Below are 72,089 nucleotides of genomic sequence, written 5' to 3'. Positions count from 1 at the left end.
CCTGTGGATGATGGACTCTATGGCATTATACTCCACTGAGGTCCACCCTTAAATCCTGCCCTTCACGGGCTCCACCCCCCCAAATCTTCAGGAATTTCCTAACCCTGCACTGGCAACTTGTGTTGGTCTTACTTAACACTTCCCATTCCCTTGTAAATTTTCAAATCACCTGAGAGATGAGCCAAGTCCTTCCTAGGCCCCTTCAAACTGCACTTACGGGGGAGAAATCTCCACATAGCTATCATTTTTATTTGCTTTGCTATTTATTACTTTGCTTTTCTCCCCAATGGATACCCAAGTGTCTTCCAACATCTTTCTCTCCTCCTCCTCTCTTTAATCCTGTGAGGTAGGTTAGACCCAGAGTAACTGGCCCAAAGATCTCCCAGTGAGCTTCCATAGCAAAGTAAGGATTTAAACCTGAGTGTTCCAGTCCTACTAAATCATACTGGCTCTCTAATCCTTGTATGTCTTTCTCCCTTCCTCATCCCAAGGACAAAAAGTAGTGCTTGATATCTGCTGCACAGAAAGGGAAACCAAGGGCCTTGTCACACTATGATTTCTCACTTGTGTATAATCATAACTCTCCATTCTCTTAACCCTGATGCCATATTTCGTTAACGATTTGACAAAAATCTCAGAAAGTCTTGCTTTGTTTCTTCCTACAGATGGATCTCAGATTATAATTATTTACTATGCAAAGCAGAAGCCACCGACCCCCCACCCTGCTTATACTGGTCAACTCACGTCATAATGTTTAGAGGTAGCATTAATGACATTGTATTGACATCAGTAGCACCATCAGACTGTGGCACTGCTGGATGAATCAACCAGGAAGGGCAAGTCCAGGGGGGAAAAGAGAAAGATGTTATTTGCTTATTGATGTGTGGCTACACAAGTAATTATGACCGTGATGTGAAAACTGTTGACAAAATGCAAGATAATATAGGGTTATGATGCAGTCAAGCTCTTGTGAGTCCCATTGATATCAATGGGAGAGAATTACGTGTTTATACTTACCCTTGGGCTGTGCCATGGTTGAACAGAACGCCCTCTCAGAAGATCCCTCATGCTGCTAAGCTAGGGTTGCCAGCCTCCAGGTTGTGGCTGGAGATCTCCCGGAATTAAAACTGGTCTCCAGGCCACAGAGATCAGTTCACCTGGAGAAAATGGCCACTTTCGGGGGTGGACTCTATGGAATTATGCCATGCCAAGTTCCTTTTCCTCCCCATACCCCACTTTCTTCAGGTTTCTCCAGGTTTCACCCCCTAGATCTCCAGGAATTTCCCAACTTGGAGCTGGCAACCCTATGCTAAGCAGTCTTCCTGACTGCAGCCCTTTAAACTTCTGACAGTGAGACCTCAAATAACCCAATAATCTTGACGTTTACTGGGACAGAGCAGTATTGGTAGATGAGCTGGGCAAATTGAAGTACAATTATACTCTTCTAAGTCCATTGATGTCAATGAGCTAGAAGAGTGTAACTCCATTTAGAATTAAATTCACCATCTGTTCCTTCCATTAGCTTAGACGTTTTTTGTGACTAACTTGGCCAACTGGCCAGGAAAAAATGCCCTGTCCTATTAACAGATTCTAATATGCAGAAATCTGTAGTTGATACTTTTATTGGCATAGAGCTAAATAATATCACCTAATTGCTGCAGATTTAACTGATTAAAGGAACATCTTGAAGAAACAATTTAAAAGTCGGCAGTCCTATCTGTGACATAATGCAAGATCATAAAGAAAATATTCTATGCCAGTTGCAGATTAACAAAGCCAGGATGCATCTTCTCCACAGTGAGAGTGGAATATCTAGCAGCATTTTTTTGTGCTGTAAAGTTGCAGAGTACTTATGGCAACCAAGTAGAGTTTGCCTGCCTCTGCGTAGCAATCCTGGCGTTCCTTGGTGGTCTCTTGTCCAAATACTAACCGATGCTGTCTGCACTTAGACTTCTAAGATCTGATGAGATTGGACTACATGGACCATCCATAACAGCAATATCAGCATTGTAATACCTTTTAAGACCAACCAAATTGTCGTAAAATACTGCGCAAGCTTTTGAATTCTACAAAACTTTTCATCAAGCTGGGTGCTACATAATAAAATGGGGAGATGGGGAGAACAATAATACAGGCCCTGTTAGACACTTTGAATTTTTAAGATGAAGCCGATAGACATTTTTAGAAACTAGAATGTCAGTAGAAGCCAAATTAGGCTGTATTGCCTAGTTGTTGGAAGGCATTATTCCCACCCCCACCCCATCAAATCCCATTTGAAGATAATCTTCCTTGATTTGCTATTTTTCAAAGCAAAAGTGCTGAGAGCACTCTTAAACAGATCTTCTCAGAAGTTAAGTCTCAGTTTATTCAGCCAGATTTACTCTCTGGAAAGTGCTTTAGGGATTGCAGCCTGATGATGTTGTGCCATGTGTTCCTGCATATATTTATTACTTACGGGGTGACTTTGTGTTTACCACTGCCTAATAAAGGACTCACAACACCCATTGTTTGGGCAGTGGAAACTTTATGGATTATTAATCAACATGTCAATTATCAGCAGAGCTAAGTCGTGTAGTTTCAGTTACAGAAATCAGCTTTCTTATACTGACTCTTGATATCTTGCTCTGAATTTTGGATATTTAATTCTAAAAAGTTGATGACCCCTGCACTAGTGACTAGCAGGGCCGGATTGAGGGGGGCAGGGGGGTAGTCTGCCCCCGGCGCCACCAGGGAGGGGGCACTGGGAGCAGCTGCTAGCTGCCAGAGGGCGCAGGCAGCAGCGTGGGCAGCCTCGCAGCCCCCCACACTGCCTTTTGCCTGCCCCGCAGGACAGGGGGTGGCTGGCTTGCCGCTCACTCCCTGTCCTGCAGGGCAGGCAAAAGGCAGAGCGGGGGGCTGTGGGGCCGCCCACACCATTCACCTGCCCCGCAGGACAGGGGGCGGCTGGCCGCCCCCTGTCCTGCGGGGCAGGTGAATGGTGCGGGTGGCTGCGCTGCCTTTTGCCTGCCCTGCAGGACAGGGAGTGCGCAGCAAGCCGGCTGCCCCCTGTCCTGCGGGGAGGCGAATGGCACGGGTAGCTTCCCAGCCCTGCACGCTGTCTCCGTTCCGCCCTGCATGATGATGTCACCGAAGTGATGTCATCACGCAGTGCAGGGAGCGCGCGTGCACTGCATGCATGAGGTGGCCAGCCGAGGGTTGCCCCGGGCGCGGGCAACCCTAGATATGGCGCTGGTGACTAGAGGTGGGCACGGACCGAAAAACAGACCAAAATTTGACACAGACTGGCCCTGTTCGATGTTCACGAACCAGTGGGTTGTGGGACAGGCGTTTTTCACGGATGCAACTACTTTTGGGCTGGTCTGTTGGTCTGTGAAACCAGGCATGCCGGTGCCAAGCAATCAATTCCCTAGGCAATGGAGAGGACATCTGCAGACCTTCTCCGGCTGTCAAACAGAAAGCTCCCAGTCTTCTCTATGAGAACAGAATGAGTAAATCCCGCCCCCCACTCTCAGGCAAGTGGTTTCTGTTTCCATCAGGCATCAGGCAGAGAAACTGCAAGGTGGATTTTTCAGTCTCAGAGGGATGTATTTGAAGCTTTTGCTTGAGATTCTGGCTGCTTCTCTTAGCTCAGGGGCTAAGCTTGTGAGGACTCACAGACTACTTTTATATATTATATTTATTAACAGTATCATTATTATTTAGAGCACTTGTCCCAGCTGGGAAGGTGCCTGGGTGGGTCAGGGCTCTGGACCACCCCCTGTCCTTGTCAAGTGCAAATGCACCTCCCCACAAGGGGAATTTTAACCTCCTTCGCCATGGATCCTCCGGTCCCCTAGTCCACCAGTGCCTGCTGCCCTCTGGTTGCATCCCAGCAGAGGAACTGGTTGTCCATAGCTGGGTTTGTTCCAGGAGGATCTGGGAATTCCTTGTCACTAGACCATGAGGATCGTGGTTTTGAAACATGTTTTTGTGCCATGGTGGTGCAATGAAACGGTGAGTGTATGGGTTTTTTGGTTGCAATTTGTGGCAATAGACATGATATGGGCTTGTGTGGTGGATTTTGGGTGGCCTCATGTAGAAATCAAGAGGATCCATGCAGATCCATGCTTTTGAAGCATGTTTTTGCACCGTGGTGGTGCCATGGATCAGTGGGTGCATGACTGGTTGGTGCTGTCTGTAGACTAGGACAGGGTCTATAATATGATGGCCTTTTTGTTTTGTTTCAATATAAAAATCAAATGAATTTATGAAGATCCGTTGAAAATTATCTGGATCTGACTTTCCCCAGCTCCCTTTGATCTGTTCCCAGAGACCGTCATTCCACTCTGGGTGGGTGGTAGGGGCTAACGGATAATTCTACATGGATAATTCTACAGGATTTATGACCTATAGTGCTTTCCTGGCCATCTATATTGTTGCATTGAATTGCATTGGACTGAGTTATTCTGTTTATGGATTCATGTATATAGCTATATAGCTGTGGTTATGGACTATTTGTTATACCAGCCCTGAGCACTTTTGGGTCTTGTCACAAAGACTGTATGTATTAATATACCTTTGCATTGTGAATGATTTTGAATATTGTGTGAATTGCATGTAATCTGGCAAATTGTAATTGTATTGAATATATGAGTGTTCACTTTTGAAGTGGGTGTCGTTAGGTGGTCCTGAATTCTTCTGTTAACCAACCACCTGGAGGCTGGCAACCCTAAGCCCAGAGCAGAGCAGTGCATCTAAGCTTGTGCAGAAATAACAGAGAACAGTGCCTCTGCAGAGCTGCTTCTTGGGTGGGCATGGGGAATACAGTATCAAAGGTGGAGTCCAGTGATTTGGGGCAGATCTGGGGATTAAACACATTACCAAAGCTGTTAGTCACTTATCACAGAGATTTTTTTAAAACAATGGTTAAAGAGGGGGGCCTGCAGCTTTGCCCCTTGCCTTTCCAGTAATTGTCTCCCACCTCCACCCCACTCTCCAAAAACATGCCAGCTTTTCCCCTGTCCCATTGGCTACCCTAAATCAATGAACCCTGAAAAGTGCTTCATTTTGAATGCATCTTGTCCAATAGCTTAAAAAAAACCTGTTAATATCTCTAGGTCATTCTTTGCTCTCAGTGGTGTGTTGTTGTAAGTAAATTAGAAGGCCGAGCTGTAGTATTAATCTCAGTTAAAGTACTGGAACACCAATAACCACTGTAGCTGTCTAGCAACAGAAGATATCTCCCCCCAATTATTCCTATAAGACCCAGATATACAGAATCCCATTGTGCATTCTCTATGTTTTGAGGACTGAGGAAAGGCAGTTTTTAAAAAAATCTTTATCGCAGGAATTTTTCACAGTGTTGACTTTTGGTTGAAACTTCAGGTTGCTTTTTACGTGAACTCCATATGTTTGTTTGCCCTTGGCTAAAAATAAATTTTATTAGTTGCCAGATAAGATAAAGCTTCAGATTCAGTAGCAATAACATTGCTTTGTTATTAGCCACCCTATAAGGAGTAGGGTTGACACTGTTTTTACTGGCCCTGCTTTTAAGAGCAACTTCAGATAGGAAATCAAGTAGGAGAAACTCTTCCTCCACCTCTGTGCCAAGCAAAGGCTTCACCTGCTGAATTTCATCATGGCTTCTCTTATGTTCTTATGTTAATTTCCACTGGCAAAAGGGATTTCAGTCAGAGGTCTATAGCAGGAAGGATAATTTGTGCAAATCACTCCTCCTTCCACTCACAGAAATCCTCCACTGGATCAAACCCATTAACTATATAGGAACCAAATTAGACATGAGCCAGTAAAATAAAAAATGCCCTTTGCTATGGGGAGGCATTCAGACTAAGGCTGTGCTTCTGGTGGGAAAGAATTTAAGCCTTTCCCCCTACACCATTTCCCCTCTATCACAGGTTGGACCTGTAGATGCCGCAACACCTATTTGGCCCTTAGGGAGTAAGTGGACCTGAGTATACACGCTTAGGATCATACTACATGAAACTTAATTTAAAAATCCTGCTATGAACTGTTGATAAACAGCACATTTCAGAACTCATGTCATGAGCAGAGCTTGGGCTGCAGTACTGCAGCTTACTGCACCATGGGGTTCTGCACCATGGGGTAGGATTTGCTAAAAAGATACTGTGACGGATCCCCCAGCCTTATCTGGCTGACACCCTTCGATGCCACCCCTTGTGAATGGTTCTGCTAGCTTAGGACGGTTCTGATTTGGGATCTCACAGCTTCTGTCACCACTTGTGAAGTATTCACTGGTCGAGGGACCCTTCTGACAAGGAATAGAAATATGGACCACTTACACTCTGGCTCAGTAGGTGTGTTGTAGACCTCTCCTCATGAGGCAAGAACTCAGGCTGGAAGCGGGTTCACTCTCTGGACAGAATGGAATCCTCCTCAGCTCTCACAGACACAAACTGGAACTAGAATGTCACTTTGTTGCACCAGCACCTCCTCAAACTCTGCCACTTAGTCTGACAGGCTGAGAGCTGGTTCCCCTCAGGGCGTATAAGATAGGCAGGAATTATCAAACCGGACTCAGATGGTTAACAGAACAAATTAACTTTACTGAAGCACATGTTATCTCTCTCCTGCACAGCCTTAAATGGTTAAACGTTCCAGATACCTCATTAACTAGTCCTCCTCAGATAACTCTCTAAACACATCTGCCTTCTCTGGTTGCTAGCCCTCCACTTTCTTTTCCAGAGTCTCTCTTAACTGCCAAAACTCCCAACTAACTATTCTAAACAGTCTTAACTGCCCTTCACTGCCACTCTCAACATTCTATTCAGGACCTGTCACTCAAACAGGGCCTGTCCGTCACAATACCCTTTTTTTTCTTGATAGGAGAGCATGGCTCAGTTGCAGGACATCTGCTTTGCATGCAGAAGGCCTCAAGTCGAGTTCCTGGAGTCTCCAGCTGAAGAGATTAAGCAGTAGGTGATGTGAGAGACCTGAGAACATGGAAAGCCACAGCTTGTCAGAGTAAGCAATACTGACCTCAGTGTGTCAGCTTATTGCATCAGGAATAGGGTTGTCAGTCCCCCAGTTGGAGTGGGAGGTCCCCTACTCCCAGACTTTGCCACCCACTGCCACTCACCTGGCTCTCAGGGAGGAAAGGCTCGGAGAATGGGTCCAGGAGATTAAAAAACCCTTCTGGAGCAGTGCGCAGCAAATGTGGCCCCGCTGGGCGCGACAACATCAGTTCCTCAAGTGACATCGTCATCCCCTGTAGGAGTGCGTGTGTGAAAACATCCATCCTGGTAAGTGCCAGGTCCACCCTGCTTCTGCCAGGACAGTAAGGGGACCGGACCACCCTAGTCAGGAAGCAGAGTTTGGAACAGTCCATTATCGGGCAGCAGGCTCTATTTCCATTCACAGAATATGTACAATATTGTTTTAAAAAAGCCCCAGGGGAGAGGAGAGGAAAATGGCTTATCTCATGTTTTTCCAGAAACTGGCTCAAATGCAAATACCTGGTTGACTAGCAATAAAATCCTGGCCCATTCAGCCTACACAAACACAGCCATCCCTAGGTTCTAGAAGGTGGCTCTTCTTCCATGCTTCTTACAATAGTGCTGTGGCTGGGACTGTCCTGTGCTGGATGGAGGAGAAGGTTGTCAAAGGTCTGCTGGCAATGGCTGGGACTGCGGTTGGCAACTACTCTTCATAGCCACAATGGGTATCGGGGCAGACCTGTCGTTGTTAGGGTTCTGATCCCCTGGTAGAGGTGGGAGTTCCCCTGCTCCCACTCCCCTGCACTCTGCCACCACTCACCTGACAGGCAAGGGGAAAAGGCGGGGGAACGGGCCTCCTGGGGCATGCTCCCAGCATGGCACAATGACATCATTTCCAGGAGTGATGTCATTGCACAGGCTGTGGGAGTGCTCCCATGCTTCATGCCAAGCCTGTGTAATGATGTCACTCCTGGAAGAGACATCATTGTGACGTGCTGGGAGACTTTTGAAAGGTGAGTGTTGGGTCCCCACTTCCCACCCCTCATGCTGGGACGATAAGGGGATCTGGGAATCTTAGTCCTTGTGGCTACTTGGATTGATCCTGGTGGGCCAACAGCCCTACCCCCAGGCTGGGCCAGGCCAGCTCAGTGGCAGAAGAGTGGCACACAGCTTTGCTGAACTTCCCAGGGGCCATGCCTGGCACACTGGGTGGGCAGGCTGCTTCTCTCTCCTTTGCAGGGCTGGGCTGTGGAAAGCCTCTTTTCTCAGGGTTGTTTCCCCCTCTCAGTGTGCCCCTGCTGGAGATGAATGAGACTTTGGTGTGATTGGAAATGTAGTTAATTGAAGAGGTCAGTATGATGCCTCACAGCTGTCAGTGTGTCCTACTATAACACGATGTAAGAGCATGGACTGAAGAGTAGCCTATTCAAATCTTGCTTCTCAGCCACCATGATGATAAGAGCATAAGAGGATCCATGCTGGATCAGACGCAAGATGTCCCTCAGGAATATGTTCAGAGTCTTCTTTGATAAGCTGAGAATAACTTCATTCAAAGCATGCAGAATGAAACAAAGGAAGGCCAGCGAGGCTTGCCAGAGTCCTTTCATAGCACCTTGCCTTGATCTCACCGTAAGTTAAACCTGGTCTGGAGCTACTCCAGATTCTGGGACTGGGGCTGTAATAAAACATGGAGTAATCTTCTAAATATTACACAGACCAATGGCCCATTTAGTTCATTCCACATAGTGGCCAAACATATCCCAGGAAGGCCTATAAGCAGGCCACAGAGGCGAAAGCCTCCCCTTTTATTGTCTCCCAGCACTATTCACTGTTTAGAAGGCTCCTTCCATTTTATCATTGTGACTAACTGATGGACTCATTTTCCCTGACTTTGTTTTTCTAATCCCTTTTAAAAACCGGCTACATTAGTGTCCATCACCACATTCCAGGATAGCAAATTCCACAAGGCAATCACTTTTTTTGAGTTAAAAATTACTTTCTTTTATTTCTCCGAAAGGTGGCCTTAGGCAAGCCATAGTCTCCGTGCAGGAAGTCCCAGGTTCAGTCTGGTCTTTCCAGTTAAAATTATTTCAGATTGCAGTTGCTGGGAACACTAAATAGTAACTGGACTAGATGGGTGGAAGATCTGACTCACTTGATGGTAGCTAACGTCTGCAACAGGCGAGGTGGTGGTGGTGACGGTGACGGAAATAATCCTGACTGACCTTGCCCAATTGTCAATCAAGATTATTGACAGGAAATATCCCTGAACGCTCCAAATTGCAATCACAATGCTGAATGTGTTGATTGTTGTTCCAAGGGGCCTTTGTGGCAGTAATTTAATCAGGGAAGATCTCAGCATAGATAAGGGCTCTTTTGGGGGAATTCACTGCTTTACGTGCCCTAATGCATCTGTTGTTATTCCAAATGAAAGACTGCAGCCATAGACCACTTCTGATTAGCTCAAAGTGTTAGCCGGGGTTTAAGGTACCTATTGTCTGTTCCTAGGCAATCATTGGATTCATTTCCAGCCCATCAGGTATTCCCTTTAAACGTGACTGCATCTCCGTGGGTGTTTGAAAACTGAATATTGTTTTCACAATCCAATGTATAGCCAAGTGAAGCAAATCTAGTAATCTTCCTCGGCTGGTGGCTTTGTTTTCAGTCATTAAAGGAGAAAAAAAAGTTGATAATTATAGAGAAGGAAAAACTGAGTAGAGAAAGGCTGAAATGAAGCAGAGACTGATCAGAAAATGTTAGCTCCTCTAAAACCCCCGCAGGGGAAGGAAGAGTAATGCAACAGCAGGCTTGGTTGCTCTTTGTTATGCAGTAGGTCATAGGTGGAAAGGAGCTGCAATCAATCACACAGCCACATTCTGTATATGTATAGGTAGAGTAGTGGCTGGAAAAGTGTTGGACCGAGACCAGTGAAGGTGGTGCCTGGAGTTTTCCTGGAATTAGAACTGATCTACAGGTTACAGAGATCAGTTACCATGTAGGCCATCATCATCATCATCATCATCATCATCATCATCAAATAATAATAATAACTACTGCACTTTATGCTGCTCTTCTAGACAGATTAGTGCCCCACCAAGAGCGGTGAAGAAGTTAGTACTTTAGGAAGGCAGACTTTATGCAGGGTTGCCATGTCTGGGTTAAGAAATTCCTGGAGATTTTGGAAGTAGAGCCTGGAGGGAGTGGGTTTTGGGTGGGGAGGGGCTTCATTGGGGTATAATGACATAAAGGGCACCCTCCAAAGTAGCTATTTTCTCCGGGGGAACTGATCTCTCTCACCAGGAGATCACTTGTAATTCCAGAAGATCTCCAGTCACCACCTTGAGGCTGGCAACCCTATGCATCACACCTCCACTGAACTCCCTCCTGTCCCTAAACTCTGCCTTCTCCAGGCAATGCTCTCTAAATCTCCAGGAATTTCCTAAAGTGGGGTTGGCTACCCTAGTGCAGACCAAGGTTCAAAACTTTGCTCGAGGCCTAACTATATATTACATTTTCCTCATAGCCCCTCTTGGTTCTGGAGCTGAGACCTGTGCTAAACTCAGTTTTCAGGCACATGGGCCCAGATTTGGACTGTCTGGGATAGTGATGCACAGTGAGAGAAAGCTTAAGCCAGGGTGTCCACATTTTTGGTTCAAGGGTCACATTGAGGTATCAGTTTGGAGGCTATCTCCTTCATTTTTGTGCCACTCATATTCCAGCCACTCCAGGTATTTTGGATGTCTACGGTGCTAGCTTTAGGCATTCCCATGTATTATCTGCCCAGTGCCACAGCACCAGCTGGAATACACACACACACCATGCCACCCCACCCCACACCCCTTCTTTGAAGGGTCCAATACACATTGGGAGATTCAGTCATAAATTTCAGTCATGAACATAATGTATTGATTGCAAGGCCTCTATGACAAATGTACTGGCTTAGTTTCAGTAGGGGATCCAGAAAAACAGTGTAATTCAGATGGCTAGCTGTAGCAGCCAAGATCCACTACTGTGCCCTCTGTTTAAGGCACGGCGGTCTCAGTTCACACTTCTCTTTACAGTACAGCAGGAAAGCCTCGTGTAAACTCACTCCTTCCCTGTTGGTAAATTCAGCTTATTGTGTGTTTGTCTCTGGATTCTCTGCAAGGTTCAGAGATTGCTTCAAGTTTGTTCTTCTCTAAAAAAGAATGCTCAGGCCTCCACCATCTCCATCACTGCCACCTCTGCCCTTTGTGCACAAGCTTCCCAAGAATTGTAAGAGTTTCTTGGCTTTATTTATTGGCTAATGGCGTGATAGTCAGCCTGACTCATTTCCTCTCTGTTTATGAACTAATCCTTTTTATTTTTTCCATTGTTAGTTTTCAGTCCAAGTGGCAGCTGACATCTGATTATCCTTTACTGATGTCAGGGCATGAGTCTTTCGCCTATTCCATTTTGCCACGTGAAGATTAAAGATACTCTATATAAAAATAGCTTTGTTGAGCATGTAATTTTTATAAAGTTGTCAGAGTTGGTTGGTTGGTTTCTGGCAAGGGTTGTTGGGTCTTTAACTCCTGCCCTGACAAATTGAAGTTTAGGTGAGGTTTTCATCACCTCAGGCCAAGAAAAACATCACCAGCTGATAACTCTCTTGTCACAGCCTGCCAGAAAGAAAAGATAGTAATCCTAAACCTAAACCCACCCATTCCTGCTGCCAGGCAGAAGAGGTCTGTTCCCTGCCAGTAATCCTTTTACCTCGTGGCAGGACTCACGTTGCTCTTTCAGATTTTGGCTCTCAGAATCATTACTACTTTCAGTAAACTCAGCGTTTGAAAATAGCATTTTACCAGCAAAGGCTGAGAAGTTTCACATACCTAGTGCCTGATGTTATAGATTTTTCATCAGTCATAGGGAGTTCAATGGAGCTTATTTCCAAGTAAGCCTGCATGGAATTGAGCTATTAGATGATGGCCCATTCTGCATGGCACACTTTATGCTGGCACTATTCACACTGATCGGAGCTGAATCAGCTTGGGCTCCTGGCATTCTGCACAGCACAACCTCAAAGCGATTTGGTGTCTGCTTTCTTATCCTAGAGGAGCTGAGTTGTGTCTGTTTGAAGCCAACTTTTGTGGGGGTTGGAGCCGATGTCACTTTTTTAAAAAAAATTCAGAGCATGAGTTGTAACATTGCAATGTTGGAACCCAATGAGTCCACCATCCCCCTCCTTCTCTGTCCCTGTGCCCACCACTTTTTTTTTTTAATTCTGCAGAGGCAATTGGTGGAGGAATTCTGGGAGGAAACCTACAAAGTACTTTACAGCTTGTTCCACTAGCTGCTAGCAGATTGCTCTGGTGTGGTTTGATTGTTTGCTTGGCGCAAAATGGCACCTCTCTTCAAGAGCAAAATGTTCAAATGCTGCTGCCCAAATAAAATGGCATTCTCATTGGCTGCCTCACATCACATAACCATGTTCTAGGATGCGGAAGGCAGTTTCTTGAGACACCTTCCCCACCCCCATTTCCAAATCACCATGATCATGAACCCTGGTTGTGAAGAAAGGAAATAAATAAGTAAACCCAAGAAGTGATCAGTGGGAATGTGGATTGCCATCAGGGAACAGAACAGACGTTGTGCTTAAAGGGATAGAACGTATGAACGTCATAGTCCCTCATAATTAAAAAAAGAGGTGATTGGATGCTCAGTTGCTTGGGGCTTGTTTCAGGCTTCTCCTAATGCCAAAGAGTCAGTCAGATGATAAAAATGTAATTTGTGGGCACAGATTGTAAGGTTATACATTTGCAGTCGTGATTTCACAACACAGCCATATGAGAAATGACGTTGCAGCTTTATGATCCTTGTTTAAAAAAATATAAAGAGAGGTGTGTGTGGAAAGCTGGGGAGGGAGTGGTTTCCACCAGGTGGCCAACCAATAAGCCCCTAGGGAAAGGGAAGGGGCAGGAGAAAGAAGCAGCACAGGACTAAGAACTCTGTACACATGTAAGACGCATCAGTGGTGACTCAACAGTGGCTTAAAAAATTGCCGTTTGTGTGCAGTGAAAAAAGGCATGGGAAAATGAGGGAAACGTTGATTCTGCATCTCATGCCTCCTTTTCTCATGTGGAACTCTGGTGACTGAGAGAAGCGAAATGAAATCTGAATTGCCATAAATTAACCTCAATTACAAGTGCATTGACTTAGTTTTAATAGGGGGTGACAGGCATGCATGTGTGTCCCAGTAAGTTCCCCCCACTTCCTCAACCTCCGGCCAGTTGCCAGTGAGTCACAAGTTATTCAGGCCTGCGCTTAGGGTTGCTGACTGGCATGTTTTCCTTTTTGCCAGATAAGGCTTTCTTCATACAATGTAGGACAGGAATCCCCAATGTGGTGCCTGCTAACACCTTTCCTACTGCACACAAAGTATTTTTAGAAAATGGGCGGGATCAGGTGGAACTTTTGCCAACAGGGTTTCTGATCTGGTTGGCTGTGCAGATTTTTAAAACATTGCTTTGGCAGCAGCTGCCGCCACAGTACAAGGATCTTCACTGTGTAACTGACAGTAAACTGTGTGTAAACAAGAAAATATTTTTAAATAATATGTTCATTTTTAAAGGCATCCTGTTAAATGGAATTTCTGCCTAAAATGTTGAACAGTTACTATTAAGTTATGCATGACCTCACTCCCTGATATTTTGTGGCTGGCGCTACCTCTTGTGGCAGCCATTTTGTGGTTGCATCCACCACTTGTCTCAGATTTCCAAAGGTGCCCATAGGCTCAAATAGGTTGGAGATTAGGGCTGTCAGGCCTCTGGCTGTGAGAGAAAGCCTCCCACCAGCATCCCTCTGAGCAGTGGCAGGAGGCGGGGAAAAGATGATGTTAGCTGTATTGCTATGTCACTTCAGGGGAAAATGTGGAAGTGACATAGGATAGCTCTAGGAATTCCCAGAAACTCTATGGTTTTACCCCATGGTTTTCCCCAGAAGTGATGACATTGTATCCCCTCATGTCTTTAACCTCAACCCTCCCGCCAGTTGCCAGATGTGGCCTGGCAACTCTATTGGGGACCCCTGATGAAAAGAACAGGAGAGAAGCTGGTTTTAAACAGTTAAAGCTAACGGAATATACTGATTTGTGCATGTAAGGCCTTTGCTGCAAACTTTTACTTTCATTTTGAGGTTTTTGTGCATGTGTGCCTCAAAAGTAGCAATTTTAAGCACTATAGCTGTTGGCTGCTTTTTCTGCTTCCTGTTCCTTCCCAATATCTCCTGAAGCAGAAAGAAAGAGAGCAAAACCCCAATGTAAAAAGCACCCTATTTTGCCCTACTTTTGTGCTAGTTAACAGATAAAAGTACAGAGCAAAAGCCCCCAACAAACCTCTTGCTACTAAATTTAAGGCCTTCTTTTGCATGGTGATTTTTACCACTTTTTGTCCCATACTTCTTTGGGTTTTCTTCTGAATTCCAAACAATTAACTGCCCATTCACATTTCAATGTGGCGTTTCAAGGGTTCTCTTTTGAATTTTCTCCCTATGAAGAGGGGGGTCAACACTAACATCTTTCTTTCATTTGCATGCACATACAGTGCACAAGCTCCCAGTTGGGTTGCCGGACTCCAAGTGGTGGCTGGAGATATCCCAGAATTACAACTGATCTCCAGCCAACAGAGATCAGTTCCCTTGGAGAAAATGGCTGCTTTGAGGGTGGGTTCTATGTCACTATAGCCTGCTGAGGTCCCTCTCTTGCCCAAACCCCACCCTCCCTAGGCTCCACCCCCCAAATCTCCAGGAATTTCCCACCCAGAGCTGGCAACCCTAGCTCCCAGCAAGCATGATGACATCACTACGAGATAGGGTTGCCAGTCCCCTGCTGGGGACGGGGAATCCCCTGCTCCCAGGTGGCACTGCATGCTCCCACAGGCCCAATTTGGACCCAATTGGGCTGCTGTGGAGCACGGTACCACTCCTGGGCTCTGCAGCAGCCTGATCTGGACCGATTGGGCCTCTGAGGAGTGTGGTAGAACTCTCACGCGCTACAGCAGCTTGATCTGGGCCAATTTGGGTCTGAATTGGCCTGATTCGTATTTAGGCCTGAATCAGGCCAGATTTGGGGCGATCCAGCCTGGATCCTATTTGGTGTGGGAGCACTCCTGGGGGTTGCTGTGGCCCACATGATGCCATCACTTCCCACCTCCTCCTGGGAGGACAGGGGGACCTGGCAACCCTACTACAAGAAGTAATGTTACCGTGCTAAACCACTTCCAGGAGCCCAGGCTGCTAGCCACTTCTGGGCAGTGCCACATAGCCACAGGAGACCGGCCAGGTGCCCAAGCTGGCAGTCCACTCATGAGCGGTGCTGCACAGCTGCAGGAGACTGCCATTGGTGACTGGGCTGGCTGGTCACTCCTACTAGCACTGCACAGGAGGGAATCCTGGCCAATGGGCTGGGTGACAGAATTGCTAGGGGGAGGAGCCAGATTTCAGGCATTTGGGGAATGTTTTCCTCCAGGCAGTCCTCCCAAATACCAGACTGTCTGGGTAACATCGAGCAACTCTATCTCCAGACAACAGGGATCAGTGGTCTCAGATTCGATGGAATTAAATCTCTCCACCAACCCTACCATCCCCAGGCTCCAGAATTAGGGTTGCCAGCCTCCAGGTAGTGGCTGGAGATCTCCTGGAATTACAACTGGTCTCCAGGCCACAGAGATCAGTTCACCTGGAGAAAATGGCTACTTTTGGGGTGGAGTCTATGGAATTATGCCATGCCAAGGTCCTTTCCTTCCTTAAACCCCACTTTTTCCAGGTTTCTCCAGGTTTCACCCCCCAGATCTCCAGGAATTTTCCAACTCGGAGCTGGCAACCCTACCCAGAATGTCCCTATTTATGGATATCAACCCTATTTATGGATATCATTTTAAATAGCTAATATTTTTGTGCTGCTAGCATCTTTTAATATTGATGTTTTATGTTGTTTTTATGCTTTTATTGCATTGCTTTTACTCTGTTAGCCTCCTCTAGTACGTCTCTTGAGAAACAGTGTATATATTATTCAAAATAATTAGGCTTCCATCCAAAATGATAGATTTGACAGATCTTGGAAAGGAATAAATTAAGTTTAAAGAGAGATAGTTGAGAAGTTTCATCATGAACAGCAGGAAGAATATCTTGTAACCCGTTCTACAGTACTTTGCGTCATGATTCAAAAGCCAAATGTTTATGCTTTGAGCTTATCGGGGTTTTGTGTTCTCTAATGGCCAATAGTTTCCTGTTTCTGCTTTTTGTTGGTTTGGAGCCAGAAGATAGTATTTTGTACTTAGATGTACTTCATGTTAGGCTGATAAAACTTTTTAAGTGCTTGGAATTCATTTGTGCTCCAAAGGCTTGGTTCACTGCCATATCTCAAATTTGAGTTCAATTTGGAGCTAACCTCGCAAGGCAGGGAGCCTGTTGTGCAGGAAAAGTCAAGGCACTTATTTTGACACACCTCCTGAGAATTTTTATTTTCCATCCGTGCTGTTCCTCTGAGAAGGTCTTTGAGCCACAGCCACAGACAAAATGAACTTGCTCCTTGCTTGCATGTTCTATTTTTATCATTTATTAAATATATATATATCAAAAGGGCATTTCTTTTTTTAAACAGTTTTACACAAGTCTTAGGAACAGCCTGATCTTGTATTTTGATTGGTGTTTATACTTGCTTGCAGGAGAAGGGGGATTTGTTTTTATGCCAGCTCGGAAAAATAATGGGCACAATCCACCCAAATATAAGCATTTTCTAACCCCATTGAACTCACCAGGTGTGAGTTAAGTAAGTGCTTAACACTCCTGTTGAAATGCTAATTGCCTCCATGTACAAGAAATCAACAGGTGAAGCTTTTCACAGCATAGAGATAAACTTTACCACCTGTTAGCCTTTGTTACAGGTACAGAAGCTGAAAAGAATTGGCGTACCTCCTTAAGGCATAGTTCTGTCTTCTGGTACTCTACACAGAGTCATTCACACTGTTGTTTCTCTCTGTCTCTTTATCTCTCTATCACCCAGTTTAAGCAGAACTCAACCTGGATGGGAGACTGCCATGGAGGTACATGTAATTTATCAAGTCGAGTGGGATGTATACAATCACAGTCCATCCGTTGTTTTGGTGGGAATTTTGGTACCTCACCAACTTGGGGTTTTATCTAAGAATCTAGGGGTCAGTGAGGTATTGCCTTAGTATGTGGAATATTCCAAGTAGAGTGAATGTAACTGGCCAGCTATTATCCTATCTATGCCAATATCGCCTAGTTGTCCTATCACTATTAGAATAACAGCTAGTAATGATTTTAAGTAAATGTCTGTATGTGTCTTTAAATGCTTGGTGTGGTATAGATGAAGAGTGGGAGTGAAAGAGAGGTATGAGTGAGTGATATGATTGGTTGATGACTGAGTGTGTGGGTGGAGTGAATGCAGTTTTAGACTGAGAGTGGAGAGAAAATATTTAGGCAGGACAAGAGAGGCAAGCTGTGTGCAGCCTGAGTATTGTGAAGCAGTTCTGAGAGAAAATATTTAGTTAGGAGAAAGCAGGCAAGCTGTGTGCAGCCTGAGCTTGTGTATGTTGTCTGAGAGAAATAGAACCTGTGTGGAAGCCTGAACTATGAGCAGAACCACAAGTGACAAAAGGCACAGATTGGACACTTGTCAGCTTCCCTCAAGTTTTGATGGGAAATGTAGGCATCCTAGTCTTGGACTGCTGTCCAATGGACTTTTCAACTGTCACTTGTCCAACATTCCGCCAAGCTGCCTACGTTTCCCATCAAAACTTGAGGGAAGCTGACAAGTGTCCAATCTGTGCCTTTTGTCTCTTGTGGTTCTGCTCTATGTGTTTGTGAAAGAACATTCAGTCAGGGGAAAGCAGGCAAACTCTGTGTGTGTGCCGGAGAAAAGGTATTACTTGTAATTGAGAGATAAATATCAAAAGCAGGCAAACTGTGTGTGAAGCTTGAGAGAAGATCTGTGTGACTGAGTTTAAATAAAGTAATTTTAAGAATTAACTACTCTTTTGAAACTATCAAGTTTTAGAAATAATATGAAACCGATATGTATTGTCGATACCGATATGAAATAATATGAAACCGATATGCTTCTTATAAAAATAAAAGTTTACTTTGGTTTTTTTTAATATCCCAGAGTATCTGTCATTCCTATATCCCATTCCTATCCTCAGGGCTACATTGTTCCAAAAAAAGCCTGACCCTTGGGTACATTGCTAAAAGGAGAAATCTAAGTTATTTTGGAATTTAATTCCTGGTGGCAGCAATCTACCAAGACAGGGCAAGAATAAAAGGCTTAAAGACCTGGGTCAAATCCACATTACTCATTCTAAGTCGCATGTTCCCCGCATTCCCCACGCAATCCCGAGTGCCGGTCACATTACCTCATTAAACAGACGCATTTCATTCGCATTTCTCCCAAATATGTGGTCACAGGTTTTCAACGGGAGTTTCATGGTGGCCGTGAACGGGCCAATGCGCAATTTACGTGGTTTTTTTAAAAACCACCCCCCTTCCTGTCTCTCTGGCCATTCCGAGAGTTCCTATTGGCTGATTCAACTTGCAAGTGCTCCGTAGTCTGCAAAAGACTGTTTTTGACTTCATAGCATTGGATTTATTGATTATGCTGTTTCTGAATCAAATCTAGTAGTTTGAAAAATCATTTTGGGGTGAATCCACCCTCAGAACGGACTCGCGAAACTTCCTTTTTAACTGTTTTTTATTTTTTTTATTTTATATTACTGTAATATCGAAATTATGAAATATCGAAATAATGACACTCCAAGGAAGTGAAACTTCAGTAAAATTCAGGCACTGAATTGTCCTGCGTAGGAAATGCCCACGAAAGCTTCCCACATGCTTCCAAATTCCCCAAAAAGAAACGGGAGAGAGCCATCAGTGCTGTCAGTGGGGGGAAAGAGAGGCATCATTATCTTCAATGATGTTTCTTTATAAGGCAAGATCGAAATAACGGAAAAGTGCACTAAAAAAAAATGGGCGGGAAAAAAAGGTCCCGCCCAAAAAAGCGGTTTTCGAGCGGCTGTGTGACCAGAGGGATGCGTGAGAAAGACGGATTGGAAGCAGGAATGTGAACGAAGAGGAAAAAATCGCGGATTGGAGGCAAACGGAAGATATCCGATAAACATGCGGGTAATGGGTGAATGTGGATTCGACCCAAATCTACCCAAGAGAAAGGGGTCAGATAACATGGCTGTATGTTTCTCCCAGAGGACTTGAACTTCGGATCTTAGATCCTGATATTTTGTTAGCTTTCCATTCTCTTTTTCCTCCTCCTCCTCCTCATTATTATTATTGCTATTATTTTACAATTTGATGAAGCCAGACTATGGTCTGAGAGATTTGGGTTCAAATCCCCACTGTACTGTGAAGTTCTTTGGATGACTTTGAGCCAGTCACTCCCTGTCAGCCTGATCTACCTCACTGGGTTGTTGTTAGGATAAAATGGAAGAGAACAGTGTTGGGTCTCCATTGGGAGGAACACAGGATATAAATATCTAAATAAAATAAAATTGCACATTCAAATGTGCTTGTCATTTCATCTTCTGCAGGAAACTTGACAGCTATGGTTCTGTGGGGGAGCCAGCAATCTTTCAAAGAGATTTCTCAGATATTTCAGCAGTTTCCTAGGTTCTCTGGAAGAATTTAAATTTTGGCTAGGATAAGTCTTTTTAGTGTAGATGTAACAGAACAATGTTTTCAGGCCTTGGCTTGCATTTCCAGAGTCTACACTCAGGTGTAGTGGTCCCAGGTCCAGCCCAGCAACCAGCAGGAGACCCCAGGGGAACAGATCCAGGGTGAGCAGCCATTGGTGACAGCATGGTATTACTTCTGGGAAAACCCTGGAAGTGAGGTCACACCATAGGCATGATGCCCGTTCTTTATTTTGTTTTTCTCCCGCTGTGAGTCAGAGCGGCTGGCAATGGGAACGGGGGAACTGGCAACCCTACTCGATGAAGACTCCCCTATGCTTTAAAAGAAAATATCAAAAATCCCAATCAGTTCAGTGTCACTGGAGCTAGTGCATAGAGTACAGGAGGGTGAAGGGTTTCTAAGGCATCCCTGCCTTAGATGGTGTGTCCTTCATATGCACCACACAGCTCTCTTAACAAAACAGTATGCTACGTGCATGCAAAGAAGAGAGGCATGGATTTTTCTGTCTGCTCTGTGAGTTTGTGCCAGTGAGGGATTTGCTAATGTAAACCACACTGGTCCACTGCGAGCTTTCTAAAGCTCTCCTTGTCATTACCTGAAAGTTGGAGGCCAAAATTTGCATCTGTATTTTTTCCTCAGCTTTTAGCTACAGCTCACTTAAGCTCTTGTTATTTTTCCCAGCACTTTCCTTGCTGGCCTCCAGATTGGTCCGGAAGAGGCCGCTAGTTGTTGGGGAATATTTTCATCAGCAAGAGCAAGGCGATTAGAGCAACAGGATTTGCACCTTCAGCCTGCATGTTTGTTTAGGTCCAGGTTACACATGCAGCAGAATGAGGTGGTTGAATGGACTGGACCATGCAGATTGAAGGATTTATATTTCTGCTCTGAAAACTTCTTTACGTTCAAAAAATCTCCATGCAAGTAAAAATCTAGCAGAGCAGGAAGAAAATGTCTACCTCTCCTTTGCTTGATGTACTATTTTTCCATTTGTAGGGAGTTTTTTTTTAACATAGGCATTATTCCAAAATGCGACCCTCCACGATCCTTCACTTGCAATCTGAAGTGGTACAGTCTATTTTACCTTCTCATTCTCTTGCATGTGTAAATCAGGTCTCAGTGTATGTGGAGCATGTGACTTGGTTGGGAAATAAATGGCATGTGGCACAAAAGGAGTCACTCCCCTTCAGATTATGCTAACTCACAGAAGGGTTGTTAGGATAAAATGGAGGGAGGGAGACTCTTGTAAGCCACTTTGGGTCCCCATTAGGGAGAAAAGCAGGGTACAAATAACTAAACACATAAAATATTATGGGTTCAGCCCAGGGTAACCAGTTGACCAGGAAAAAGGGGCTTGGCTTAGTTTGTTTACATTTGGGCATGTTGTCAGAAAATCAAGCAGCGCCTTGTGAAAAGTGCTGGTATCCTGCCGATATCTACCTGGGGCAAGAGATGCTGAAGCAAAAGCAGAGAGACCAGAGAATGGTCCAATGGCACATTGATGACACTAAGCCAGTCTGGCACTATCAAGCTTGGTTTGATACCCTTGCACAGTTGCTGAGGGCCCAAAGTCCATGAGGAGCCTGCTGCCGCCATTAGATTTACCAGGTTACCCACAGTGGAAAGAGCAAAACTGGAGTGGGGGGACATCACACTATGTGGTGACATCACTTCTGGGTGAGTAACCAAAAGGAACACTATGGCATTGTGTGATGCTGTTTTCCCAGTCTTCACTAGGGTTGCTAGGTCCCCCTGTCCTCTCAGCGGAAGGTGGAGGACCCAGCACCTATCTGGTCTTCTGTCTCACTTCTGGAAAGTGACATCATTGCATGGGCTGGGGCCGCCCTTGGAGTGCTTCTATGCTCCATGGGGGAGCTGAATCAAGCCCAGTTCGGCCTGGGCCCAAATCAGGCTGGAGTCGGGCTGATTCGGCTCAAATTGGGCTGCTGTGAAGCACAGGAGTGCTCCCACTGCACCAGCCCGATCCAAGCTAATTTGGGCCTGATTCAGCCCAGATTGGCCCAAAACTGGCCCAAATAGGCCTGGATCAGACTGCTGTGGAGCATGGGAGTGGTCCCCTGCTCCGCAGTAACTTGATCCGGCCAAATCCGGGCCAATTTGAGCCCGATCCAGGCCCAAATTGGCCTGGATTGGGCTGCTACAGAGTGTAGGAGTGCTCCCCTGCTCTGTAGTGCACCAACCTGGGCCAATTTGGGCCCAGATCAGGCCTGTGGGAGCATGCCATGCTACCCAGGAATGCATCCCTGGGAGGCCCACTGGCCAGATAAGAAGGGGCAGGGGTGGAGGGTGGGAGCAGGGCATACCCCGCCCCTAGTGGGGAACTGACAACCCTAGTCTTCACCCCCCCACACAAATGCTAATGCCCCACCAACTCTTAGCTAGCAACCCTAGCTGCCATCCACTCCAGGCAATAACAAGGATTTAGGTCAGTAGTGGGCAGGATTATCTTCTACTCCATTTTACTTTCTGTCATACACATGAATAACTGCCACACACTTTATTTCAATATTTATTCACCACTTTTCTCTCCAAAGGCACTGCAAGTAGCATACTACAATAGAAAAAAAATAATACTGTTTAAACCAGCCAAACTAATAGCATTATTCATTTATTTACTTCATTTATACCCAGCCTTTCTTCCCAGTGCAGACTTAAAGTGGCTTACATCGTTCTCCTCTCCTCCATTTTATCCTCACAACAAACCTGTGATGTAGGTTAGTCCGAGAGTATGTGACTGGACCAAGATCACCTAGCAAGCTTCCGTAGCAAAGTAGGAATTTGAACCTGGCTCTCCATCTTAGTCCGACACTCTAACCACTACACTGCTCTAGCTCTTAACCACTATATATTGAGCTAGATTTTGAATTGGTCCTGGATTCACTGGGCCAGATTTGCCAAGCAAGAAGAAAACAGGAGGGCCATAGCAATCACTGAAAAATGAAAACTGGCCAAACCCAATGTTACAAATGAAGACGACTATTTACTATTCAGATAAAAGTTCCTTATGTGTTTTGCTACAATTCGCCACATGTTTTGCTTCAGGGGAATCTGCAAGTCTTTCCTTTTCCTTACAGCAAAAAAAAAAATCCCAGTAGTTTTTCATATGCACCATTGGTTGTTGCCTATTTTCATTCTCCAAGTTTTCCAAGGCCACAGGGCACAAGCCATAGGCAAAGGACTTTGGTTCATGCGCACTGAGCCTCTGGCCATGTCCCACCTTTACACCTGGAAAAAGGAAGGGAAAACAAAAGCCTTGCTCAGATGTTACAGCTGGCGGTGACATTCCTCCCAGCCTCTTTTCCCTGCTTCTTACAGAAATGTGTGGACCCAGCATGGCCAAAGGAGAGGCATTTCACTAGAAAAATAATAATATTCAATTTTATGTGTTCTGGAGATGAGCCCTTCAACTGAACTCCAAATGCAAGGCTGAGTGTTGCTGAAATATGCCTTGCACATTACAACACTTGTTCTGTTTTCCTTTGCGCAAGAGAAACGATTTAGACATGGAATGGCCTTCTGTTCAATGGAAATTCAGCAATGGGCAGTTACACTCACCAAAGAGGAGAAGACATTTTCATAAACTACCCTTGGAGTATCTGGAAACATGATAAAACGTCTCTCATCGTCTGACTTTTAGCCAGAGGGGAGAAAACCTAATGTCACCTAAAAGTCTTCATTTCCCCAACCACAGTCAGTACAAAGATCAGTATTTCCGAATTTCAGGGAAAGCTGTAGAGGGATTTCTTACCTCCCGACGCATGATCTCTAAAAGTGATACTTGTCATATGATCTCTAAACCATTTGTCTGACTACATGGAAGTCACATTCTCAAGTTTCCCATAACAGCTTAAAGAACAGTTCCTTTGTGATAATTTCCCCTTCTTTCTACTGCTTACAAGTAGGTTGGTTCTTTCTTGATGTCTCTTCCCACTCCTGCATCTAAAAAAAAAAAAAATTAGTTTCTCATACTGAGCCAGGCAAAGCAGCTGTGGCAGGCTCATATTGGCTATCACCTGTGACATCTATTTACCTTCCTAAGATCTTTGAACTGTTTTGCTACTCTTTTTAGAATTCATATACATATGTTTGCATATCTTTTTAAAAAAGGATTGTTTGTTATAGGTGTAGGCCAAGCTGGGTGGGTACTGTGGGTGAGGATGCCACAGATTTCTTGGCAAACCTGTTTGGCAGCAGAGTTTAGTCAGATGGTGGATAAGTTGGGAGCTGGAGTCTTATCCACCTCCCCCTCTCAGCAAAGCAGCTACAGTTAAGGTGCAAAAGGGGGAAGAGACAGAACTTCTTTGTGTTCCCTCTCCCCTTCCAAGCGAGGCAGGAACAGAAGTAACCCTTTAAATCTCTGCATTGTGAAAGAAAGGGTGGAAAGATCTCATATCTTTCCTCCATCTTTCACACTTTTTCTCTGAAGCCCAGCTGACAGCTTGGGATATAGAGAAAAGAAGGAAAATCTGCTGGGCTTCTGACCACTCCCACCTTTAAATTTGCTGCATCTCAGCAAGTCTGTGAGACAGCAAAGTTTTTAGGAAGGGAGATCAGAAGAACCCAGCTTCCCCCTCCCCAATTTAAAAATGTTGCTGATTATACCGGAAAATTCCCCCAAAAGATAGAAGCTGACTCCTTGATCTCCATGGTGAACAGGAAGTAAGACAAACTGGCAGGTGTTTGGCCATCCCTAACTGTGGGTGAAGAATCTGCAGTGACCGTTCTAGATCTCTATGTCAATCTTCATTCCATTCAAGTGATATTCTGTGTTGACAGTGAGGTCTGCAAATCAGTATTCTTTATGTGAGGATTGGTATATAAGGAAAATTTTATTACGTAAGTCTTAATTGAAATACTTTATCCTGAAGTTGGCTTCCATGTTTTTGCATATTGTTTTTTAAACCACCCTTCTCTCGGAAAGCAGAGTCGCAGCTCACCTCTTCAGATACCTGTGAGCTGTGACTCACAAAGGCTCATACCTTGCTGCAAATTTTCTTAGTCTTGTAGGTGCTACTGGACTCTTTCTCTTTTCTCCTGCTACAGACAGACTAACACAGCTACCCATCTTGATCTGTCTCCTAAAAGCAGAGTGATGGTAAATGGGGGGCACTGGGGCACACAAAGCAATCAGGAATCTGCTGCTATGCAGGGCGCAAATCAAGATTGCTAGCTTTTAAAAATCACAGCCTGGTTTAGCTGAATGCTTGAGCTGACCTTGCCTTGCTTGGTTTTAGATAACTGATAATGAACTTTCAAATTCTCAGCCATGACATATGCTGAAGGTCACTAGGTCAGATGACTTTTTTAAAGGATTAGGAAATGTATTCAACGTAGGTGTATTAATGGTTACTAGTCACAATAGCCAACTGGAACATCCCTGTACAGGGGCAATATACCTCTGAAAACCAGGTACAAACACCAAAGGTAGGCAATCAACTTCACACTTTAGTTGTAGGGTTGCCAACAGGCCTGAAGAAGAATGTCCTCAATGTGTGGAAATGGGCAGCTGAAGGTTTCACGGCATGGAAGTTTACTTATGCTTTGTTTCAGCATGTTTCATTCCTGTATTCGAATGTATGCTTCTTTTCACATTTCTGCAATGCATACCCTATTGTATTGTTTATTGAACATCCCACTTGTTGATTGTATTAACACTGTGTTAAGTCTCAGTGAGAAAAGTGGACAATAAATAAATACATAAGTAAAATGGAAGTAAATAACAGAATCTGGCCAGTAACAGCCCATTAAACCTGCATTGAAGGGAAAGGATATTTTTCTCCTGGCTAAGTAGCATCCCTGCTAGGTACTAAGCTTTCCAGAGGCATCTGGCTGGCTGCTGATGGAAACACAATGCTAGATTGGATGGACCTTGGTCTGAATCAGCTTGCTTTATTATATACTCAGCATAGATTTTTGTCCAGGGTTGGTCTGGTACCTCTGTGTAAGGGGCAGATTGACCATTATGGCCACCGGGACTCTTCCTGGTAGGCTAATGGCCTGTCCTCCCCTGGTCTGGCACCATCTGCTCTGGAAAAGTTGCAGGTGGCACCAGACACAGCTGAGCCTCATGGCACAGGGAGGGCAGTGCCCAGCCCAGCTAAGCTGTTCTCAGAATGGGGAAGGCTGGACCTGGCCCAGCCAAACTATATGCAGTAGTGGAAGGTGGCACCCAACCAAGTCAAGGGGACCTCCTTTGTTCTATACACCTCTTTCTTTCTCCCTTCCTTTCAAGGGGCAGGGCTGGGGTGGGTTGGGACAGACTAAGGGCTGGATCCCTTTTCCAGGGCTGGTTTTTCCTCCCCATGTACCCTGGGAGCCAGTTTGGTGTAGTGGTTAAGAGTGGCATGACTCTAATCTGCAGAACCGGGCTTGATTCCCCACTCCTCCACCTGAAGACAGCTGGGTGGCCTTGGGTCAGTCACAGCTCTCCTAGAGCTCTCTCAGCCCCATCCACCTCACAGAGTGGTTGTTGTGGGGATAATAACAACACACTTTGTAAACCGCCTTACATTAAGCATTAAGTTGTCCATATAAATCGAATGTTATTATTATATAGTCCTCTGATGTAGCTAGGTTTGAAAAATAAATACTTCTTGCTCTCCCTCTTCTCCTTCATCTTCAGCGTACTCTCCCCCCCTCATTATTTTGCTTTCCCTTTGACGTCTGTCGCTGTCTCTTAAATGTACCAACTAAATAAACACACCACTCTCCTCGTAAGTGCATTTTCCATATAGGTCAGTTGAGTTTCCGAACTGTCTAAATTTCAAATTAACTTGGAGCCCTTGAGGACTCTGGAATCAGAACTGGAGCCAAGATCCACACTCCACGCCAGCCTGCTCTAAGTTTGCAGTGCAACCCCCCCTTAAACACCCCCCCACACACATTACCAAAATACTTTATGAAAACACAAGAAGTTTACTCATTTCTCTCCATTATTAGTTTATGGTGGGTAGATGTGTTTGATTTTCATGAATGGAACTATGTTGTCATCATGATTCACATGTACTTTGTAACCTCTGGAAACTTTGATCCAAATGATTTTTTAAAAAAATTTCTGGGCAAAAACAGTCTAGCAAATATAGTTAGAAATTGCAAGTGTAGTGTTAGCAAGGAGTGGTCAATGGTCAATTTGAGAGCACCTGGATCCATGCTATGGTAACACCAAGATTTGACTATTGTAATGCATTATGCATAGGGCTCCTGTCTAAGTTAACTAGGAGACTCCAGTTGGTACACAACGCTGTGGTTCAGCTGTTATCAGGAGTGAGCAGGAGCATGAATATCACTCCTATCCTGCAGTTGCTCCATCAACTACCTATCAGTTACCATGCTCACTTCAAGGTATTGGCTATCACATACAAGTCTCTTCACAACCTCAGTCTGGCATACCTACTAGACCGCCTCTCTCCCTATGTCTCTTCATGGCAGTTTTGCTCATCTGAACAGGGTCTTCTGCAGGTGCCACCTTGCACATGGGCGAAATAAACAGTACGTATGCATTCTCTGTGGTGGTCCCTGTCCTATGGAACGACGTGCCTGAGGAAGACAGGAGAACCACTCTCCTGGCCTTCCGCAATTGATGCAAAACTGAACGATTCAAAAGGGCTTTTTAGACAGATAGGAGGGCTGTATTGTAGGGAGATGATCTCAAAGAAATGCTTTGCTAATGAATTAGCGACCAAACTTCACCACTTTGTTTCCATGTGTATGATCTATTGCTTTAAGTATGTGCTCATATATACTACCTGGTCCTTTAAGTATAACCCTACTGGTTAGTTCTATGTTGTCTAATGTCAGTCCTAGAATTGCTTATGCTCTGTTTCAGCATTTCTTCAGTTTTGTATTGGATTCTTGCTAATGCTGTTTTTGTAAACTTGCATTTATTTATCCAACGCCATTGTTTATTGAAAGGTCCTTGATATTGACTGTGCTGATCTCACTCTATGTAATTTGCCTTGAGTCTCATTGAGAAAGGCAGACTATAAATGACAAATATATATATATATATATATATATATATATATATATATATATATATATATATATATATATATATATATATATATATATATATATATATAAATAAATAAGAGCAGAGGGGGAGGACATCTGATGCAGGGACAGTAATGGATTAAAGTGATGCACTCCTCTAAAGGAGGGAAGAGGAGGACAGCAAAGAGCCCTGTGCAGCTGCACCAACAGCACCAGAAGTCAGCACAATCCTAGAGCTGTAAAGTCACTGTCAGTTTTTGCCTGTTGGTCTCCATGCATGTCCATGCACTTCAAACTGGACTATTCAGTTGGTTCCAGGGACAGTAGATAACCCATGTAGCATACAGCGATAATGTCATAGGCATCACAAGTGTCCATACACCTTATTTTGCATCACTCTGAATGGGAATAGTTTGCATAATTTATTCTGTTTCTTCTAGACAATAGGAAGAAATGCATTTAATTATTTAGATATTTATACCTAAATAATTTACAACATCCTCATTGATCTCATTTTATCCTCACAACAACAGCCCTGAGAGGTATGTTAGGCTGAGAGAGGAAAAAAGAGAGAGACTGGCCCAAGATTACCCAGTGTGCTTCCACAGTAGGGTGAAGATTCGAACCTGGGTTCCCAGGTCTAGTCTGATTCTCTAGCCCCACACTGTACTGGTCACGCTAAAGCCCCAGGCCAACAATAGGAAATCATACTGAGCCATCACTTTGGCTTCTGAGATTTCGGCAGGCATTGCCCACTTTCCCCAGCATATCTTCACAACCATAAGGGCCAGGTGGTTTTTTTGATGTTTAGAAGCTGAATTCTACATCTCTTAATTTGTACTTTTTCTCTGTGCAGGATGTCAGTTTATATATACACACACACTGATCTCAAGTTTAGCAAAGAAAAGCAAACAGCCGAAGCTAAGTGAGGTTCCTCATTTTGTTGTTTCGGAACATAGTGGTCACAGGTTATGCAACCAAAACGATGCAATTGCTCCAAGATGGGGAGCCAATGGGAGCTCAGAGTCAGCCTGGTAACATCTGGAATGGAATTACTACATCATTTCTGTATTTATGCGAGTGTAGTGCATGTGCTTTGTGTACGTGTCGGTACACAGGAGCCAGGGGAAAAAAATAAAGCTGCAAAAGCCTTAGAAGAATCTCTGGCAGTGTTTAAAAATCATCATAAAAAGAAGGCCCTGTTTCTGATGGAATTTACTCCTGCTCTGGATATTGTTAATGCAGACACAACGGCCAGATTTTTGAGCTCCTAAAAAGTCTATCTGTGCAGCAATTTTGGTTTTTCTTTCAGAATGTATGTATTACTTCACATACGTAAGGACATCACCATTACAGTATAATTTTTTTGTAGATTTAATCTTCCCTGCAGAACATAGAAATAGTTCTGCTGGATCATTTTATTCAAACCCCTTCTGTGGTCTAATCTGTCATATCTCAAACTCCAATACCATCCTTTTTGTCTATCCACTACCTTGCCATGGTTGTTTTCAGGAACAGAAGTGCTTTTTAAAAAATGTGCCTTCAAATCGGCAATTCTTCCTTCTGTTTGCTGAAGTGATCTAATTCATTGGCCTCTGAGACATGTAGATCACCTGTAAGAGTGTCCTCTATACAGTGGTTAAGAATTCTAGCCCAAAGTTGCCAGAAATATTCTTGTTATCCCAGGCTGGGAATACACTAACGATCAGTTACACTGCAATGACTGGGAGCAAGATGACGAAGTGAATAATGGCCTGTGTGGGTTGACTATCTCCAATCAAGATGCTTTCCTCTGGGTTGATTCATGTTCATACTGGCTGCTCTTCCTTATCTCTAAGCATATCTTCTTCTCATGTCATACATCCTACTGTACAGTACTGGTTCCTCCTGCAGTTCCACATGAGATAGGTTGCAGGAGTGATCCCCAGTCCCATATATGTAATGCTTTGTGCAGAGGCACCCAATATGTAGCCACCCCGTAATAGTATCAATGATACGAAGACACAAGGGTCCTGTTAAGGTAACAAGGGAGACTAGAAGCTTGAGAGGACGTAATGTCTTGGCATCGGGGCTTTTTTCTGGGGAAAGAGGTGGTGGAACTCAGTGGGTTGCCCTCAGAGAAAATGGTCACATGGCTGGTGGCCCGGCCCCCTGATCTCCAGACAGAGGGGAGTTGAGATTGCCCTCTGCGCTGCTCCAGAACTCCGTTCCCCCACGTTCCCCCTGAAAAAAGCCCTGCTTGGCATCATCAATATGTTTCATGTCTGGATGAAGATGAGATGCTGCCTTAAACTGAATAAGACCATCAGTCCATCAAGATTGGTATTATCTGTTCAGACTGGCAGCAGTGCTACAGGGTCTCAGGTCAAGGTCTTTCATATTATCCACTAAATGATCCTTCTTTAAAAAATGAAACTGGAGATGCTGGGGATTGAACCTGAGATCTTCTGCATGCCAAGCAAGTGCTCTACTACTGAGCCATGGCCTATACAAATCAAGTTCCTGTACACAGAATGTGTCAATGCTCACAAACTAGAGATCAGATTTGACCATTTGCCCCTTGAGGTTAGATCTTTTGTCCAGTCCTCAGGAGAGAAAGCTGTGGTCAGTGACAGCCCTTTAACAGCCCCAGATGGAATGAACAACTTATAATTTTGCTGTTTCTGGATGCTGATGCAAAGAGCTGAATGAAGGGATTATTAGGCTATAGGACCAATGTCTTTAAAAAAGTTTGACAAGGATAAACAAAGCAATTATTGTAGAACTTCTCAAGATTTTAGCTACTTGTCACAATGTTGATCAGGCATCAATGTATCTTTTCAATTTTTTTACAGATTCTGTTCTTTAAAGATACTGTGGTCAAGTTTTCCCGTACAAAAATTTAAACTATCTGCCAATTTTGCCATGGCTGGAATCAAGTAACATAAATACTGAGCACGCAGTTGATGCAATATTCAGTGTGTGTGTTGCTCTCTTTTATAGCTCATGGCTGCCCGTGGGATGACAATGACTGAAGGCAGTAACACCAACATGTGTCAGGAACAGTAGATTCCAGTATAAAGGTGGCTTCGTAATGTGAGGACTTGGATTGTAGGGTACAGTCAAGGTCAGTTTAGTTTATCCAAGATTGTTCAGACATGGGCATGTGTCATGGATTTGGATGGCCACTACAATCCTAGATTGTTCTAATAGCAGCTTGTTTCTAAGGCTGCAGTCCTAGGCAATTCACTCAAGACTAACTTCCATTGAAATCAGTGGAGTTTGCTTCTGAGTGGCAGTAAAAGGGGTGAATTCAGAACTGGAATATGAATTCCATCTGTTTGGAAAGTCCTTACAAGCCAGGCTTTGAGCTAAATATATAGATTCCTTTACTCTTGAAAAGGAGAGTAAGCCTCTCCTGTTTACGTGGTAGCAAGTCACCCCTGATACTTCCTGCACTCTGGCTTTTTAAAGAGATGAGACTAGTAGAACAAGAGAGGTGTGTCTACCATGGGGGGGGGGTAGTTTCTAGAGGAAATACCTGCTCAAAATATTTTTTTCCTAAGAATTCTCTGAGAAAGCTCAGCAAAAAAAGAATATATTCCAAAGAGAAAAAGGAGAAGATTGTCCATCTCTACTGAATACATTCATAGAGTTGGATTCTAAGGCACAATAAGTTATCCTTTTGTTTTTACCCCTGGAATGTCTGGAAAGATCTAACTGGAATACCATGTTGAGCGCTGGGCCACACTGCTCAAGATGGATGGACATGAGCTTTGAAAGGGTTGTCAGCTTGCAGATAGTAAGCCAAAGCTCATAAGGGGTGCCACTATGATGTTAGAAGGATAGTCTCTTTGGCATCACTGTTTGGTTGGGGGTTTTTTTCCTGACGAGAGGGACAGAGGAGTAAGAAAAAAGAGGGTGAAAGAGAGAGTAGGAGAAAGAGAATACATATAAAGTATTGTCAAAAAAAGGTTCCCCTTCACAAGATGGGATTGAGGGTATAATCTAATCTGAAAAAGTTGAAGGTCATGCTAGTAATGAGGAAGGGTTTGGAACACTTACGGGTGTTCCCTAAATTAAGGTGAATCATACCAGAGAACCACCACTATTTTTGTTCTTTTTAAGTTTAGTGATTAGATGATATGAGAAGGCAAAATACAACAAGGAGATAGAAGAGGAAAGAGAGAACATCTGAAAGAGGCTGATGGTAAGAGATGGACTACTATAGCCAAAGTTCTCCATTTGAACTTGCATTAGGTTGTCAGTGGTGAAAACACACCACATCTGCCTGCAGCTGCAACATAGCACTGGGGTACGGTGGTAGTGGTGAAGTGAGGAAAGGAAAACCTTTACAACTTCCTTTCTAGATCAGGCCAAGGTGCATTTAGTTCTCCAACCGCAGCCAGCAACTGACCATCCCTTTTGGATTAAAGTCTGGATAATATGTAACTATTATGCAATGAGAAGGATATATTGCTGCCCCTTCTTTCTGTTCTGTCTCCAAGATGTAAATGCTTACGTAATCCATTACTTAAGAATATGAACGCAGCTGCTGTTTTTAAGTTAGAAATACATTTGTGTCCATTTAAAGTAGCAGCAGGCAGGCGTTGGGTCCTGGAGTTTGTTGGACCCGCTGATTATGGATGCTGCTTAGCAAACATTTGTACTATGCAAACATGCATTTATTTGGTGGGGCTTGCACAGGACAGCTGTGGAAAAACAGGGTTTCACAGATACATTGGTTATCTGTGGGAATTTATGGCCTGAGCTTTAGTGGAGCTTATTTCTTTTTCCTATTAGCCTGTTTCTCACAGGTCTTGGCAACAAACTATTGATGCTTAGGGCTATCAAGTGTTGCCATTTCAGAGACTGAGATTGCCAAAAAGATCCTCAAAACTGGGCATTTGGATTAAGTTTGGTCTGGACATCATGTGGCAAATTCTTGTACTTCTTGCTTGCAAGCCGGGGAATTCTCTGATTGCATGCTCCCCTAGAAGTTCCCTACGCATTAAAAAACCCTATCAGTTCTTCTTGTCTAGCTTTCCTCCTGGTATGTTAGTTTTCTCTACACGGAGATTTTTGTGGTGTGGAAGAACATTCAATGCAAGCAGTCCCCAAACTGTCACAGAATCCAGCTGAGGTTCACATGTCCTAAGGAAGTATCTTAGCTCTACCATTTCTGACTGTAGTTCAGGCTCATGTGATGGTCTTGCAAGAAATTCTTTGCACATAGAAAATTAATGTCACAGGGAGGATAGACTAGAACCCTTTTCCCTGGCATGCTTATTTTCTATATGGAGGCTTTGGAGGGGTTGGGGGTAGAGCATTCAGTCATGTAAGCTTCTCCTACAGCCTGAAATGGTACAGCCCTGAGCCAGCTTTGCTATTTCAGCACCAATCTATGCATCATGCTGGAGCAGGGGTGGGTAACCCCTGGCATATGTGCAGAATGCTAACATACAAAACAATTCTGCTCACCACACTGGGCCTGTTCTCTACACAAACCACCATGATCAGCCTCAAAGGTGCTGGCTGCACTGCCTGGGGCGTGGCTTGCTCCCAGCGTGTCTGGCCAAACAAAAGCCAAGTCCTCCTCCCCTGCCTTTTGTTCATTGGCACATCAGCATCTTCACATGAAGACACAGAAGCTGTGTGGTGGATACAATATAGATTGATCCTATGATGTTGCAGGAGGGGAAAGAACATGTTTTTCCGGCCAATGCCATTACACCCGTTCAGTCATACTCACCGAGCAATCCTAAAGAGGTCTACTCAGAAATAAGTTCCATTTTATTAAATGGGGCTTATTCCCAGGCAGCGTGTGTGTCCAAGAGGGGGCTGATGGTATTGCTGTCAGCTTCACTGACACACTCAAACCCCTTCGCTACATTAACGTCAGCATTTCTGTCACGAGCGTGGTCTTGGTCAAGAGTCTAAACTCCTGAAAGAGTCATTCAAGGCAGAATGGTCAAAGCAGAGACACCAGAATAAGATGCGTCCACCCCCTTCAGGAATCACTGGTCACATCAACAGAAGAGAATTGGCTGTCCCAATGGTGATGAGAGTGGAGGAATTCTTGAAGGCTAGTTACTGGGCAGCAGCAGTAATGGAAGGTGACACTGGCAAAGGATCTTTCACAGACAATGGCAGTGTCACTTCTGCTAATCCTAGTAGTACTGTGCAGAAGGCAGCAATGGTAAGCCACTTCTTAAACTGTCTTTCCTTGAAAACCCTATGAGAAAATCGAAAATGAAAGAAGATGTAGTGCTAGTAGACAGGACCCCCAGGTCAGATATCACTCAATTGGCTACTGAGGAAGAGAACAAGTACAAATAACACTATTCTTAATGATGAGACTGGATTAAAGCTGAAAGGACATCTAGTTGCTGATATGAATAGATGTAAAAGGAACACCCAAAGCTGTGCGACACATATAATAGGAACATGGAACGTGAGAAGTATGATGCCAGGTAAGTTAGAAATCTTAAAACAAGAAATGGAACATTTAAACATTGCAATCCTGGGTGTGAGTGAACTAATGTGGACTGAATCAGGACGTTTTCAGTAAGCAAACTGCAAAAGGTTTTACTGTGGAAATGACAAACTCAAACAAAACAGTGTTGTTTTAATAGTGAAGAAAGACAGAGCATATGCATACAAGGAAATTGCCAAGTGGCCAATACAGGAATCAAATAGATCACATAAGTGGAAGCAGAAGATGGAGAAGCTCTGTTCTCTCAGCTAAAACAAGACCAGGAACTGATTATGGTACAGATCATGAGCTGCTTATATCAAAAATTAGAATAAAGCTGAAGAGAAACACTAAAAGAATCATAGTACCAAAATACAATCTAAATAATATTCTTGCAGGATTTAGAGACCATATAAAAACAGATTTGCAATGCTAAGTTTAATTGATTGTGAACCAGAAGAACTATGGGCTGAAACTAGAGATATTATCAAAGAAGAATGTGCAAAGACTATTCCTGTAGCCAGAAGAAAACAGAAGCCTAAATGGATGGAGGAAACTCTTAAAATTGCTAAAGAAGCAAAAGATGACAGAAATAGTATCACAATTCTAAATGTAGCTTTTCAGCGACTTGCACGCAGAGACAAAGAAATCTATTATAATAACCAATGCAAAGAAATAGAAGAGAACAACAGAAAAGGAAGAACAAGAGATAAGTTCCACAAGATCTAGGAAATCAAAGGGAATTTGATGCTGAAAGATCAACATGGAAATACAGTATACAGTCAGGACAAAATAAAAATGGAAACAATACACTGAAGAACTATACAGAAGAAATGGAAGGATGACAGATACCTTTAAAGAAGAATCTTTTGATGAAGAACCAGAAATCTTAGAAAATTAAAGCTGCACTCAAAGCAATTGGGAAAAACAAAGCACCTGAAGTAGATGGGATACCAATAGAGCTATTTCAAGCTACAGAGACTGAGCCTACCAAAATCTTAACAAGAATGTGTCAACAAATATGAAAAACAAAACCGTGGTTCACAGACTGGAAACGCTCAGTCTATATTCCAATTCCAAAAAAAAAGGGATGCTAAATAGTGCAGCAACTATCAGACTGTCATGTTAATTTCCCATTCAAGTAAATTGATGCTCAAAATTCTATAGCAAAGATGCTTTCCATATATGCAATAAGAAATACCAGATCTTCAAGCTGGATTCAGAAAATGAAGAGGCACTAGAGATCACATTGCAAATTTATGATGACCAATGGAACATACCAGGGAATTTCAGAAGAAAATCAGTCTATGTTTTATAGATTACAGAAAAGCTTTTGGATCATGAAAAGCTATGGGTAGTGTTAAAAAATGGGGGTGCCACATCTGATTGTTTTGATGTGCAACCTGTACTCTGGACAAGAGGCTACTATGAAGACAGAATATGGAGAAACAGAATGGTTTCCAATTGGCAAGGGTGTCAGACAAGGATGCATCTTACCTTCCTACCTGTTCAACCTCTACATAGAGCATATCATAAAGAAAACCGGATTAGATTTAGAAGAAGGTGGAGTGAAAATTGGTGGAAGGAACATTAACAATTTGAGATAAGCAGATGACACCGCATTACTGGCAGACAATAGTAAAGACTGTAGTGAAGACTTGAAATAACTACTGATGAAGTTTAAAGGAGAAAGAACCAAGCGGATTACAGCGGAACATCAAGAAGACAAAAGTAATGACTACTGAGGAGTTTTAAAGTTGACAGTGAGGAAATTGCAGTTCTTCAAGATTTTCTATTCCTTGGCTCCATCATCAATCAAAATGGAGACTGCAATGAAGAAATCAGAAGAAGATTGAAACTTGGAAAGATTAACCATGAGGCAACTAGAAAGGATCCTTAAAGATAAGGATGTCTTTCTGGGGACCAAGATCAAGATAATCCAAACTATAGTATTCATTCCCCATTACTATGTATGGGTATGAAAGTTGGACAATAAAAAAGCCGACAGGAAGAAAATTGATTCATTTGAAATATGGTGCTGGAGGAGAGTTTTGTGGTTACCATGGATGACCCCAACCCCAATCTAGATCACATCAAACCTGAGCTCTCCATAGAAGCTAAAATGACAAAACTGAGGTTATCGTATTTTAGTCGCATCATGAGAAAAGTCAATAATGCTAGGAAAAGTTGAATACAATAGGAAAAGAGGAAGACCCAAAGTGAGATGGGTGGACTCGATAAAAGAAGCTATGTCCTCCAGTTTGCAAGATCTGACCTAGTCTGTTAATGATAGGATGTTTTGGATTTCTTTCATTTATAGGGTCGCCATAGGTCAGAGGCAACTTGACAGCACATAACACATTCCCAATAAAGTGTTCTCAAGCTTGCAGAAGCAGTTTTGCCCTTAGTGAGAACTAAGCTACTGTCTCATTGATTTCATTGTTTTAGGAAAACGCAATACCCTACTTGTGCCAATGTAAAATGAATTGAAGATATCTGGGATGCCATTTTCAAAGTCATTCTGGAACCCAGCCCTCTAGTTGACCGCGTCAATGTAAAGTCCACCTTTCAGATCAATTTCACATGCATGTCATTTTCTTGGCAGCCTATGGGACAATTGTGGAAGTTTAAGAACCATTGTTTCATGAGAATGTCCATGCATCCAGTGTGGTGTAGTGTAAGAGTTAAAAGTATTGGGCTGGGATTGACCTGCATTTGGATCTGCACTCAACCACATAGCAGATTAGGCTGAATATCTTGCTTTACAATCCTATTACGCAGCGGTCTTGGACAACACAAATAATTTGATTACCACCCTCTATTTCCACCCTTGCATAGCAGCCATAAATTGCTATGGCTAATGTAATTCCAGAATTGGTTTCAGCTAGCAAAAATGCCAGAAAGGAGAAAGAAGCATCAGAAACAATCACTGGCCGAATCCAGAGATCTCTCAGAGGGATCACCAATGCACAGTAAAAAAAGGATGCAAGTTTCAGTTGCACTGGATCTGCAGGGGGACAATCTTGTCTAAGTAGGCTACTCCTCAGAATCTGCCCAGCAGAACAGTGGACGGAAAAGCCTTTAACCTAGCTCAGAGAAAAGCCCTCCAGTGCTAAAGTCAGTTGATAAAAATGGGATGGAAGAGGTGCTATAGAACATATTCCATCAGCCCTAGTAGTAATCTACCTCATAGTCACTCCATTGGCTACCTATCAGCTACCATGCTCAGTTCACGGTATTGGTTATCACATACAAAGTTCTTCACAGCCTTGGCCTGACATACTTACGGGACCACCTCCCTCCCTATGTTCCTCAATGGCAGCTTCGGTCATCTTAACAGGGTCTCCTGCAGGTGCCAGCCTGCACATGGGTGAAATCAGCAGCAGCCCGTACACAGGCTTTCTCTGTGGTGGCCTCTACCCTGTGGAACAGCCTGCCTGAGGTCAGGAGAGCCCCACTCTCCTAGCTTTCCGCAAACAATGCAAAACCAAATTATTAAAAAAGGCTTTAATATTGTAGGGAGGGGCTCTCAGATGCTTCACTGAGTTAAGGACCATAGACTTCACCACTATGTTGCCTTACGTACCACCTGTTGTCTTAAATATGTGCTCCTATGAGCTACTTGTGCTTCATGAAGTCTGTCAGCCCTAGAATTGCTTATGTTCTATTTCAGCATTTCTTCAACTCCGTATTGGTTTTGTACTAATACTACATCTTTGTAAAATTGTGTTTATTTACCCTACGGCATTGTTTATGGAAATGTCCTTAAAAGTGACTGTACTAACCTCATATTGTGTAATCCGCCTTGAGAAATACTGTCTATAAATGACATAAATAATAAAAACAGAGAACCATATATGCTATCCTGAAGTCTTAGGTGGAAGGGTAGGGTAAATATTAAGTGTGCAATCCTTAATGCTCTAAGGCTACCCCCAAATAAGCATTTTAATGCATTTTTTCTAAGGCACCTTAAGAACAGGCTTCCTGAAGCAAGAAGAGGGGTTGGATACTGCAGGAAATTTCCACTAATGGAGGCTGGATTTGCAGATTCTCAGCTTTGCTGCAAATTCTCTCGTGCTATGAAGAGACGTGGTGGTTAGTATAGGACCAAGATCCAGGAAACCTAGGTTTGAATCCCCACTATTGCCATGGAAGCTTGCTGGGTGACCTTGGGTCAGTCACTCTCAGCCTAACCTACCTCTCAGGGTTGTTGAGAAGACAGAGAAGGAAATAATATAAGCCACTGTGGGTCCTCTTTGTGGAGGAAGGATAGAACACAAATGAAATAAAATGCTGTTTTGGGGATGGGGGTGTTACCACCTCCCACCAGTATTTCCAGCATCATTTGGTCTGGAACAGAAAGCGGAAGGGGAAGGAGTTTCTTTTCCCGCCTTAGAGATTTACCACAGGATCAAAGCCAATGAACAGTTCTGAAACTAAAGGTTGAATTCCTACCAGGTTTTCTGCCAAGGAGTTTTGTGCTGGGGACTGTGAGAGTTAGGTGGACAAAGGGAGATAAAGGATTGGGGGCAGGACTGAAAGAGAATAGGAAAGAAAAACTTGTAAGACCTTAAATTAAAAGAAAAAAACTTGCCTGGCAGCCCTGTCCTGAACCCACTTATTCAGTTCAGCCCCTTGAACTCAAGTGTGGCTTACTTCCCAATACACATTTATGATTGAAAGCTGTAAGAGGAACTAGTTAGGACTTCCATGGATGTTCTAGAGTCCCAGTCTCTCATCTTACAAGAGATTCCTATCCCCAGCAAATGGGTCATTTTGCTAAATGTTCAAGGAGATTCCATAGCCACCCTGGGAAGCTTACCCTCTTCACGATACTGCTGCTTTCCAAGACTGTGGTACAGAAATGAGATAAATTATCATAAAACTCTCCTCAGTCGTTGGGTGAATTATTGTCCCCAGGGCTGGCAGGTCATGGCATCTTTTTCCAAGTTACTCAGCTCTAAGAGTGGGCAGACAGTACTCCTGCTTGAGTGAGCCATTGACCCACCTCCCTCTTCTAGTCGAAGCTAGCAAACCCAGAACTTTATGCACGATAGCAAGGGGCGTGTGTGCAAAGAAGTCATTTGGGCAGAAAAGCACGGGCTACAAACAACTACTTTAGTTTCTTTTTATATGCAAAAGTAGGTTCTAGTGTGCTAAACTTAAAAGAATTATCATTGTTGTCTAAGTCTTCAAAGAATCACAGGAACCAAATGGTAAAATGGACCAATACAGCAAAGTATTGTTAGTAACATGCTTCAAACTCCCTTCCCGCACAGCAGAAGACAATGTTCTATTAAAATAAAAATTTATTAAAACATCTGCTATTCAAAAAAAGAGACACAACTTCCCTGAAGTTTGCCTTGTCAGTACATTTGGCATTGGTAGGAGTGTACAACACAACCAGAGTCTAAATGCACATACACTATACAAAATGATTTTTTTAAAAAGCCTGGACCAGTTCCTGCTCCACCTTGCACAAGTGGAATTTGACCCAAGCAAGTCATAAGCACGTTCTGCTTTTCAATCAGTCATTCCTCCTCCTCCTCCTCTCTCTCTCTCTGCATTAAATTCCAATGTTGCGGTTTAATTTATGTCTAGCAGTTCTACAGAAGTCTGTTACAACTATACACAGCGCAGCAAACTGCAGAGAACAGAACCTGCTTAAAGAAAGCCAGAGAGAAGTGTATGCAAGGGTTAAGTGCTGCCCGTGGCTGTAGGGAAATGAGGGGCAGCCAATTATTCAGAGCCTTTTCCAAAGTCCTAGTAAGGGAGTTACTATAAAATGCAGTCCCAGGTCTTAATGACTGATTTATTTGTAAGGAGACTCAATCTGATCTGGCACAGAGGGCATCCAGGCTGATATATTGAGTTGGAGGACCCACAGAATTTCGGTAGTGTGCAAGACATTCCTTCCCAATGCATCACTTTTTTGTCCGGAAAACAATGTTTCCTTAGCAACCGGCCAGCAGTTTTGCTTGCTTCTCCTCCTCTTACATTTTTCATATCACCGCTCAGTTTTTTTTTTAAAAACCCGCCACAGTCAACAGGTCTGTCCATTTGACAACAAAAATGTTACTCGGGCAGATCCCCTGTACATTCAGTTCCAAGTCCATGGAACCTGTAAAGACGCACAGGTCCTCCTTTTCCATGGATGAAGTGGCATTTTCTTTGTTGCTCTTCTGTTCCTCCATGGCCCTTGGAGTTCATGTCCCTTGAGGCTCCCTGCTGATTTGCGGCTTTTTACACAATTCCTGGTAGAATTCGGATTCCAGGAACCGCGGATAGGCATTATTCTCCATCAAGCTGTACACTCTCTTTTGAGCTGCACTGAAGCAAGTATGAGTAGCCTCTTGCAGGTTCTGAGCAATAGAGTTCTTGGTTTGGAAGTCTATGTTGATCTGAAACAGAAGAGGAATTTTTCATCAGGCATGCTCCACAAGGATGCAACTGCCTAGGCTGAATGAAATCAGGGTCCATGTAATCCAATACTGCCTCTCCTACAGAGGTCAGCTCGAGGCTCTAGAACACTCAAGACAACCAAGATGGAGGTCACTTCTCGCTCCGTCTACTGATACCACTCTAAATATGGAAGCTGCACATCAAACACTAACAACCATTGATCTGAATTTGTCCAGTCCCTAAATACTATCAAAGCCAGAGGCCATCCTGCCACATGTTCCAGCTTAGCCACAGACTATTCATACACACAAACAAGATTTCATGTCTGTGGACAAGCAAAATGCTCAAAGGCACATGGGGCTAACAGAAAGACCATCACGGGTGGTCTTCTCACCTTGAAGTTTAAAATGGTTGTGTGTGACAAGCCTCGCATCCCAGTATAAGATTAATTAAGGTCACTGGGTAATCTGAGAGTTGCCACTGTTTATGTGGCAGTTCACTCAAATTTCAAGAGGAATCATGGAATACAAACACCTATTAAGCAGTTCATAAACCTGATAAGATTGTAATCTCATGAAAATGTAGGGACTCTTTTGAGGGTATATTAATCATATGTCAGAACTGAAAAATCTATGTAAGGTTTTTCAGTAAATATCCTAGGACAAGAGAAAGGAATTATTTCCTGAAAAATCCATATGGATTATCACTTCTGACGCCACGTTTTCTACATAAATTCTGCCCTGGGAATACTTCCAGGCAGGGATTTGGTCCTCAGACCAACCAGCTCAGATCTTAACAACCTGTTGGCATCCAGTCAAAAGCACTTCCAAGCTCACCTCTTTGGGTGCTTCCTTTTCAATAAAGTCGCTGTAAATCTTCTTGGCTTTGGAGGTCAGCTTCTGGGGGCACTTGGTTTTCTTGAAATCCTCACAAGCCAGCCAGAAATCAATGTTCTCTTCACAAAACTCGGATTTCAGGAATGCCCTGAATGCTGCAAGACCATCTGCAAGGAAAGGTGAAAAGGACAGATTAGTTTAAAGCATCCCAGGAATGTGCTGTGCATATATACATTGCCTCCATACAAATGCCCTTGTCTTGGTTGTCTAAACATCTAGATCATTTACATAAAACATGCCAAAATATTGAAGGGAATGAATTGTCTGAAGCAGTTTGCCGATACCGCCTATGTTTCAAAATTAAAATCTGCAACTCTAAAGCAAAATCAGCTGTGTTCTTTGCCAATAGGCCAACATGCCTCCAATGAAGGCAGGCGGGTGAAGGCAAGCTCATACAATTCCTCTCCTGCCCCTCGATTCTGTATGTTAACCCTTGGACTAGAGTAAATATTTATACAAGAGCCATAAACTCGTGCAATGGAAAGACTGACTCAAAAGCCCACACTGCAGCCAACGTGAAATTAATTAATCCTCCCTTCTTTTGTTGGCAGGGAGAGTAAAAGGTTACAGGCCTGCATAGTGAACTGGGCTCATATAAACTCATTATTAACGCAAATACACAGCGAAGCAGCAGAATAAGGATTTCCCAGCCGCTGCATTCTTTTTCACAAAGCAGACGTCACAACGCAGGCAAGCCAGAGACTTTTTCTAAGCCCTCAGTCAACCTGAATCAGTTCTAAGGCTCTTAGCGATTGCAACAGTTTTGCATCTGATGAGGGATGGGCAGTCTGCAGCTGTTTTCTATACCTGTATGCATGCATATATATATGCGCACCTCAAGGCTGCAAGGGGCTAGCTAGGAAGGGTGGTGATCATCCTTCTAGTTCTCAAAGCTAAAAAAAAAGCCCACATTTGAAAATGCCTTTGGAAATAGCTATAAAAATAGCTATAAAAATAGATACAAAGTTGTACAGAAGAGGTAACAAGCATGCACTGGGAACAGCAGCTAATGCTGGATGCTCCACAGGAGACCAAAGGAGAGTGAAGCGCAGGGCAGAGCACAGCACTAGTTTTACTGCCCTGTAAGAGTTCTCCACTGTTATCATATACAAGTGGAAGCCACTGCAGTTACTCTGAACAGCTTCATTTCAGTGAGCTTGGGCTGTAGAAACTCTTGCCTAGATTGCACCAACACCGTGAAAGCACACTTGACTTGCCACACACAAGATCTCTGAAGTAACAGCTCTCTCTTTTAAATTGCAGCTGTATATTCCAGTTGACGCAGAGCCAAAGGAATGCAGGGCCAGCTAAAAATACACATTAACTACAGGGGCTGAAGTACAGAAACGACAATTTCACAGACCAAAATGCTTCAGTACAAATAGGCAAACACTTTCTATGAATCTGGAGCGACAATCAGCCCCAATGTTAATCTTTTAGAAGTTAGTTGCAAATGGCAAGCAGAAGCGGCCATCCCAAATTCTGACGCAAAAGGAAATTGCTGGTTCCTGTCTCGGGGAGTAGTTTTTCCAAAGGAAGCCCTCAGAAAGGACAAAGGGGCCTTTTGTCTCTCAATATCGTGCATTCGAAGGCAACTTACATTTGTTAGCCAGGAGTTCATCAAATGCGTCGGACCACAGCTGAGCCTCCTCAGGAGAGGGCCTGAAAGCAGAGAAGATGGGGAATGAGTTTTCTTGTTAGAGGCACTGTTTTTGTTTCCCATTATGCAGATTAATAAATACAAAGACCCAGCGGTATGAACGCGAAACATGTACCTGAAGCAAGCCTTTTGCTGTCCTTTGTTGTAGTCTTTTGCTTTAGGGGAACCAGAGGAGTTTTGCAGGAAATAACTCAATCTTGATTTCCAATCTTTTATACTAAAACAAACAAGAAAAAGTCAAGTAAATTAATCTGACCAGTTTCTCATTCCAGAAACGCAAAGAAATTTGAGCTTGCATTAACTGAAATCAACTACATCTGTACTCCCTAGTCTCCAGATTTTTAATTGTGTGTACACGTACACACACACACACACAAATTAGCCCATCAAGCTTAGCATCTGCAATGACTAACATACTTGTATGTTAGCACTGGATGACTGGCAGCTGAAAGTGTGAACTGATCCCACTGAAAAGTCATCACTGTGGTATGACAGTTCTTATTATTCACAGCCGCTTATTCACACATGCAAGTCACTTAATCAAATAATGATGCCTGTGTGAACCCCTAGGACTCATTACTCAGAACGCCACCTTCAGTGGCAGTCACAATCTGGGGAGAATTAGGGCATAATTCATGAAAGGTGAGACATACACCAAATAAGATAAAATCAAGACTTATGCATGCTTATTTGGCAAGGAAGCCCCACAAAATTCAGCGCGACTGACTTCCAAGTGCACATGCACAGGTTGTAGCTGAGTATTTCCCTTCCTCTGGCTTTGGAAGTCACTCAGTATTCGGACACTGCAAAGTATCTGCATGCTGTTGCTGGCTGATTTAGTTCAGGTACAATATTGAGAGAGCTGCAGAACGAAGTGCACAGCCAAGTTCCCCTTGGCCGGCTCTTCTCTGCAGCTGGGGACTGCAGAATTCTTTGCAAAGTCCTTTATCGTTTGTCTTTTTAATTTAGCCAGTGCAAAGCAGATTAAATTGCTTGTTAGCAAGGTTGTGTAGAATGAAGTTGCTGTGCAAAGGCTGAAAGGCAATATACTTTGCAGAGACGTGGCTCAAAAAGCATTAGCAACACCCAACTCCTACCATACTGGGGAAAACGATATGATTTATATTAAGGGCTTAATTAGAGCGACACTTGCACGATTCCTGGAAAAAACCTTTTAAAACACAATCAAGCTTCTCGCCAAAGAGTTTCACTCCTAATTTTAGAAAAATTGAGAGTCAGGCGATTACACGAGAGATTCGCTCTCCTAAATGCTCAAGGCAACTGGGCACCTATTAAGTCGCATCGCTGCATGTAAGAGGAAGCCGATTTTATCCGACTGAAAATCTGAAATTCTTTTTACTCCAACGGGTTGCTGAGAAATACAGTAAGACATCACCTCACCATAGCTTTTATAAATCCCACTGATTTTAGTGTGAGGTTTCAATAGTTATTTAAAGTCTCTCCCATCAGCGGGCCTGAACTCTTGTTAGATAATGGAAGACGTATCTAACGTAAGGGATCTTTCTAGGGTTGTCACAGACAAGCATTGTATTTCGAGTCAAGCCCGCAAGCCTTCGAGTTGCACAGAACCCTTCGCGAGGAAGCGCTCTGCGAAACCCTTCAATGTGCAGCAGCCCGAACAGCAACAGCGGGAGTTCAATCCCGTTCACTCGCCAGAAGCACCTCGCCAGAGGCAGAAGCATTTTTCTCATAGGTTAACGTTGCAACGATCACTTGCAACGTTCCAACAATTTCCGAAACCTTTTCCCTCGAGGAAAGCCCCAAGTAAAAAAAAATGCACTCACAGCGTCTTCTTCATTTTCCCTTTTTTCTCTTCGTGGCTCTGGCAGTTGCTAGCGCTCCTTTCCATCTGGCTGTGCTGGAAAGCCAGAAACATTGCACTCTGCATACTCCTGCGATTGCTCTTTAAGGGCGCCCCTGATTGCTTCTCCTCCTCTGCAAGAAGCGCTTGGGAGACAAGCCCGTGCAGGCTGCCGCTTTATAGCCGAAAGGGGGAGGCGGCGGGCGGGGGAGAGGGAAGGGCCTCGCGCGCCTGCCCGGACCGGCTGATTTGCTTAGCCGGGCACGACGAAGCCGCGCCTCCCAAATAAGGCGCTCGGAGGCAAGCGGGGCTCTCGAGAACAGTCGTGACGCAGGGAGCGCGCGCTTGCTCTAAACAGCCCGGCGGCGAGCCTGCTTTGCTCTCGAGGCGATTTTTAGCACATTTTTTTTAAAATGATGAGTTTCTTAAACAGTTGCTTTTTTGGCCGTTGGAGATCAGCAAAAAATAGAAATCACGAGTCTTTGCAAATTGGGGACTCCAGAGTATTTTCCTACTTTGCCCACTTTTTTTTTTTTTTGCTTTGCGGAAGGGAGGGATTAATGGTTAAAACCCCTTTTAAAAGAGTGTCTGCGATTGATCGGAATGGGGGTTGGATCGCACCCGATATTTTAAATATCGGGATTGCGTTGTCGTCCTCTGTTCAAACCTGCAAGATTTGCAGCCCACTTTGGTTTAGCAATTCTGGTTCGTGTCCCGTCGCGTCTCCTTTTCTTCAGCTCTTAAAACGCTGATACTCCTGCCAGACAGCTCTTTAGGGCAATAATCTTTTGGAACTAAGAAGTCGTGGAAAAGCAAGTTTGTAAAATGATTATGATGACCCTCGGCTGAAATTGAATTTTTGCTACTTTTGTAGCAAAAGACTCCGATTCGTTGGTTGATGGAGGTGGAAAACTACTCCCTCCATTTCCAGGACATTGTGAAATGCAGGTGCTCCTTTTGGAAAGGTACAGCTTTTCATCCCCCCCCCCTTTAGCAAATGATAAACTTGTCACGAAGCGAGGGCTTTAAATGGAAAGAACAAATGTTCAGCGCGATCCACAAACCACCTAGCAATAATGCATTTATTTAGACACCCCCACCCCAGTTTGACGTGCCTTACTCCCAAGTCAGTGCGTTGCTAAGTGTGCCTTTGGTATTAATACACATCTTGCCCTCCGTCCTCCACAGTTTCACATACATCTTTGCCTTCAGCACAATTCTCTTGGGGGTAAGTATTGCTCTGACCATATTATATAGATGGAGACCTGAAGCTGAATAGTTGCTTACCCCAGTCACCTAAAGGACTACAAAGTTGTACTAAGATTTGAATCCGGCACTTCTCTGCACACCTCCTGTTTGTAACCATTATGCCACACCAATTTATAAAATGCCATGCTTGTCACAGGCTGAAATATACTACCAGTTCCCTGATTATTTACTTGAAATTAAGCCCCTTTGAATTTAATAAGACCGATTCCCAAATGGGCTTGCACAGAATTGCAGCCATCATTTGGAAGGGTAGACTTAAAAAAAACAGGTTTGGACTGAGATCTGCAAGCTCCTTCTCATGCAACAGGAATACTAAAACCTAAACAGATTTTACCTTTCCATAAAACCCAGATACATTTGTTCCAATTTGATGCCAGCTGTTATTCTTCCATTGATTACCAGAATCCTGGAGACAATTCTTTTGAAGAGAAAGACGTTATGCCTAGATGAGTAACAAAGAAGCCTGCTGGAGCTCTGCTCATCAATGCTGCTTCGTTGCTGCTATGACAAACTTTGGCCAGCAGGGCCTGATCTGGGACTTCCAGTCTAATTCTGTTTATTCTCCAGTCCCTTCCACCCCTTTAATGTTGGCATGTCTAGAAACCAACACATAAAAGAGACAAGAATAGAAATTTTTATCTTTGGAGTATATTTACACAAATTAAATGCATGCAAAAAAAAAAATCACCAAGGAAGCGGTAATGTCATACTTTTCCTGCCTCTTCTTTGTTAACCTGCAGATGATGTCTACAAAACGTGGCTTCGAACAGTCCCGTGGTGAAAATGTTTGCTGGGATTTTGACTATTTGTTTCTTTTAGCAGACGCCACTTGAACAAATGCTGAACACCCTGTACAATTAGAGTAAGTCTCTACTTACAAACTATAGATGGATGTCATGTCTCTCCTGGTGGGCCCATGAGCTTGCTCCCCTGCTGAACCCATTAGGCTGCCTTACATTGGGCTAGACCAGGCAGAAGTCTTTTGCATCACCTACCATCTGATCTTTTTAACTGGAAAAGCCAGGGATTGAACCTGGGACCTTCTGCATACAAAGCAGATGCTCTACTATTGAGCTATGGCCCCTCCCAATGGTACACTACAAGCACAACTGCCTGGTGAACTCAGGCCTGTGGGGTCTGAAGGAGCAGTTCCATTTGATATGGAAAAGGCAACCTTTCTGCACTAACTGGCATGTCACCAAACTTGCAGGTGAGGACAGCTAGCCACTTCTTAGAAGCGGGTTGTGCTTAAAATAGGAAGAGCTGGTTCCCAACTGCCTGGAGAAGAAATGTCTCTTTAATAGAGATTTAATGGGGTGTTATTTACTGGGTGCCGTTATTTACCTCCATACTACAACAAGCTTCATCCACCCATTTCTACACATGAAACCTCTATTACAGGGACAAGACATTTTTCTGCAGGCATGTTGACAACCCTTGCTCAAAACCTTCGACAGGTGTTGGCGTCTACCTGTCTTTTTCATATCACCTGGATTTGAAGCAGGGAGCAGGTGATTGTGCAATGAAAAAGCATCATCTGCTGATTTCTGCTTAACGTCTGAGGAAGAGAGGAGCAGATCAGGTTGGTTATGTTGCCTAGCCAGATGGCAGCCTTACTTGACCCAAAATAAAATGGAAAGGATCAAAATCTGTTTCATAACTGAAGTCTTTCCCCTCCCGTTGCAGCTTCTTGTTTTCCTGACTTTTGTAGAGACACTTCCAGTGTTTCAAATTTTCTATCGATTTAAAACTTATTTCAGCTTGATCCTTCCTTTACTGTCCCATCTTTCATCACTTGTTATTCAGAGAAATAATAATGATGTGAGTTTACCTGCTCTGAGACTTGGGAAATTGGGCAGGCTGTATAATAGTTGAAAAGAGCAAGAGTCCAGTAGCACCTATAAGACTAACAAAATTTGTGGTAGGATAGGAGCTTTTGTGAGTCGCAGCTTCAGATATATAATGTCAGAACCCCCTTTGTCAGATACTCAAAAGCTCATATCCTGGAAATCTTGTTGGTCTGTTAGGTGCTGCTGGACCTAAACCTTGCTCTTCTACTACAGACCAACATGACTACCCACCTGAAATGATCCACTCAAGTGACATTTTCACAGCACCCAGAAACATCAGCCATATCCAAGATTGCCAACATTTCCACATAAGATGTCTCTTTTCTCTGGGTCTATTGGCAGTCCTTGGGAAGTATCCTCTTATGTGATCCATGCTATCATATGCCAGTGATGCCCTTCTGCTGCTTGCAGTGACCAAACTGGGCAGTCCGTATGCTAGACAAAAGAGGGACATAACTCAGAGATTAAGAATGGGAACACGTTGAGAATAGAGGGAGAACATTACTTTGACTCTGGACTAGTGGCAGAATCTGATGTATGTCTACTCAGTTTCACTATATGCAGCAGTGTTTAAGTGAACACAGAACTGCAGTCTTAAAGGTTGTAATAAAGGTAAAGGCAATCCCCTGTGCAAACACCGAGTCATTACTGACCAATGGGGGGATGTTGCATTGGCAGACTTTTTGTTACGGGGTGGTTTGCCATTGCCTTCCCCAGTCATCTACACTTTACCCCCAGGAAACTGGGCACTCATTTTACCAACATCGGAAGGATGAAAGGCTGAGTCAACCTTGAGTTGGCTACCTGAACCCGGCTTCTGCCAGGATCGAACTCAGGTTATGAGCAGAGCTTGGGCTGCAGTACTACAGCTTACAACTCTGCACCATGGGGCTCTTTTAAGGGTGGTTGTACTTCAGCAGAAAAGTTTCAAAGGGCCTCTTCTAGAAAAAAGGTGTTGAATTGGCTTTCAAATGCAGATTTGATACTCTCAGACTTGGACAGAAAAGTGACTCGGAATGGTTATCGTAATACTGAACAATTCCTCCTCCTCACAGGTTTACATGCACTGTTAGCATTCATTGTACTTTGCAAATTCATGATCAGTTGGGAGTGGTCCACACCCATTCTGACTGGATTGTTTACACTTCTGACTCGACCTCCTTTTACATGCAATATCATACTATTCCCACCCGTCCGTTACGCTCTGCCTCTCAAGCCCTGCTTTTTGTGCCTTTGCCCTTTAGAGGTGTGGTGAGTGGTGACTAGACACAGGGCATTTTCTGTGGTAACATCTTGCCCTTGGAACACCTTGAGGCCTACCTGTCTCTATTTTTTTTTTTTAGGCACCAGGCCAAAACACATCATTGTACCCAGGCTTTTAACTAGGGGTTTTATCTTACCAGCTTTTTAATGGTTTTATGGATATTTTAAATGCTGGCTTGTGTTTTAATGGCTTGTTTTTTTAATATTGTAATGTGATTTCATTTGTAAGCCTCCTCAAACAGGAGTCTGAAGAGGCAGCACAGAAGTATCCTAAAGAAATAAATCATGGTCTTCTGGTCTCTCCCCTTCCCTGTTTCTGCTGTTTATTGTTTTGGATATAAATCTCTCACATCATCCTTTGTAAAACAAAGAGCTCAATACAGTCTTCTTTGCTACTTAGGAAGTAATTGCCATTGAACTGAGGGTCCAGACGCCTGAAGGTCTGTGACTAGATCTGCTCTTTTTTTTAGGGTTTCAGGCGCTGATGGTGGCTCCAGGTTGGACAGCAGTGGTGGTGGTTGTTATTAAGCACCATGGAATAGAAGGACAGGCAAAGGTAACGGGATGAATGCTAGCTAGCAAATGCAATGGCAAGATAACTGGGCTGAAGGACTCAGCCATGAAGCTTATGGGGTGTCTTCACTGTCATGCCTAAAGTACGTCACAGGGATGCTAAAGTGGTATAATTCCATATGCGCTGCCTGGAGTGTCTTGGAACAAGGCTATCATAAGTTACTAATTAAAATTATCACTAATTATCACTAATTAAAAAAGAGAGAGAGAAAGAAGGTTTTGGCTTCCTTCAGTGGTATAAAATCATCTCAAGAAGACCAGAAGACCATAAACAGAGGTATTCATGAATTCTCTGGAGTCTTTGACAATTGCTACTTGGTAACAATGGCAGAAACAAGTGGAAAATTAGGATGTTCCTATGTACACTTGCCATCCTGTGGAGAATGGAAACTCCTAGGATGCTTCTAGAGTTGTCTCCCTTTTATTATAACCTTTTTTATTGTTTTCTTTCAGTTAATCATAAAATTGGAACTGCCTGAGAAGGAAGATTCTCGTCACCTTTTTATGGGCTCAGAACAGAGGAAAAAGCAAACAAATCTCTCGGAGTGGAATTCACTGAAAATAGGATTATAAAGATTTATAATGTGCCCTGACTATTTGAACATGGTGGTGTCTAATAAAATAGACTTATGGGCTCTCGTCTAGTGATCTTTTTAAAATTAAACTTATATGGCAATAACTTTACTTGCTATAAATAGGATATTACAATTTTATTGCGAACTGTGAGCAGTATATGATTTTTTTTCCATTGAAGCAGCTTGCCACAATTGCACATGTATTTATTTTATTTTAAATGTTGATATTTAATGCTATCTGGGTGTTTGTTTGCATACTGGAATACACTCTCCATCTGTGCATTAAAAATAGCAATATCACTTTGCAGGTGGAATATGGAAAGGACAGCACACTTACAATGTTGGTGCTTTTTTTTTTAATGGTGAAAGTTCTTGGCTTGTTCCAGAACACCCCCTACTGGTTAAGCTTTTGCTAGCAAAAGTTAACATATTCGGAAACGACCATTACTATGACTACAGAAGGCATATCCTTACTACAGATTTACAGGGATTTAACAACCCTCATCCAAGAAATCTCTTTGTATTGTAGTTGACTGTTTAGTACAACAAAAAGTTTTCTTCTTTTTTATGGCTCAAAAAGAAACAAAAACGCAACGTAGTTATTTCAAAGGTAGTGCCAGTGTCCAGTCCAAATGACTTACCTACCACAAATGAGATGTGCAGAATTGGGTTTGGATGTGGAGTCTGGGACCAGAAATACTAGTACTATATGCCCCTCAGTTCTAGTTTGAGGTGTGAAATCCATCCATCCATCCCTGCCTGATCTGCATGTTGCATGTTAGTCATGTTCTCAGCATCCCTCTTTCCAGAAATGTGGCACACTGTGGGGCCAGCCATTTTTCATGGTGCATGCTGTAAACTTGGTAGTGTAAGGGTGCTAACATGTAATATTGATGTTCTGCCTATGTTAGTTCTAAGTGTCAGGCAGAGATTCCTAAATATCTGTTGTAATCAGCCTTGGATCTGAGAGCAAAGCTACAAGTGACTTTCTTCATGTGGAGAACACTAGATTTTTCTCACAAGGTTACCTGGGAAGTGAAGTCCGGGTGCCCGCGCGCTCCCGGCAGCTGCTCCTGGCACCCCCTCCCTGGCAGTGCCGGGGGCAGACTACCCCCCTGCCCCCCCTCGATCCGGCCCTGCGAAGTGTTCTCCAGGGCACATACTGGGAGAGAGAGTCCCTCAGGTATGCTGGTCCCAATCCGTTTAGGGCTTTAAAGGTTAAAACCAACACCTTGAAATGGATCCGGAATTCCACGGGGAGCCAGTGAAGCTGCTGTAGTATTAGAGGGTGTTACCTTTTTCTTGATTCCTCCATTGGCTGCTGTTCCAGAGAATCCCAGGAATTAGGACAGGAGCTAAAAATAGAGGGTGTGGGATTTCTGTGTGGAAGACAGTATTGACGCCATTGCCATTGATGAAGCAATGGAAAGGAAGACCTAGTTTTTTGGTGGCAAATAATAGATTTGTGCTCACTTAATTTCTCCTGCAGAATCCGTGCTCATTTGCAAGAAAATAATATTCACAGGAGAATAAATTTTTTAGGAAATGCAGAACAGCACACATCAGGAGCAATGGCCACCCCCTGCCTTCACCCAGCTGGGATCAGGAGTGGAGCAGGTGGTAATGCCTGCCCCCGCCTTCACCCAGCTGGGATCAGGAGTGGAGCAGGTAGCAATACCCACCTGCCTTTCACCCAGCTGGGATCAGGAGTGGAGCAGGTGGTAATGCCTGCCCCCGCCTTCACCCAGCTGGGATCTGGTACAGAGCAGGTGGCAATGTCCACCCCCTGCCTTCACTCAGCTGGCATCAGGAGCAGAGCAGGTAGCAATGCCCTCCCCTTTCACCCAGCTGGGATCAGCTGTGGAACAGGAAGCAATGCCCGCCCCCTTCACTGAGTCGGGATCAGAAGTGGAGCATGAGGCAATGCCTGCCCACTTTCACTTTGCTGGGATGCAGATGCAGAGGAAGTGGCCATGCTCACCTCCCCGCCTTCATCCGGTTGGGACCAGTGATGGAGGAGGAGGGAATGCCTGCCTGCCCACCCGCCCCTTTCTAGAGCCTGTTGTATTTTCCCCCACAATGGGCTTTGTTTCTAGTATACAAATAATAATCAATTCAATTGTACGCTCAAGGCACTACACAAATGATTTAATATAATAACAACTCAAAAGACAGTTTTGCATGTCCTGCTTTATTTCCAACTATATGCAGACTTGTGTCTCAAATATTTAAACTCAGAATTAGTTAATATGAGGGGCCTTCCAGATTCCTTAAAGGTCCATCGCCTCCTGAATGACTCCTTGCCTGAAACCACCGAGAGGGTAGCAATTCTCTATATGACTATAAAATTACATCAGGAAAGATTCCAGAAATAATTTGAGGTTTTTTTTGGTACTTTGCTCTGTGTATATTCTGCTGATTGATGCCAATAAAGGCTGACTGACTTACTAACTCAAAAACAGACTACAAATATCTGCATACAAAACACAATGCTTCAATAATTTCATTTACATCTGGTCCAAATAGCAGGTCCAATGCCCGTGTGTTTAGGGATCCCATTCCCCCGGTGGTGGTGGGGGATCTCCCACTTTCACCCTCCACCCCCTGCCACCACTTACCTGGCTGATCGGGGTGGGGAAAGGTGTGGGAATGGGTCTTCTGAGCATGCTTGTGGGGTGGCGCAACAATGTCACAACATCACTTCCCAGGAGTGACATCATTGCACCACCCCAAGAGCACTCCTGCGCTTCACAAATCAGCCTGCTGTGAAGCACGCACGTGCCCCTGCACGTGTGTGATGATGTCACTTCCTGGATGTGTCGGAGCATGTGCACACATGCGTAAAAAGCATGATGGGAGTGGTGAGAAGGTAAGCATAAGCACTGGGTCCCCCCTCCTGCCAGGAGGGTAAGGGGTCCTGGAAACCCTACATGTATATGTATTGAAGCCTGGTATTAAAGCTTGGTGTTTTGTCATATTTACTAACTTCTTTTATATACCACCTTTCTCCACAGTGGGGACCCAAATCAGCTTACTTCATTCTCCTTGCCTCATTATCCTCACAGCAACTCTTAGGAGGTTGGTTAGCCTGTCTGATTGGATCAAAGTTACCTAGTGAACTTTCACAGCAGAGTGATGATTCAAACCTGGGTCTCCTGGATCCTACTCTGAAACACTAACCACTATACAGGCTTGGGGAGGGGGAGGGGCTCTGTTGAACAGTAGCAAGCAGCCAGGTTTGAGTGAATCATGCACGTCATGTGATCTTCCAGTGGTTGCTTCTGGGCCTGGCCCCAATGAGTCCTCCTTCAAAGGCTGAAACACCCCTGGAAAGGGCACTGCCTCCTCCCCTGCTTTTTATTAAAGGGCGGGTGGGGGGGAAGCCTGGCATAGCATCAGAACTGTTATGGTTGCCTAGCAACAGCCACTGAGGGTGTCTGGTTAAAGCTACAAGTTCTCCTTTTATCATTTTGGTTTTTTTAACCCCCCCCCCATTTTTTTTTAAAAATTAAAGATTTCAGATTTTTCTGCAAACCTGGGACTTTTTTCAGATGTGTAGGAAGATCTGTCTTGTTGGTTCATGGCTCCAGATTTAAGAACCCAGAGATCAGGGATACTTGGCTATTATTATAGTTGAGCAGACAATTGAATTGATTATTATTTGCATATTGCATCACGCATTGTGGCTGTTTAGTTGTTTTCTCAACTTTTTTTGGTTTTCTCTAATGTTTATTATCATAGAATCATAGAATCATAGGGTTGGAAGGGACCTCTTGGGTCAGCTAGTCCAACCCCCAGGGTTATTATGTTATGGAATGAGAAAATAAGCAACAAGATTTACCCATTTGCCCGTCATGATTTGTTGTAGATTATTCTGTTTCCTGTTTATTGATCCCCCCCTGCCCCTGCAACTTTTGTTTGGATATATATGCATTTTTTCCCTTTCCTTTGTGTATGTAATTATAAGAAACAATTTTTTTTTAAAAAAAAATGGGGGGCATTAATTTTGAGGAATAGTTAACTATCCCCTTTGGTTCAACCTGCCAAATTTAAGGTAGTTCCACATGCATCAGTTTTTACTCCGCAGTGCAGAAAAATTCCGACCTATAACCACTCAGGTTTAGAGAAAGTCGTTTTCCTGCTCTTTGGGGCTACATGTTTGAGGATGGTAAACTATTACTGAGTGCAAGAGTCATTGGTGCATAGTATTCTCTTAGACGACAGGAAACCGTTAAACCATCGTTGAACTCGTGCACCTCTTGTTATGGCTATTTATATTTACAGCATAGTATAAAGCAGACATGCCTAACTTGTGATCCACCTTCTTGGACAATGGAATCTATGAATGGCAGCTTAGCGGAGGGTACAGTGTTGATACAGGCTGCTGTAGAGCACTATAGACCATTGGCAACACTGTAGTGAGAACGTTAATAGAAAAACACCCTCTTCAAAGGTCATTGAATGGATCACTGGGGTGACAAGAACAAGCTGTGCTAAAACAAGTACAATCTAGCAGTCTACCACAATCTCAACAATCTTCCTGTTTTTGCTGCCAGCAGAGGACTGCAGAACCAAGGAGGCTTGTCAAGCACCTGATATGTGGCTGATGTGTTGGTTGGCCTTCACTGGATGGGATGCAAGCTGTTTAGGGAAATCATTTCCTTCCCTTTCAGCCAGGTTCATAACTGGTTCATTCTGACTTACTAACAACAACCAGTGGAATTATATATCATCGCATAAAGGTGGAATGTATTGAGCAGACTAGTAGCATTTGTGTCCCATTACCCAAAACGCATCCCGCTAGCCAGGTTTACCTGTGGCTCAATAAATTTGTTTTGTTATCGTTTTGCATTGCAAAAATAAGGGAGTGGTCAAGTTTCTGGTAGGCCAAAATACATGGCTGGTGTATTGGTTTGACTTGATAGGCCAGGCAGGGACCCAGTTCCCTCAAGGTCTTTCATGAAAGAAAAAAAAAAACATGATCCATCCAAAAGTTAAGCACTTTTAAATATCTTTGGGAGAGGTTTAACTGCATGTTTAGCCATGCTGCTGAAATAAAAAATGCTTCACATTGGCTGGAGCATAACAGTGCAATCCTAAGAAGAGTTACAACTTTGTAAGCCGTTGGCTTTAATTCTCTTGCCCTTTTCATTTGAGAAATATAATGAAAAATGTGATGGTAGTCTTTTATGTGAAATGCTTTCTAAGGCTGTAAATCAGCTTCCACATTTTGGTGTTCTGTGTAATTGGTGCAAAAACAATGGAACGTGGCAGACAAGAAAAATTAAAATGTATTTTATTGAAATTATCTAGGAAATGCCCAACATATTACAATGTGCATTTTTTGCCATTTCTTACAATGTAAAACACAGTGTATTCATTCCTACGTTCTCCACTACAGATTTCTTGTTGTAGAGGCAATATTTTGCACCCTGTGATGCAGCCATACAGCCTTAGTTTCCGGAGAAACGTTAAACAATTCAAAGACGTCTGTCCAAATTTATTTCCGTGAACAGTTTCTGTAGTCAAATTTAGCAGAGTAGTGAGCTAAAACAATCAAATGGGTGGTCCCCTTTTCTCAGTTGGAGGCCAAGAGGAAGAAGAATTTGATAAAAGAGAGGATTTCATTGCTGCTAATAATGAAAATCTGACTTTTGCTATTCATACAATACATGCAAGTCTTTATATCCTGTGTTTTATTGCCTGTCTCTGTTTATGAGCTCCAAAAATAGCAGGTATCTCTAAAAAGGAGATATATTTATACTGTACATCCATTTAAAGAATTACAATTACATAGCCATTTCCCTGTTTGTAGTAACAAAGGTATAAAAATAATATGGCTTTATGCAACCAATTGTTATTCAGCATGTCTCTTTTCCTCCCCTTGGCGCGGCTGCCTTGTGACATTTAGGCTGCTTTGTTTTAATTTTTACTGGGAAAAAAACTTTAATAAAATAAGGGTGCAAATTAGAACAACCTGTTTCCTAAGCATTCTGGGTACTGTTCTGGTTTGTTATGTAATGTCTGGCCTTGTTCCCATCCCCTCCTTTGAAAGGGGAATTGAAACAAGGTCTATGAAAGCATTTTGTATTTTAAAGGACAGGACATTCTCTTCCGATTTACACCTTTTGTCAATACAGGAAACAAAACAGCTCAGCGAGAACAAGTGTATTTTTAACCGCTGAATTTTCTTAACAAATGTTCAACAGTGTAAAGATCATACCTTAAACAATGAGTGATCTACCTTGGGTGGATACCAAGTGCTCTTTACACTGTCCGTTTGTTGGCTAAAGCTAAATTAGATTATGCAAAACGATATCAAGACAAGACCATTTGTTTCGTTCACACGGTTGCTGCAAACTGCCAGGACTAAAAATGTCCTGTCCCTTTAACAGAGGCTTAGTGGGATGTTATTTATTAGGTGATTGTATTTACCTCTCCATTATGAAAAGTGTCAGCTGCCCATATCCACACATTAGGACTCTATTAAGGGGAGAGGACATTCTCCATCGAGGCCTATTTGTACAGATGAATTTTTGGTGAATTGGAAACAAAGGCATCAAACAATGAAGAGGCCTGCTCATGGTTTGAGTGGATTTGGGTGAAGAAGTCAGTTTCCACACTCCAATCAATGTCAGGGCACAGTGAGGAGCAGGTAGCCTGATCTAGTTATGTAGTGAGAATGGAGACATGCACATGCTATTTGAACTGGGTTTGTGGCAGAGTGTTTGTGTGACTGTTTCTGATTTAACTCATATTGACCATTGTACTAAAAAGTTGTTGAAAGCACATTAAGGACTGGCATAAACTTCTTCAACATGAGGAAAGATGAAGGGGTGCTTCCGTTTGTAGATTCTGAAAAACGTGAGGGACAACAGATACTATCAGATTGTCTTAAAAATAAGCTTAATTTTTTTTTAAAAAAATGTGTTAACAGTGCATGGGGCAGTGGTGGAGGACATCTTTTAAATGATTGTAGGGATGTACAACACACAGCATTTATTTATTTGCTACATTTTCATCCCAACCTTCTTTGGAGCTCAGGGCACCATGAAGTTGTCTATTTTTTCCTCTGTGAGGTAGGTTGGCTGAGTGTGTGTGACTAACCCACGGTCACACAGCTACCCTCTATGATTATGGGGGGATTTGAACCTGGGTCTCCCAGATCCTTATCTGACACCACTAGGGGTGTGCAGCCTAAAATGATTCGGATTTACCATAATTTCTGAAAAAATTCAGAAATACCATAATGGTGGGGGTGGTGGCTGGGGTGATGTTTAAAGGGCCCCTCTGCTGCTTGCAAGTAGTGGAGGGGCCCTTTAAACTCAGCCCTGAAGGTTTCCAAATCATTATGAATGCTTCGGAAAGCTTTCATTTGGGGCATGCTGGCCCCAATTCAGAAATCCCAAATCTTTACGGATTGGGTCCAATTCGGGCGTTTTTTCCTAATCGGATTCCCAAATCACACATGCCTAGACACCACTAGACCACACTGGCTCTCTTGGTGTGTTCCTGAATGAATAAAGGTCAGTACAAATATATAATGTTTCAGGGCTCGCTCTCATCTGGAAGTAGTGATTGGCTGGTGCTTGTGTTTATTACCCATCCCCCCCTTGTCTAGGAAACTGATTGACTGGCGCCAGGCTGTCTGCAGTGACAAACCAAAATACGAATCAAATGAACTGAACTAAAATTCATCATGGTTCATGAGAAGTGAGCTCCCACAAACTGCTGGTTCATGAACCATGAATTGGCTCGGTTTGTGACGAACTTTGGTTTGTATTTTGGTTCATGCCCGCCTCTAGTCAGAAGGCCTTTAGGGTTCTAGGGGAATGAGTTTCTACTAATTCCTTGCTTCATTTTAGGTCCTGAAGTATACAAGGAAGGAGTCCTGCATAGCCTAGGAAAATATAAACATATGTTAAGATACTGTCGCACATACCTGAAGGTCAATGGCAGGTCCTACTTCCCTGTAATTCTTCCATTCTAGTTAGTATTTAGGGTTTGGTCTAAAGTCTGCCTGGAGTAGAATTTGAAGGTATCCCTACTGATATGCTTTGATAATAGATACATATTACTCTCTGTAGTTGCTTATATATTCCATTTAGACTGTGTTTTCTGTGTCTCAGGATTTCAGGGAAAATCCCTTTATGCCTTCCAAGTTCCTCTGCTGTTTTGCCCCTGGATCTTGGCCTTGTGATGCAACTGGGCCAGTTTGGTTTCCCTCCTGATTAGCTGACATCAACCCACAAGTTGAAACATTAACAGTAAAGATGTCTCTGAATAGTTTAGGTTAAATGGTACCCTTTCTGTCTCGTTATCTTACTGCATAATAGTCAGTAGTCCTTTTTATGGTAGCTAATTTTGGGCTAATCAGATATTGCACGATTATTCTTGGAAGCATTAGTCACTCTTTGAGAATCATGGAAAATTAGAGGGTCTGTGTACGTGTCTGCTATTAAACTCTTTTCTCAGCACCTCATCTACTGAAGTCCCTTTACAATAGCAGAAACTCTTACCTTGTAAATGAGGATGGCAAGTCAGCTTGGTGATTTCCCCCCCCCCCACCATTGCCACCCTACAATCTGCTATCAAGGACAGCATTGTACTAATTTAATGCATAGTGGAAAGAATGATATAAACTACTCATGTTTGTAAAAGGATGGTATATATCAGGTGAGAAGTTTCATAGGTTTCAAGGCCCCTGACAGGAGTATAGTGTACATACTCGGAGTGTGCAGCCTGAAAAAATTCGGGTTTCCTGCTTCGGATTTACCCGAAGCAGGAAAAACATCCGGAAACACGCAAAACCCGAAGTGGCAAGCTGCTTCTGATTCAGGTCTTTGAATCGCTTCGGAATGCTCCCTAAAGATTCAGAGCATTCCAAAGTGATTCTGAGCACTGGGTTTTCTCCCAGCACCCCGACCCCCCAGCCAGTTTAAGGGACAGGTCCCTTTAAACTATCAGCTGGCAGGCGGCCGAGGGGGGGGAAATCCACCTAGCTGCCTGCCAGTTGATAATTTAAAGGGCCCTTTCTTGCTGTTTGCAGGAAAGTGTCCTTTAAACAATCAGCTGGCAGGTGGCTGGGGAGATCCCCCCCATCCACCTGCCAGCTGATAGTTTAAAGGGACCTGCCGCTTGCAAATGGCAGGGCCCTTTAAACAGATCCACCTCCCATAGCCCCAGCCCCTACCCCAACCCAGTGCCTCACCCCCAGCCCCGCAGCCCCCAGCCCCCCAGCCCCAGCCCCCCACTTACCTTCCCTCTGATTCAGGGGTGGTGGAGGACTTCTCTGCTCCCCTGCAGGCCCGTGTGGCAGCAGAGGAGGTGGAAAAGGGCCTTCCAGCTGCGGCCGTCATTTGAGGGGCGGGAGGGCCCTTTTTGGCTTCCTCTGCTGCCTTGCAGGCCCGCACAGCAGTGGAAGAGGCCAAAAATGCTCTTTCTCCCCCTCAAATGGCAGCCACAGCTGTCATTTGATCAGCAGGAGGGCCCTTTTCGGGTTCCTCTGCTGCCCTGCAGGCCTGAGCGGCAGAGGAGGAAGCCAAAAAGGGCCCTCCTGCCCCTCAAATGACAGCCGCAGCTGCCATTTGAAGGGCAGGAGGGCCCTTTCCTGCCTCCTTCACTGCCGCGCGGGCCTGCAGGCAGCAGAGGAAGCCTCCTCCACCCCAGCATCAGAGGAAAAGTAAGTGGGGGTTGGGCTGGGGGGCTGGGGGTGGGAACTAGGCTGTTGAAATTGCCCTGCTGCTTGCAAGTGTCAGGGCCCTTTAAAGTATCAGGTGGCAGGGGGAGATCCCCCTGCTGCCCGCCAGCTGATACTTTAAAGGGACTTGCTTGCAAGTGGCAGGTCCCTTTAAGCTATCAGCTGCCATGTGGCAGAGGGGGGAATCCCCCCACCTGACAGCGGATACAAGGGGCCCTTTGAAGTTGTCCCGAAGCTTCCCAAAGCAACCCGAATGCTTCAGGGAAGCTTTGATTTGGGATTCACGAATCGGGGCCACCATGCTGACCCCAATTTGCAAATCCCGAATCTTTACAAATAGGGACTGATTTGGGTATTTTTTCCGAACCAGACACCCAAAGCGCACACCCCTAGTACATACCACCCAATTGCATGTCTCTGCTGGATCTATGTCATATAAGGAAGAACTTTTCAGCGTTGGGGGAAGAATGATAGCTGTCTCTTTTACTTCAGTCAGGCCTCTGATTGCAATATTTTACCTTCCCCCATAGAAGTGACTGGCAATAATAACCATTAACAACAACAACAACAATAATAATGGTCTGTATCCAACCTACCACATTAAAAAACCTGAACAGTGCTTAAATTTTCTTAACCGGGGATGTTGATTCTCTGTGAATCCTCCCTCTGACTGTAGACCCCCCACTATGCTGTTGCTGAGGGAGTGTTCATCAGAACATATTTTCAGAGGGCCTAGACCACAGTGGGAAAGAGGAAAATGGTGGGAATCATTGCCATTTCTTAAGAAAAAATAAGGGCACTTGAGTTTTCTTAACTGCTTGGTTGGAAGCAGCCAATACGAATAAGAAATAATAATAATAATCATTCGTATAATGCTTTAGAGAAAAACATTTCACATTGTTTTAATCCTTGCAACACCCTCCCCTTAAGGTAAGTCAGCATTAATATACTCATGTGGCAGGTGAAGAGGGGGCTGATGTGGAGACAGTGTGAAATGGCATTAAAACTGTGGATTTCCTGATCTGTAGCCCAGTCTCTAAACCGCTGATTAGTCTAGCTTCTACTTATTTTATGTGGGTGCAACTCAGGGACAGAGTTGGGATAAGGCTAAACCTAATTCCTGCTCCTGGTGATTCAAGAGTCCTCTGCCAGGTCTGTTCCTATCTGCATGGCCCCATCCTGGAGTTTGTTTCTCAGCACTCCATTGGATACTGGCATATAGAGATCTGATGATAAATAACAGAGGTCATTGTTTATACTTAGTAGCTTCTTGCATCTAAAGAAGTGGGCTCTAGTCCATGAAAACTTACGCTGGAATAAAGTTTGTTTGTGCCAAAAAAAAATCCTGTTTATTTTTAAGAGCTCAAAACATTTAAATACGGTTCCCGGGAGGTTTCTCAGCCAATATGCTTATAGAGCTAAACTTACTTTAACTTCAGCAATAAAACTGTGTCATATGGCTTCAGAAACCCAGATTCTATTGGTTTAATTAGTGCCACAAACATTTGGAGGACATCTGAAAACATATTATTTTGGGGGGGTTTCAAGCATCTATTGGCGCAGGGAAAATCTTTAGGGTCTGGGAAGGTGAATCCAAAGTACTACTGATGTCAAGATTTCATGTTTGCATTTCAATTGCAACCCTTTCTTGTATCAATTTATATCTGTTTTTAGAAACCAGTTCTTAATTTGGGTGCCTTTCCAAACTTGCTGGTATCTCTTTTTAAAATCAGAAATAAGCAACCAGCTTTCCCAACAAGACTGGAGTTTTCAGGGCAGGGAGTAAACAAGGACTTTGGTGAAGATGGAAACAACGTGCAAGCTATTAAAAAGATAGCAACAAGAACGACATTTCTCTTGAGAATATTATTCTCTGTCCTATGCTTGATTAGATTAATCGCCTAGCTAGTTCATTAGCATTACCATGTGTTGATCAGGGACGGAGGGACAATGCTATCTCCTCTCTGCTACACTGAACCTATTGTTCTTTATTTTGGGCAAGAACTCCTGTTCTAAACTGCACAAAATTAAGTAGTAATTAGTCACAGTGAATGATAATTTGAAACCTTTTCTTAAGTCTTCCAGGAATCCTAGATAGACTGGAGGGCTTCAAAGAACAAGTAGCATTGCCTGCATGAATTAGGCTATAATTTTAAATCACAAACTCATAGGGTAAGGCAGTCACCGAGAAAGCTCATCCTATCATATGTGAAGGCATGTTCAGTAGGAACTGCAAGGCAGAACTCGGTTGATGCTCTGGCTGATATGATGCTCTCCTCCAAGTTAGAGAACCATAACTGTTTACTTATCTAGAGAAATATATTTACATAAGTTTAGTCAGGGCTTTTTTTCTGGGAAAAGAGGTGGTGGAACTCAGGACTGCCCAATGACGTCACTTTGGGTCAGCTGGAACAAGAGGAGAGTTTTTTAAAGTTTAAATCACCCTCGGTGAAAATGGTCACATGGCCGGTGGCCCCGCCCCCTGATCTCCAGACAGAGGGGAGTTTAGATTGCCCTCTGTGCCATACAGCGCAGAGGGCAATCTAAACTCCCCTCTGTCTGGAGATCAGAGGGTGGGGCCACTGGCCATGCGACCATTTTCAAGAGGTGCCGGAACTCCATTCCACTGTGTTCCAGCTGAAAAAAAGCCCTGAGCTTAGTGGAGAGAAAGAACTATTAACTGATCTAACTAGCTAAGGATGGCTTTAGATAGAAAGTAGGCCATCTCTCTCAGGAGGAGACACCAACTGCTCCTGGTACATGCAGGGAAGAAGAGAGAGAGGAGGGGGAGAGAAGGGAAGGAAGTTCCCCTGGCAGGAAGGAGACTGATAGCAGCCTGTCTATCTATCTGACTCTGTGGTTGTTGCCTTCCTTCTTCTCCACTGGCAGTCCTAAAGGCCTGAGCAAGAGACATCACCAGTCCCTTCTTCTAACATTTAAGATGTGATTTTATTACATATGTTTTAATTTTATTTGTTAATTTGTTAGCTGCTTGGTGGCCCTGATGAGCGCAAAAAGGCAGGGCATAAATTTTATCAAATAAAATAAACGAATAAATGTATTGCAGTCAGTGTCAGAATATTTTAGGAGGCCAATTGGAAACATCAGTAAATGCCCCAATTCACCCACCTTTCCAGCATCTATCAGTAATAAGTAATGGGCTTTATCCAACCAGGTGTTCTGCTGGCAAAAAAGGGAAGTTGGGGTCCACTTTAACCATAAATAGATGATGGCACTCTTCAGACCTTCATGGATAAAACCCTTGTGGGATGAGAGCTGTAGTAAGAAGAGGAATTGGTTGAGATTGAGCAGAAAAGGTGGCTGGTGGCTGGATTCAACCCAACATTTACTCTCTAGTAAATGACCCAAACAAACATTATACTCATTATATATACATGTGTATATTGACAGACAGACAGACAGACAGACATGTGAGAGGAGCATTGAAGGCTTGAATGGCAATGTGTTGCCAATAAGATAGGAGAAAAGGTGAGGGGTTATGTGGGCTGTTTGGCACTCTGATCCAGTGTCGTCATCCTTGGACACCCGAATACCTCAGATCCCCACCACTCTCAAATGAATATGCTGACCTCGTTCTGGAAACATTCTTCATCAGTCTTAAATGGATGCAGAATACATTGCCGTTGTTCAAAATTATATACCTGTTTTTCTGCCATTACCAAAGAGAAAGGCTGTCCGAAGAGTAACTAATTCCACATAACTTCCTTTCCTCTGTTCTGTTAATCTAGTGCTGAAAAGTGCAGTACACCCCCTCCCTCCCTGCTCTCTCAATGACTCTTTCAGTCTAAGCTGCTGATAGCTCTGACTTATTTCCAGAGTCTTTGTTCTGTTGCCAGGCCCACTCAGTTTAACTCCTTTCTGAAAACCTGTTTCTCCCAACACCAATAGCTGGGGAGTAATAGAATTGTGCTGTTTTAACACAGAGCCTGAGTTTGGCATCAGAGATCTTTCTGACTGCTGTAATGACAGCTGATTATCTGAACTGGGCTTATTGTCATACTGTGTCATACTATTTTGGAACACTTCTTAAGTAAAGCAATTTTGCTGAAAAAAGAATCAGGATGGCTGTGTCTCAAATGAACGCGAATTCAGTGCCATGGGGAGGCAGAATGGGAAAGGTCCATACAGAACACTTTGGGACTGCCCCTGTTGTCTTAAAGCAGCTATGTTTATTTTCTTTAAAAGATTTATACTCCACCTTTAGAGGGAATGATCACCAAGACAGCTTTGCAACAGATTAAAACACTACAACAAAGGCCAGGTCTACAGAGGTGTTACATTCCTGAGACAATCAACAGCACCACTTCAGTGTATGGATGAGTATTTTTTAAATGCTCAGCTGCATAAAAACCTCCAGCTAAGCAGAGGACAGGCTGAATAGAATCTTTCTCCCTGCTGTGCTAGTCTGTTACTCGCTGGAATTCATTTGCATAGGGCAGCATTCAAAAATAGCACTCCCCCCATCTAAAGTCTGAAGTGGTATAATCCATTTGGAGTTCTACCACCTCAAGATTCTACATCCTACAGAATTCTGCTGCATGTCTCTATCAGACCTAACCTGGCCCACTTTCAGCAGTGGAATCAAGAGACTTGGGAGAGACATAATGTGAAAGCCTTTACCCCAGTTTTCCCGTGATGGCAGTTTATTTATTTTTGTTACTTCATTTATTCTCTGCCTTTCTCCCCAATGAGGATCCAAAGCGACTTACATTGTTTTCCTACATTTTATCCTCACAACCACCCTGTGAGGTAGATGAGGCTGAGAATGTATGACTGGCCCAAGGTCACTCAGCAAGCTTCAAGGGCACAAGGAAGATTCAAACCTGGATCCCCCAGATCCTAGCCTGACCACTACACCACACTAGCCAAGAGGAATTAGCCTGTTGCCCCATCCCAGGAAGTGAACTGCCAAATAGCACTGACTGAAATCGCCTATAGCAGGTGTTGTGTCTCCTCATCTCCTGAGAGCCAGTTTGGTGTAGTGGTTAAGAGCGGCAGGATTCTAATCTGGACAGCAGAGTTTGATTCCCCCACTCCTGTGCTTGAAGCCAGCTGGATGGGTCAGTCACAGCTCTTCCAGAGCTGTCTGAGGGCCAAGCTACACATGACGAATGACACTTGAACGGCAAGTGGATTGAGTGGAGGGCAAGTGAACAGGGAGAAATACACTTGCTGTTCAAGTGTCATTCGTCATGTGTAGCTTGGCCCTGAGCCCCACCCACCTCACAGGGTGATTGTTGTGAGGATAATAATAACACACTTTGTAAACTGCTCTGAGTGGGCATTAAGTTGTCCTGAAGGGTGGTATGTAAACCGAATGTTATTATTATTATCTAAGACAGAGGGAACACAGTTCCTAACTTGTCTCTCAGCGGCAAGGCACCAAAGAGACATACCTGGGGAAATATGTATTGAAGCACTTTTGTGCACCTGCCATTGTTGTTGCTTTCTTTACAGAGCCCATGGAGAGCCCAAGGAAATACCCCTCCTGCATCTAAGAAGTATCCTTCCAAGCAATACCAGTTATAACTACCTGAAGAAGGCCCCCTGCTCCATGTTTTGTAGTCCCAGGCAGAGAGCAAAAAAAGGAGGTTTATTAAACCTCTTGTGGGCTACCATAAGCTGTGAGTTGTGCACTATAATCTATTACAAATGTTCTTCATCTCTTATGAGTTCACTTATCTCAAAGAATCAAGGAATCTGTGTGCTGGTTATTGTGCATCCATGGAATATTTGAAAGCTGGCCTTGGTCTTTAGCCTCAGATTTAGGCAGATTATGGAGGGAGGTCCGGAAGGGATGACACAGTGCTTAGCTCTCATGGCTCTTTTTTATGTGCCCTAACTTTGGCGTTAGGAAGGAATTTTCCTCCAGGCCAGATTGGTAAGGGATCCTGGAGGAGGTTTTTGGCCTTCATCTGGGCCTTGAACAGGGGGTTCTGGGGGAGTGTGTGTGTGAGATAGCTGTGAATTTCCTGTATTTTACAGTTGGTTAGACTAGATAACCTCTGGAGTACCTTCCGGCTCTATGTCTTCTGTGTAGCAGGTCTTTACCATAATGATCTTCAGTGTTTCCAGGTCTGGGACCCAGCGCCAAAGAGCACTTTTATGTCTCTCCAGGATCTCTTTGATCCACTACTGAAGGTGGACCAGGAAGTGGGGCTCTATGGTGCCATCTGTGAGTTGAAGACCACTGCTTTAGTTTGCCTTCTCACATGGTTTTCTGCATTCGCCCTCTGCTTTATCTGGTTACGTGGTAGGGAGAGTGTTTGCCATGTCCTTCCTTCCCCAAATTGATCATTGTGTTCAGACAATATTCCTCATCCATCAGAAGGATGGCAGAGGTGACTCATTTACTAGATGTTCTGCTGTGTGTGTAATGTGGTAGAGAGGAAACAGTTTAAAGAGATGCAGCATGAAGCCAGCATGTGACAAAAGAGATCTGAGTTTTGTAGCTGGCTGGAAGAAGGAATCTTGGACGATTCCAATTGGATACTACATATTTTGGGGGTGTCCTGATGCTGCTTTACCAACCAGCTTTGTCTGCCTACTTCCTCAAGCTAAAGATGCACGTTTGTAGACAGGTATTACAAAATACACTGCAAGATTTTGGCACCACTCCCTTGTCCAAAAGAAACAAAACTCCACAGCACTGCCTTTGGGAGCGCTCGTTCCTCAGGAAAGTGAATAGCAGGTGGTGATGATGAGATCTTGAGATAGGGAGGGCTGCTAAAATAAGCCATGTGATCTAGATTCTTCTGACTTACAGTTAGATCTCAACTTTTTGAAAGGTAAACTAAGGAGAGCCATCGATCCTCAAAGGACAAGAAATCCACTGCCAACAGTTGCATGGGATCATATTTGAGGCAGCAATAAGGGAAATTACGTCCTCTGCCTTCATTCATATTGAAACCATTCTGTTGTGATTGTTTCAAAACTATTTAGGTGATACTCTTTCTATGAGCCCAGTTGAGAAATGTATTGCAATTGTACTGTTTCTGATTCTGGAAAGTACATTTGATCACTGTGCGTTAACGCAGCCAAAGAATGAGTCAAAGGGCATATTTAATCTATCTGGGATAAAACACTTCCTGTTTGTGATTTCATGATTTTACCTTGGTAATCCACATGTAAACATTTACCAGATCCGGGGATAAACTTTGTAACTGGGACTGCCTTGCAGTACGTGGAATTTGCCGTTCTGCATCATGGCTCGGAAAGATGACTTCTTGTTGTGGTTCAGTGAATAAGGCAGGATCCAGATGGGATTTGCAGTGGTGTTTTAGAACAATATCCACACAGTGGGTTACTTCATCTGAGAATGGAAATACTCCTTCCAATAACTTTTTATCCAGGGAAGGGGAAAGCCTTCCTGGCATGAATTTTCCAATCACAATTTGAGTGACGGAGTAACACATGAATTAGGCAAACTTGTGGGTTTTCCATGCTGGTACAGCTTCCATTCACACCTCATGTTTATCTGCCTTGTACAAGCATATACCCCATTAGGCTGTTGCAGAGAAAACAAACAAGAATTTTGTGGCACTTTAAAGACTAGCCATTTTTTATTCCAGCATATGTTTGTGGATTACCTCCCCAAATGTAATATAATTTAAATATTAAATATTATTTCATACTAATGATCAAATTGCTTTATTGTATCTCACCTATTAAACAGTGCCATATTATCAACTGTAACATATAAAACCAGTTGTTCACCAAAAATATTTGGTGAACACCAAACCCTTCTGAGAACATCTGGTGAATATTTGAGTCTGAGAGCCTTGCTACAAGTGACATTTTACACGTGAAGGATAAAGGATAATTTTCGCAAGTCTTTCTGGGAACTGAAGTTCCTCTCCCCAACCCGTTTTCCTTCAGTTCTTTCCCCTCGCTGCCTGAAGAGACAGAGAAAGCCTGCGGCAACATCAGCTTTTGCAAATCGTCTTGCTGGGGTGGGGGGGAATGCTCCGGAGAAAGCTGAGAAAGTTGCAGCTGCCTGCCCCAAAGATGATTGAGAGCAGGCTTGTGACTGGAGAAACGATTTGCAAAAGTTGCTGTTGCCGCAGGCTTTCTCTGTCTCTTCAGGCAGCGAGGGGAAGGAACAAAAGGAAAAGGGGTGGGGGAGAGGAACTTCGGTTCCCAGAAAGACTTGCGAAAATGATCCTTTATCCTTCACGTGTAAAATGTCACTTGTAGCAAGGCTCTCAGTGAGAAAGTTGGGCTATAAATGAAGTAAATAAAATCAAAATTAACAGGGCAGAATTTGGGTGGGGAGTGGGACAAATTCATTTCAGTACTTGGTGGGAGGAGGTTGCTATGAGGAATTTCATGCAGCCTTTTGTGCTAATTTAAGGAATATTTTATAGGTCCAATTAAAGAAGAGTCATTGATCTAGAATGGTAACTAGGGCTCTTTACCTCAGTACAGTTAGCTTTGGGAGGATTTACTTCTAACATTTATGCAGGAGCAGAAGACTTCTGGCATGAGAACTGAGGAGACACTGAGCTCAAAGGGGACACCTCAAAGGGGGAACCCCCCCCCAACTCTCTTCTCACCAGAAATATCAGGCAAAAGAGCCTGGGACAGGACGAAAGTGTTCACTCTCACAAAGATCTTCCCAGTTGTAGCCCCCTTCTCCTTGGATTCTCTTGTAAAGCAGGAAGAGAGGTTGCGGGTAGAAAGACATTTGAGGAAAGAACACTGCCTCTGCTATGGATTCAACAAAACACATTGGCCTAGTGTATCCATGTCGTCCAGCCCAGCCTTCATTTCCCTACCAAATATGAAAGCATTAATGGTAGTTCATTAAATTCAAGAAAAGCTGGATGGTTTTTATTCTGCTGTAGTCTGAAAATTACACGAGTACAAGAAGCTATCTTAAACGGACTCAGACCCCTTGTTTATCATTGTCAGTATTATTTCCTTTGATAGGCAATGACAATCCAAGGTCTCAGGAAGAGGTCTTTCACATCACTTATTATGTGATTCTTTTCATTGGAGATGCCAGAGATGGAAAATAGGTCCTTCTGCATGGAAAATAGATGCTCTACCGCTGAACTATGCCCCCACCCCAACCAGAACCACAACATACATTCACAGTGACTTATCCGTTTCCTGTAACAAACTGTTTGGTGATTGGTGCTGAGAGAAAAATCAGAATAATTGACCCTCGCCCTCTTATCATCAGCCCTTTACAGCCTGTCACAATGCAGAAGAATTAACAGGTCTTTCTCTCAAGCAAATTCTCAAGCGTTCTCCCTGGTGCTTCCCCTTTGCTCTGCCATGGCAGCTTTGTCCATTTGAACAGGGCCTTCTGCAGATACCACCCTGCAAATGGGCAAAATCAGCAGCTGCCCATACATGTGCATTCTCTGTGGTGGCCCCCACCTTATAGAATGGCCGGCCTGAAGAGGTCAGGAAGGTTCCCACTCTCTTGGTTTCCCACAAACTATGCAGAAGTGGAATATTCACAGGAGGACTTTTTAAAAACTCAGACAATAGAGCTACGCTATAGGGAAATGATTCAGAGACTTGCTTGGGGGAGGGGGACAAGAGACTGTGGACTATACTACTGAGTACTGTCTGTTGATGCAGATATGGCCCTGCTGAGCAGTTTCTGCATTGTCTGACTTGTCACATTAAATTACTTGTGATTTTTTAGCACTTTTTCATCTCTTTATTCCTGTATTTTATGCTTCTTTTTCAAATTTCTGCAAGGCATGTCCTATTGTATTGTATATTGAGTGTCCCAGTTGTTGACTGTGTAGTCTTACACTGTGTATTCTGTCTTGAGTCTCAATGAGAAAGGTGGACAATAAATAAATAAATAGTTGGATTTCTTCCCAGATAGCATTTTTCAGTGCAATGAATGTGTGGTTATTTATTCATTTGTGTTGGGAGATCAAGGTGGCCTTCCTCGTGTCAGGTCCAGTATATATCTAAACTGTACTGACTCCATTTTCTAATGCTTCTAGTGTTTAAGTGCTTTCTCCCCAGGTGCACCAGTTCCCAGGCAGCATTCCCACCAGAGGAGATTGTTGTGTCTAACACCATTCCACCAAGCATTGGCCTTGAAGGAGAGCAGCTTCCCAGGACTGAAAGATGTTGTTTTGAGAACTGTGGGGGGAGGCTGTTCCAGATGGGTATTGTTACTCTGTATCCTATGCTTGCTCTTCATTGGTAACAATGATCATGTACCATCCTGAGTCTCCTATTCAGGACAGTGGACTATAATGGACCTTTTCTGTAATAAAACTTCCTTTGCCAGACACTGGACTTATTCTTGCTTCTAAAGGGAACCTTGCAGAGAGTGCCTTATCTAGCCACAGTCTGACATTTTGTTACCAATCATGCCTGAGTCGGGCCCAGCGGAATCCAAGGTAGTCCCGGACAGGGATCCTTTGTTTGATCCGTATGCGTCCCCCGACAGTCAAACAGTGCAGCCCCAAGAATCGCAGGTGCCAGCCGAAGCTGGTGCTTCGACGCCTACACCGCCTCTCATCGACCTCAGCAGTGAAGGGACAAGGCCGAGGGCTACAGCTCTTCCCTTGCTCTCGCTACCCACCCCGTCGGAGTGGGGAGCCCGACCCCGAGAAACACGGGAGCGCCGGGCCGGAGGGCTACATCCAAGAGTTTCGATGGACGGGCGCCGAAGCCTAGAGACGGTCCCTGAGCTGGACAGCAGCCAACCGTGGCTGTTTTGGAACCGGACGACCGAACGGACGGACGGGAACACACCTCACCGCGGCGCCCTGAGTTGGGATTATTCGGAACTTGCCCCGTGGAAAGAGCCAACGGAAGTTCCTGAGCAAAGTTGGGTGCAAATACAAAGCCGTACCCATGCTGTAGACTCCGGCATCTCGGCCGTGACGGGCCTAGCCAAAGGAATTCTAGCAGCGAGATCGCGAGTCGATCAAGGCGATCCTCCGCCCTGGGGGCCGTTTTCCCCGGTGAGTACAACTGAGGGAGGTTCCGTGATGGGGCAACCGGATCCTAGCCGAATGCAACAGTTGGAAGCTAGGCTGATCGATATGGAGGAAAGTTTGGCTCATGCCATTCACCTAATCTCGTCAATGGGGGCAGGAGAGAGAATCTCGCCTGAAGAAATGGCGATACAAATTGCCACCCTTCAAAGTGTCATGTCCTATCCAGTGGAGGACGACCCGCAGCAGCCGCTACCTTCGGGAGAGGAGGAAACCTACCCTGAAGAACAGGGAGAATCGCCCGCGGAACACCCTGGACTAAACGAAACTCCGCCGAGCGGGGATACTCCAGCTGAGGTGCCCGGAGGGACTCCAACGGAACCCCCTAAATTGGATGGGGATCCGTCTCCCGAGGAGACTCCCGCGGAGGAGCCAAGAGAAGGAGAGGGACCAACCCGTCCAACCGAGACGACAGTGATACACCCTCCCGCTTCTCCAACAACAGTTCGGCCGGGTCAGACGGAAGAACTCCCGGCCCCTTCTGAGGAGGAATTACCGCAACGACCACTAGAAGTGGTTCCTATTCAGCAAACCTCGGGGGAAGTTCTACCGGCGCCACAAGACCAGCCTGTGCGTCCCAGAGACACGACGCCAAGAGGGGCAAGCCCGCGCGGCCCACCACCCATTAAGCCTTCGCCGCTGCGGCCCCTTCCGCTTCGACCACAACTAACCCCGCCGCTGCAGCCAATACGTTTGCCACTGGAGCAGCCCGTAAGACCACCTCCGAACCAACCGATGGGGCCTACACCACTACGACCCCACCAACCCACCCCTCAGCGGCCGATCATTACTCCGCCGCACCGACCTCAACTGCAAACACCTCAACCGCTACGGCCAGCACCTCCTGCATTGCCACCAGCCCAGCCGAGAGCACCACCACCAGCCCAGCCGAGAGCACCACCGCCAGCCCAGCCGAGGCCGCTAACCCCGGCTCAACCGGTGCTGCCGCCTCCAGCGCAACCAGCACCGCTAGCACAA

General features: G+C 44.0%; 1 protein-coding gene and 1 non-coding gene across 2 annotated transcripts; both read right to left on the bottom strand.

Annotated features, from left to right (window-relative positions):
* Positions 1-39,389: 39,389 nt before the first annotated feature.
* RGS2 (regulator of G protein signaling 2) lies at positions 39,390-45,011 on the bottom strand. The gene is made up of 5 exons (XM_054980676.1): positions 44,862-45,011; positions 43,172-43,273; positions 42,997-43,058; positions 41,337-41,503; positions 39,390-40,499 (listed from the first exon to the last, which is right to left on the bottom strand). Exons 1-5 carry the CDS (start codon positions 44,963-44,965, stop codon positions 40,305-40,307), a joined length of 630 nt encoding a protein of 209 aa, XP_054836651.1. The 5' UTR covers positions 44,966-45,011; the 3' UTR covers positions 39,390-40,304.
* A 2,148-nt stretch (positions 45,012-47,159) lies between these two features.
* TRNAT-UGU (transfer RNA threonine (anticodon UGU)) lies at positions 47,160-47,234 on the bottom strand. Its single transcript has one exon. It is a non-coding gene; the product is annotated as a tRNA-Thr (tRNA).
* Positions 47,235-72,089: the final 24,855 nt, after the last annotated feature.

Source organism: Eublepharis macularius, chromosome 5 (genome assembly GCF_028583425.1).
Source record: "Eublepharis macularius isolate TG4126 chromosome 5, MPM_Emac_v1.0, whole genome shotgun sequence".
Classification (NCBI taxonomy): Eukaryota; Metazoa; Chordata; class Lepidosauria; order Squamata; family Eublepharidae; genus Eublepharis; species Eublepharis macularius.
This window is presented reverse-complemented; position numbering and strand designations above follow the sequence as displayed.

Coding starts and splice junctions, on each gene's coding strand:
- RGS2 (XM_054980676.1), bottom strand. CDS start 44,965: ATGCAGAGTGCAATGTTTCTGGCTTTCCAGCACAGCCAGATGGAAAGG. Junction 43,059..43,171: donor CAGCAAAAGGCTTGCTTCAG/GTACATGTTTCG, acceptor CTCTGCTTTCAG/GCCCTCTCCTGAGGAGGCTC. Junction 41,504..42,996: donor TGAACTCCTGGCTAACAAAT/GTAAGTTGCCTT, acceptor CTTTCCTTGCAG/ATGGTCTTGCAGCATTCAGG.